Below are 72,089 nucleotides of genomic sequence, written 5' to 3'. Positions count from 1 at the left end.
CAGGGTAGTAATGAGCTTTGTGGGCACTACGCTGAGCTGTAGTCAATGAACAGCATTCTCACATAGGTGTTCCTTTTGTCCAGGTGGGAAAGGGCAGTGTAGAGTGTGATTGAGATTGCATCATCTTTGGATCTGTTGTGGCGGTATGCGAATTGGAGTGGGTCTAGGGTTTCTGGCATGATGGTGTTGATGTGAGCCATGACCAGCCTTTTAAAGCACTTCATGGCTACCGACGTGAGTACTACAGGGCGGTAATCATTTAGGCAGGTTACCTTCGCTTTCTTGGGCACAGGGACTATGATGGTCTGTTTGAAACATGTAGGTATTACAGACTCGGGCAGGAAGAGGTTGAAAATGTCAGTGAAGACACTTGCCAGTTGGTCTGCGCATGCTTTGAGTACACGTCTTGGTAATCTGTCTGGCACCGCAGTTTTGTGAATGTTGACCTGTTTAAAGGTCTTGCTCACATCGGCTACGGAGAGCGTTATCACACAGTCATCCGGATTAGCTGGTGTTAGCTGATTATGCATGCTTCAGTGTTGCTTGCCTCGAAACGAGCATAAAAGGCATTTAGCCCGTCTGGTAGGCTCGCGTCACTGGGCAGCTGTAGTTCGTAATAGTTTTCAAGCCCTGACACATCCGACGAGCGTCAGAGCCGGTGAAGTAGGATTCAATCTTAGTCCTGTATTGACACTTGCCTGTTTGAAGGTTTGTCTGAGGGCATAGCGGGATTTCTTATAAGCGTCCGGATTAGTGTCCCGTTCCATGAAAGTGGCAGCTCTAGACTTTAGCTCGGTGCGGATGTTGCCTGTAATCCATGGCTTCTCGTTGGGAATTGTACGTACGGTCATTGTGGGGAATGACGTCGTCGCTGTACTTATTGATTAAGTCGGTGACTGAGCTGGTATACTCCTCAATTCCATTGGATGAATCCCGGAACATATTCCAGTCTGTGCTAGCAAAACAGTCCTTATTACGGAAGTGGTAGCGTAGCATCTGCATCAGCTGACCACTTCCGTAATAAGCGAGTCACTGGTACTTCCTGCTTTAGTTTTTGTTTGTAAGCAGGAATCAGGAGAATTATGGTCAGATTTGCAAAATGGAGGGCAAGGGAGAGCTTTGTATGAGTCTCGGTGTGTGGAGTAAAGGTGGTCTAGAGGTTTTTTGTTCTCTGGTTGCACATGTGACATGCAAGTAGAAATGAGTTAAAACAGATTTAAGTTCTGCATTAAAGTCTCCGGCCACTAGGAGCACTGCTTCTGGATGAGCATTTGCTTGTTTGCTTATGGCATTATACAGTTCGTTGAGTGCGGTCTTAGTGCCGACATAAGTTTGTGGTGGTAAATAGACGGCTACGAATAATATTAACGAGAACACACTTGGTAGATAGTGTGGTCAATAGCTTATCATGAGGTATTCTACCTAAGGTGAGCAATACCTTAAGACTTCTTATTAATATTAGACATCGCGCACCAGCAGTTATTGGCAAATAGACACACCCCTGTCCCTTGTCTTGCCAGACGTAGCTGCTCTGTCCTGCCGAAACACGGAGAAGCCAGCCAGCTCTATATTATCCATGTCGTCGTTCAGCCAAGTCTCTGTGAAACATAAGATATTACAGTATTTTCAGGTCTCTTCAGAGATGTTCGATTGGATTCAAGTCCGGGCTCAGGCTAGGCCACTCAAGGACATTCAGAGACTTGTCCAGAAGCCACGCCTGCGTTTGTCGTGGCTGTGTGCTTAAGGACATTGTTCTGTTGGAAGGTGAACCTTCGCCACAGTCCTAGGTCCTGAGCAGGTTTTCATCAAGGATCTCTCTGTACTTTGCTCCATTCATCTTTGCCTCCATCCTGAGTAGTCTCCCAGTCCCTGCCGCTGAGAAACATTCCCACAGCATGATGCTGCCACCACCATGCTGGGATGGAGCCAAGTTTTCTCTGACATGACCCTTGGCATTCAGGCCAAAGAGTTTAATCTTGGTTTATCATGGTCTGAGAGTCTTTAGGTGCCTTTTGGCAAACTCCAAGCAGGCTGTTATGTGCCTTTTACTGAGGAGTGGCTTCCGTCTGGACACTCTACACTACTGCTGGAGTGCTGCAGAGATGGCTGTCTTTCTGGAAGGTTCTCCCATCTCCCCAGAGGAACTTTAGAGCTCTGTCAGTGTGACCATCGGGTTCTTGGTCAACCATCGGGTTCAAGGCGCTTCTCCTCCGATACCTCAGTTTGGCTGGGTGGCCAGCTCTAAGAAGAGTCTTGGTGGTTCCAAACTTCTTCCATTTAAGAATGATGGAGGCCACTCTGTTCTTGGGGACCTTCAATCCTGTCTCGGAGCTCTACGGACACATCCTTATGGCTTGATTTTTGCTCTGACATGCACTGTCAACTGTGGGACCTTATATAAACAGGTGTGTGCATTTCAAAATCATGTCAGATCAATTGAATTTACCACAGGTGGACTCCAATCAAGTTGTAGCAACATATCAAGGACGGTCAACGGAAACAGAATGCACCTGAGCTCAATTTCGAGTCTCATAGTAAAGAGTCTGAATACTCATGTAAATAAGGATTATCTGTAATTATGGTAGCATTCACATGAATGTGGAAGTGTTTAGAAACATATTATATTCTTATTTACAATAAAGGTGACTCCAAAATGACACAATACCCTCACATTAAAGCTGACAAGTCTACACTTCAATCTCATAGTCACTGTATTATTTTCAATCCAAAATGCTGGGAGTACAGAGACAAAACAACAAAACATGTGTAACAACTTCGTTTAAGAACAGAATGGAACTAAACGGGTTCTGTTGCAAAACGTTTTGCAATAGAACTGGCCTAATGAATACACCCATGGCCTTGACAAAACAACAACACGGCTGGGCAATAGACCCACCGATAAAACAGTGGTTTAGTAATACAAATATTTGATAGACCGGCTAACTAGCTAGCTAGTAACATTATTCTAGACAGAGCATGCAACTGTCTGTGTGGCTGTTAGTTGATTTCAAAGCTAAATTATGCTAGCAAGATAGCTAAGTTATGCTAGCAAGATAATTTGAGGGTATTTTGGTGAAAAACTCACGTTTTCACGCAACTCTGTTGTCGTTTAAGATGGATACCAAGTTGGCATTTCGCTCCATATAATTCTTATCGTTTGACTATCCGGGTCCTTTGACAATAACATGTGCAAACGTTAGTTGATCATTGACACCATACACACACGGAGGTCGCCATTTTTTCCTGTAGTGCGTTTATTATTTCGACCACATGGGGGAGCAAGAGATACGCACCTAAATCTCACAGCTCGTGCCAGTGTCCCTGGACCACTGAGGTAGGCTGTGTCCCTCACAGGTAGCTGGACTCACAGACATACCACACCACAGTCTGTCCACAGTTTAGACGTGATGATCAAACCTAGTCTAGGTTAAGGGTTAGAGTTACAAGTTAGGTTTGAACCGGGAAAAATAAGATAATTAGGTGGGTGCTTACATTTGTCATATTTCACACGTACAAGTGTATGTATGTATGTTTTTTGCAAATCTCACTCCCTCTGAGACAACCCCGGAGAGTGGGGTCAGAGCCAGGGATCAGCCATTATTGACAGCGACCCTGGAGCAATGGTTGTAGTTGAGGTTAGGGTTAGGGTTGTGGTTGTGGTTGAGGTTAGGTTTGGAACTGGGATATGGACGTTCAGATTCAGATTCAGAAAACTTTAATGTCCTCAGAGAGGCAAATCGTTTTGCAGCAGCCATAAAACATATCACATAAAAAAATAGCAAAGGATATTTACGAGCAAATAGGCTGGGTAATTGCAGTTTCATAGTGCAAGTGCTAAGTGCAATTAGTCCAGCGTTAGGTGCAAAAACTCGACGTACCAGTTGCGGCCCACTTTTTGGAAGCGAACCACGCTATTTCGTCCCTACGTCATATCGGCATCGAACGCGTCACCCTCCCTAGGAGAGGGGGTGACCTCGACAATTTATTGTTAAAATGAGAGGCTGCCTGGATCTTTAATTTAAAGACCCTTGCTCCCTTTGATCTCGCCATTCTTGTGATTATTGTTCTTTTGCTATTTGTTGTATATGTTTGTAGCCCTAGGTAGCCAAATTGAATCGATGATCGTATGCTATCCATTCATGTTTTTATACAGTACCAGTCTAAAGTTTTAGAACACCTACTCATTGAAGGGTTTTCATTATTTGTACTATTTTCTACATTATAGAATAATAGTGAAGACGTCAAAGCTATGAAATAACACATATGGAATCATGAAGTAAATGAAGACACCTTAATGCATATTTTTATTAAAAACTAAATCCATAAAGTATAATTTTTAGGAAGTTGTAATGTTATTGTTCACACTACAACAACAAAAATACTTAAATACATATAATTTTGTCCTTGAAACCTTTAATTCAAGTACTGTAGAATTCCATTCATTCCTACGGAGGACTGCTTCTTCTGGGAAGTGCCAATATGGCCGACCGGTGTCTTCAAAGCCTCTCTCAAAGCCTGGCCAAAACATAGCATCAATAATCCAGGGTTTACATACATTATTGAACCATATCCCCAACTTCAACCCTAACTTTGGTTTATCATGCTTTTATCCTACTTTTCGTTTTGGACCCGTAAGATACTGGATGTTGGCTCCGCCTGCCTTGCCCTTTGACCCAAGGTCCAGGAGCCCAGCTCAATGTAACTACTGGTCACCAGTGGAAAAACAATGGTCAAACACAGCTGGAGGGTTTTAATCATTTGGAAGTTCTTCAGGATTGATTTGCTGTCCTCAGTGACCTGGTTCCAGGAGAGAAGTGGGTAAATCACAAGCTGACATTTGACCCCTGTCTTATGAGTTATGCCCTCAGATGGAAAAACACAGAAGATGTTGTAAGAAAATACAAAGCACATCTCCCCACTCACAAGAAAAACTGTTGAGCAACATTTGGTGTCGACTGAAATGTATTATGATTTATATGGAAGGAGACAGTTTTTGTGTGTGTGTGTGTGTGTGTGTATGTGTGTGTGTGTGTGTGTGTGTGTGTGTGTGTCACAGGGCTTAATTTGTATTCAGATCATCATCCTGAACATCAGGACCTCATTTTCCTCCTTCACACTCCTGTGGTCTAATGACGCCTGCCAACATAGACACACGTTCTGCTCTCTTCCTCACAACACACACACACACACACACACACACACACTTTCTATTCAACCAACTCAAATAAATGTACTCTATTTCTTGCTTGCATACACTCGCATGAATATTGTTCACCTAATACCTATTTTTTACTTAAAAATGTCACTGTTGGTATTTGGCTCACATGACAGATCTCAGACTCTGGATTATGCTCCAGAGTCTGAGACCAATCCATAAACACTTTATCAATCTTGGTCACATCTTACACATATTTACACTTCCTCCCTCACACATGAATATATAGTGTATCTGACACACTGACGCGCCCTCCACCTCCTCATCAACATGTACACAAAACACAAAATTCACACTATTTGTAGTAGGGATAATGATTTCCTCCCTCCTTCTCCAGTAGGAAGGCCCTGCCATGCCAGAGCAAGGCTTATTGATTAAGCAGACACCTCTTTAATCTGTTACAGTACCCGATACCATTAGGGACAGTTCACAATGTAATGGGGGAGGGCTGGTCCAACATCAAGGTATCCTAAAAAAAAATGCACCCCCTCCAATTCTGTAACGTTGGTTTCGCCTGCAAACTATTATGACCCCTCTATGGAAAACGGAGACAATCACAAACACTGTGGTGTCTCCGTTTTGCTCTACGACCCCCACAAGCATCTTGGGATTTGACTGAAGTCTCTCACGAACACGTACATGTCAGTTGTTTTGTTATAGGATTCACACAGGCCTCACAAGACTCAGTTGTACCAGTTGAAAACATAATTGGAAGTACACAGTGGGGAGAACAAGTATTTGATACACTGCCGATTTTGCAGGTCTTCCTATTTATAATGCACGTAGAGGTCTGTAATTTGTATCATAGGTACACTTCAACTGTGAGAGACGGAATCTAAAACAAAAATCCAGAAAATCACATTGTATGATTTTTAAGTAATTCATTTGCATTTTATTGCATGACATAAGTATTTGATCACCTACCAACCAGTAAGAATTCCGGCTCTCACAGACTTGTTAGTTTTTATTTAAGAATCCCTCCTGTTCTCCACTCATTACCTGTATTAACTGCACCTGTTTGAACTCATTACCTGTATAAAAGACACCTGTCCACACACTCAATCAAACAGACTCCAACCTCTCCACAATGGCCAAGACCAAGGAGCTGTGTAAGGGCATCAGGGATAAAATTGTAGACCTGCACAAGGCTGGGATGGGCTACATGACAATAGGCGAGCAGCTTGGTGAGAAGGCAACAACTGTTGGCGCTATTATTAGAAAATGGAAGAAGTTCAAGATGACGGTCAATCACCCTCGGTCTGGGGCTCCATGCAAGATCTCACCTCATGGGGCATCAATGATCATGAGGAAGGTGAGGGATCAACTCAGAACTACACAGCAGGACGTGTCAATGACCTGAAGAGTGCTGGGACCACAGTATCAAGGTAAACCATTAGTAACACACTACGCCGTCACGGATTAAAATCCTGCAGCGCACACAAGGTCCCCCTGCTCAAGCCAGCACATGTCCAGGCCCGTCTGAGGTTTGCCAATGACCAGAATAACCAGAATAATAACAAAATGATCCTTGGTATGGCTTTCTTAAAATGATTCCATATAGCTCTATTTCCATTTATTAAATGGTTGCGGCACAGTTTGAATTGATTGATTAATTTAATTTGTCAATACATTTTTAAAATATATATATACACAGTACAAACATTATTTTAAATGACCGGGATTGCACAAAGTCGGACTTATTTCCATTTTTTACATAAATACATAGATACAGACATATTACAGATATACAGACAAAAAAAGTTCTACTGTTCATACATTAGCTAGCTTTTGACATTATTTTTGAACTTAATCAGTCCCATCATCATGCTGGTGTGATTTAGGACTTCTAACCCTTTTTAAAATATTGTGTGTTTGAGCTACAGACTTCACTTTATTTTTTCTGCATCCAATGGTACTAACTAGTAGCGGAGTTGTGGACTCGAGTCACGACTTGGACTCGAGGTTGACTCAAATCACAAATTTGATGACTTGAGACTGGACTTGGAGCCTCAAGACTCAGGACTCAACTTTATCTTGAGACTGATGCCTTGAAATTATCTGGCCAGGTTTTGTCATGTTTTGTCACTCATTTTGTGTCACAGAGTCTACGTGCATTACTCTACATGCAGCCAGAGACAGTAGCCACAGCATCGCCCTTGCAAAAAAACCTGCAAAAGATTGGCTAGTAAAACACACACACTGATTGGACGAGCACACTGTCAATCAACACAGGTCAGGTGAGCTAGTGGACAGATTGCTGATTTGCTGTACAGCTATAGGATCGGGTGCCTTTGCTATATATAGGATCAGGTGTATGGTTTCCTTTGTTCATATTTCCCGGTTTATGTTGGAGTTCCGTGTGTCTGTGTCCTATGTCTCTGAAATGCTTGTTGTGCATAATAGGAGCGTGCGCGCCTCAGTGATGTTTGGGACTGCTGGTGGACCATGATGTGCAGGCATAATCAAAGTGATACTGGACTAGCGCAGTTGCCAGAGTCTTTAAGGTGTCTATAGCTAGGTTTCCTTCCAATTGGCCACAGATTTATGTGAATATTCAAAAATCAGCATAAAAACAATATGCAAATTTTCCCATCAGAGTTGTTTTTCCATCAAATTGATTTGTTGTGGATTAAAGTCTGTGCATAAATACCTAGTGCACATAAAAATGACTTTTGCTGTTAAATCCCCATGTACTGAATAAAAAATACAAGTTCAATGGGTTTCCATTGCATTTTCAACTCTAGATCTACTCATTGTTTTGTCACAATAAAGAAAATGGTGTTGCTGTAGCGCGTACCCTCTCTGGCAGTGTGGGTATGACCTCTAAAATGGTGTTGCTGTAGCGTGTACCCTCTCTGGCAGTGTGGGTATGACCTCTAAAATGGTGTTGCTGTAGCGTGTACCCTCTCGGGCAGTGTGGGTATGACCTCTAAAATGGTGTTGCTGTAGCGCGTACCCTCTCTGGCAGTGTGGGTATGACCTCTAAAATGGTGTTGCTGTAGCGTGTACCCTCTCTGGCAGTGTGGGTATGACCTCTAAAATGGTGTTGCTGTAGCGTGTACCCTCTCTGGCAGTGTGGGTATGACCTCTAAAATGGTGTTGCTGTAGCGTGTACCCTCTCTGGCAGTGTGGGTATGACCTCTAAAATGGTGTTGCTGTAGCGTGTACCCTCTCGGGCAGTGTGGATATGACCTCTAAAATGGTGTTGCTGTAGCGCGTACCCTCTCTGGCAGTGTGGGTATGACCTCTAAAATGGTGTTGCTGTAGCGTGTACCCTCTCTGGCAGTGTGGGTATGACCTCTAAAATGGTGTTGCTGTAGCGTGTACCCTCTCTGGCAGTGTGGGTATGACCTCTAAAATGGTGTTGCTGTAGCGTGTACCCTCTCTGGCAGTGTGGATATGACCTCTAAAATGGTGTTGCTGTAGCGTGTACCCTCTCTGGCAGTGTGGGTATGACCTCTAAAATGCAGACACTGAAATCTGCCTTTGTTTGACCATAAACAGCTTTAAGTGCAGTATCTACAATCTAATTGTATTTATAAAACTTGTTATTTTTCTGTTTGATGGAAACAGTTTGAGAGTTCTAACTACATTCCAACTGTATGATGGTTTGATGTAGCTATGTTTTCATTTTTTGAATGTTGTATTCTAGTAACGCTCAAGCATTTTTTTCACCATAAGGTAAGGCCTATTTCATCACAAAGAATGTGTATACTTGAAATATTTGACTTTGTGTAGTATCTTCAATCTAAAAGTGTTTATCAAACTTTATTTGACTTAGGGGTCAAATCAGAGGTCATGCTTGATATGCATAAGAAATTACGTCATAATGAGACAATATATCAGTGCATTATAACTGATCTACCTACAACATATTTGGCTGAACAGCAAATCAACTTTAAAGCCATTTTTCTCAGTTTTACTGTTTGCAAAGTTACTGCTCTTTGCCTCTATATGGCAGAGCAGGTAACTGCAGTCAAAACACAGTGGAACAAAGCCAAAGTGCAGTAACTTCAGTTCTTATTTTCAATGACAGCCTAGGAATACTGGCTTAACTGCCTTGCTCAGGGGCGGAACAACAGATTTTTACCTTGTCAGCTCAGGGATTCGATCTTACAACCTTTACAGTTACTAGTGCAACGCTCTAAACACTAGGCTACCGGCCTTTGCCTTTGTTAGGGCAGTATATTGACCTGTGTTATAGTAAAAGTCTAGCATGCACAAACCGTAGTACATAAGGGAGGTACCAAAACACCTTGATATAGGAGAGGCAGGAGAGAGGGAGGGAAAAGAGCAGCCAATTGAGCCAAGTCAGATTAAAAGCAAGCAATGGAAAAACACATGTTCTCTTTATCTCAATATCCAACTGTTTGTCTTTGTACCCCCCATCGAGCCACCTAACCATCTCTTTCCACCAGAGTCATGCGCACAAATTGGAATAACCCATCTCCATGGCAACCTATCATCTAGAGGAAGCGTCAGTGCGCCAGTGACCTCACAGAGCCCCTTTCAGCTCTTTTCAACATTTTCCAGCTCAGCATCATCACACACAAAAATACAGGAGCGGAGGCTACTGCATGCCTCACCTACCTCACAGAGCAGCACTGTGGAGTTTTATTTCCCTCTGGGAACAGCCCAGCCACGGCAAGGAGCTTTAAGCCATGCATTGTTATATATACTCTATATGCAGTGTTTGGCTGTTGGGGCTTTGTGTTTGACCTCAGTTAAAGTGAACACCTGGCTTTGTATTGTGACTAAGATTTCGTTTCCCAGATCCTTCATAGCGTTAAGATCATCGTTAGTAGCCAAAAGCTGTTCCAGAGCTTTCGTTAGTAACGTGGATCTTCAAAAAAAAGATCTCAGCTAAACATAGAATCAAGATGTTTATGCTGTCTGAATGTGACTGCGAATAACTTCAGAGCGAAGTTGACTAGAAATACAAAGCTGCCAAAGTATTTGCAATCGTTACAAACAAGTGATGGATGAAACGAGGCTTCAAATGAACACTGAGACGACTGCATTAAAATATACATAGGCATACATGGGCCTAGCTATGTAGGCTATTTCAAACATATTGAAAACAATTTCATGTTCAATAAATTGCGTTCTATTTTGTGACTAGACTACTATCTGTAATTTTTGACTCAACGGCGTTTCATGATGTGTGACATGTTCGCAATGATGTGCCCCAATCTTTGATTTAGTGCATTATTTTTTGGTAAGAATAGGCCAATAAGCCGCCTCAATAGCGTACTTGCAGCCATAGGTGGTACTTCCTCTAGGAGCTGATCCGTCAAAAATTGTGGAATAATTCTAATGTTAAAGTGAGATTTGAATGGAGAAAGCTGATCCGAGAGCTGCGCTGCTTTTCTTTCAACCCTATCAGAAAGTCTGAGTCCATATTCAAGTAATAAGAAATTCCCCTCGACCACACCCACAAATGTCCTTTCCCATTGGGTGGACAGTTACAGCTAGCTAGTTAGCGTCACTGCTACAGAAGAACGGGGCTGTTTGCAAGTTCAGCTGAAGGCAACATTGAAGTTTTCAGAATCACAGTACACATCCAGAGTGCTTGAGGAGAAAGGATTATCCCAGGGGAAAATTGCATCCCTTGAGAGGGCAAGAATAAGTGAAAACAGAGTAGGGTGCTGCGGAATCGGTGAAGGTAACCAGAAGTGGTCTTGTGATAATTGTTTGTATTTCTGCTGGTCAGAGGGAGCAGCCGCTCCAAGTTAAACAAATGGGGACAAGAGATATTTTGCTCTCAAGAAAAGGGCTCCATTGAAGGGAGTGATTACTGAGGTAGCAGGAAATATGAAAGTTGACCAACCGAAGGGGAAGATTCCCTGTTTGTGATGCTCGTCGTTTGGTGAGACGCAGACAAGGTGGCGTGAGTAGTGAAACAGAATAGTCATTTTCTGTTATTTTGAGTTTAATGTTGAGTCTTTGCCTGACAAAGTGATGTTAGGGTACATAGTGCAATTGGAAAGTATTCAGACCCCTTGACTTTTCCCACATTTTGTTACAGCCTTAGTCTAAAATGGATTCAATTATTTTTTCCCCGCATCTACACACAACACCCCATGACAAAGCGAAAACAGCTTTTTATAATTTTTAAACAAATATACAAGAACATTGAAACGATCTCCATGTTATGTACACAGTTAATATAGGGCTATACAGACACAGACCAATTGGCATTTTGCAAACTGCCAATTGGTCTCTCTGTGTATAGCCCTATATTAACTGTGTAGCCTGGGTTGCTGGTGTGAAAGGCAGAAGTGGGACCCTACCTATTGCTCCAATAGGGTTAACCCACTTGGTGGGAATTGAAACATGGCTCATATAGCGAGGACCGCTACACTGCCCCCTCTGAACAGGAAGGCACATCCCTATGCTTTGACTAATCTCAGCCCCCCTCACAAGTCCCGGCCTGTGCATTCCAATGGACCCACGGTCACCATCCCACTTCTGACACCAATGTAGTGAATGGAAGGAGCGGGAAACGAACCCTTGTGTAAAAGGGAAACACCCTACGCATCAATAAGGTAAACCCACTTGGTGGGGATTGTAACATGGCTCATACATAGAGAGGATTGCTTCAATGCATACGCACAATCTTAAGCAGATCTTGCAGAGGGATGAGAATAGAGACGAGAGGTGACCTTGCTGTCGTGTCTTCAGTCCCTCATGTCTGTGGTAATGCTTTCAGACACCTCTACACTGGCAGGAAGAGACCAGCTAAACGCAATGAGACACACACAAATTAAGAGGACTGACAAAAACATGGAAACCATTAGCTTTTATTGTTCTAGTTATTTTTTTACAAAATGTGCTATTCCCTCATACTTAATGTTTTGAATGGATGCCAATTTCACCATGATCAGACTAACTATATAAAACTAATTATAACAACCCCGCCAAAAAAACATCAAGCCAGTCACCTTGGCATGAGGAGAATCTGTTTAGTTGAATAAAGCAGACTTTAGTGCTACCTTGTGTTCCAACAAGGCATGAGATTACAGTGAAAACATGTTCACAGGCACACCCAACTGCTTCGGTTGTTCTCGAGTCAGAGAATGTCATTATTTGATCATTAAACTATGTGAAATCAATATGACTAAACTGACTATGGTACATATGGAAGATCTTAATTTGATCACTTTGTTGCAGGAGAACTTTGCTGCAATGCAGGAAATGTAAAACTTGCAGTGTATTTCAGGTTTGAAATGTCCAATTACAAAAAATGTATCAGCCCCTACAAAAATATCCACTAATTGTAATCCACATAATTCCTGTTGCTGTAGGACCATCCTCATGCTGTAGCAAACCGGCTCAAATTACAATCCTACATCTGTATATACTGATGGTACAGTAGTTAAATGTATGCGTGTAATGTATGAAATAAATAAAATAAAAAAAGGCTCATCAGTAACAGAAAGCACTCCAAATGCAAAACCCAGTTCAGCATTAGAGGTGAGGTGGAGATGGTGAATGCCAAGACAGCAGTGGAACATTAGGTTCATTCTACATAGGCAAATTGAGAAGCAAACAGGTCTGAACAGTGTTTCGTACCACTTTATAGAGCCTTTACTCCCAACTCAAATGTTATTTCAAAACAACATAAAACAAATCCAGCAGTCACACATAGTGGTCCCATCTACTGTATGACAAACACCCACTTAAAACATGCTTTGGAAAATATTCCCCTCAGGTCTGACATGAAATATCCAAAATGCCTTCCAACCTCCTTATGCCTGTTGATACCCAGTTGCTAGGAGCAAACCTCTTGTTGCGGTAGATTAGTGCCTACAGGTCCAACCTGTCATTTAGACACAGTGGCCTCAGCTGTTGATATTGCACCATAGCATCTGATAGAAGAGGCTGCAGCTGGAGGAAAACCAAGGACACTGTCCTCTTGGTGTCTGCCTGGTGTGCTATAGTGAAGGGAGCCCACTAACAATAGAACAGCCACTTACTGTCTATCATTGACTAATATAATCCAATTGAGACTTTTCTACACTGCCAAAAAATAGGAGATTTGGATCAAATCAATGGCTCATCGTGTGGTGCCTGGTGTTTCTTACTAGCAGTGCTGTCAATCTCATTACAATGACTGAAGACCTATGGAGGAGGATGAGGTGGAGAGTGTGTGGAGTGGGACTGGATTATTTTGAAATCAAAAGTAGCTGAGAATAAGTAGGACCCAGGGCTCTGGGGTTTCACACCCTCCAAACCCAATCAAGTCGCACCTCGCTCTCTTTTTTTTGTGCTTTGAAACAAACAGAAAACTAAAAAACGGCTACCAAAACTCAAACCAGCCACACACAAATCATATTCAAGTCAATAGAACACCTATCATCACACACATTGTATAGACGCGCTGTACAGCTAAGAATCAACGTTGTCCAAGTCATTGATCGTATTTATAAAAAATTAAAATTGAAAAAAACTACTCGCAACTTCAAGGAGAAACACACTAGATTGTATTGGGGGAGTGATATCAGTGATATGGTTACATTAGGAAAACAATCTGCTTTATAGGTAAGCAGTGTTTTGTCTTGTATTGACGACACGTTAGGAATGAATTCATCTTTGAAATGAGGGTTGAGAGCCCGTGAAGGTCATACATAGAGCAGGCCTGTCAGACATCTTGCTGCATCTCCATGCTGTAGGAGGCGCTGTCCAGAGCATCTGGCGTCGTATAGATCCAAGTGGATAGAGATCCCCATGTATTGTTAAGACGGAACTATCAGAGTCGCATGATTATGGTTCCTGTGTTGATCGCGATTGTGTCCGTCGTTCACTTGAGATGCAGTATGTCCGATGAGGTTGGTCTACTATTAGAGGAGTGGGGGGGGGGGGAACAGCTACAATGTTCATTAAGTACAAACAGAACCATATACAGTAAGTAACACTTGATTGCAACATCTATGGAGTGTGTTTAGTTAACATGTCAAAAAAGGCAAGACCAAATCAAAATCCATAATAATAATGTAAATCAACAGCAGACGCTGGCTTTCCTAACGTTATGGAAATGTTTGGAAAACCTCACCAGGCATCAGATCATCAACGGTATAATAATTCCACCAAGATGACTCTCCCGCTCTCCAATAAGGGGTCCTGGAGCCCAAGGAGAGGCCATTTGGAACACCAAAAGGTCCAAGGGATACAGGAGGAGGTTGTGCAAATTCCATTTTTGGAGAGAGGTTCTGGGCCAAATTGGATGTCAAATGAATAGATGGGTGTTTGCAATATGTCAGAAACTCCAACTACCCAACCAGAGGGTATGGAGCTAATGACATCCAGCTGATACCTTCCAGTCAATAGAAGAATATGTTCAAGGGATCAGATTGGAATTGGGCCCACCTCTACACCTTTTCTTGCTTCACTGCATGTGCTGATGATGACATCACTGATTCTCCTCCCATCTGCTGTATTCTTTACGTTTGCGCTCAAACAGCCAATCAGTGGAGACACCATGCAATATTAACATGCAGCACGGCAGCCAATGAGAGACAAGCACAAAGTGATGTAGGAAACATGTCATAAGACAGGCGCTGACTACAACCCCTAAACCACGAAAGGTCAAGCACATCTTTTACAGAACCCCCCCCCGCAAAAAAACACATTTCAACTTGTCATATTTCCATCTATTAACAGTTCATATTATTAGTTCTGACTCTCTGGTCTTTGTTTCTTTATATACACTAAAGTGAGGAACAGTACAAGGCACACATTTAACGTTTTCAATTGTTACAGATATAAATAACTGACAAAAAGGAAATCAACAGGAGTAGTGTGCTCTCCTCCAGCTCGGTCCACCGTGCTTCCAACTGACAGCTAGCTCCTCTTCCTCTTCCTCTGCAGCTCAGTTTAAATTATTTCAGCATTCTTCTCCTCTGTACTCTGGACCACTTTAAATGTTGTGTATGTATCCATCTCATCCTGTCCCTAGCAACTTCAGCTGGTTGGCTCGCAGCTTGACCCCAAAACAAGGCAACAACAAAGTCAGACTTGGTTCCATTGATGGTCAGTTCATGGTATGGTCAGGTCACGGTCGGTCTACTGTGGTCAAGTGTGAGTCAGATGCCGTCTACGAAGCTGCCAGGGAACAGTCCGGTCCTGCCGTTCCTCTGGAGTGTTCCTTTGAACCAGCCGTCCTCCCTCTTCCTGTGGACAAACACTATGTCTCCCTCTTTGAGCTCCAGCTCTGCATCACTCTGAGGGGGGTAGGACACCACCACTCTGTACCTGAGAAGGGGGGGGGGGGAGGAATCAGAGGGGATACTGTACTGACACATTGCAGAAGCACAGGAGATCAGAGACACCACACACACGCACACCACAATTCCAGCAGAATCACAACATCAGACAGACCTTTAACAATATGTCACTGTTCTACAATATAAGAAATGCTGTACCTCTCGCATAGGATTGGCCGAGCGTCGTGCTGCTGGGAGGTGAGGGAGGAGCATGCCTGGCGAGGTGGCGGGGCGATGGGGGCACATCCGTCCAGGGGGCTACTCTTCCGGTGCGTTAACTCCGGGGCTGAGGAACAGGAGGATGAAGAGGCGGCAGTAGACTCAGGCTCCACAGGGCAGGGGACAGCACGGCCATGGTTACCCACGACAACGCCAGCAGAGGAGGGAGAAGGGGTAATGTCGGGGCCCATGGCCCCCTGGAAGACATCCCCCGTAGCAGCCTGCTCTGCCTCCAGGGTGGGGGATGAGGGGGGAGAGGGGCGAGACTTCTTCTTGTTAGACGACAACAGCTTCAGAATACCTTTCTTTTCCCTCTGCAGAACAAAAGAACGAAACAGAGAGAAAAATTTCAATTCACGGTGCTACTACCATGCACTTGTCTGATAATGGTGTAAGCTGCATATAGACTGTCTTACAGGAACTCACTGTGTGGACAGTCAAATCTGCATAAACATAATCCATTGTCATGGTCATTAGGGCCAGATGAGAATTTGCTCCAGACTAAATCACTGTTGTGTAATGATGTCTTCAGGGCTACAGCCAGCAGAGTTTCTCTCACTCTCTAACTCAATTCCCAGGGCCCACCCGTGAAACAGACAAGAGCTCTGTGTGAGAATTTGTTTCTAAAGATAAACTGGAAGGACTCCTGTGTTCAACAAAAAATACTGAGCGCCTGGTATTCAAAACAAGGGCACCAGAAACTCCGGGCAAATGTGAACTATTTCACCAATCCACTGTAGCCGTGTTTCACATCAGCCAGATATGCTAGGCATGATACAAGTAGCTACAGTGGCAAGAAAAAGTATATGAACCCTTTGGAAATACCTAGATTTCTGCATAAATTGGTCATAAAATTTGATCTTCATCTAGGTCACAAAAATAGACAAACAATCTGCTTAAACTAATAACAAACATCTATATGTTTTCATGTCTTTATTGAATACATCGTATAAACATTCAGAGCAGGGTGGAAAAGTATGAACACTTGGATTTAATAACTGGTTGACCCTCTTTTGGCAGCAATAACCTCAACCAAACGTTTTCTGTAGTTGCGAATCAGACCTGCACAACAGTCAGGAGGAATTTTGGACCATTCCTCTTTACAAAACTGTTTCAGTTCAGCAATTTTCTTGGGGTGTCTGGTGTGAACTGCTCCCGAGGTCATGCCACGGCATCTCAAATCGGGTTGAGGTCAGGACTCTAAATGGGCCATTCCAGAAGGCGTATTGTCTTCTGTTGAAGTCATTCTGTTGTTGATTTACTTTGGTGTTTTGGGTTGTTGTCCTGTTGCATCACCCAACTTCTGTTGAGCTTCAAATGGCGGACAGAGACTAAACTTCTCCTGAAAAATGTCTTGATAAACTTGGGAATTCATTTTCCCGTCGATGATAGCAAGCTATCCAGGCTCCAACGCAGCCCCAAACCATGATGCTCCCTTCACCATACTTTACAGTTTGGATGAGGTTTTGATGTTGGTGTGCTGTGCCTTTTTTCTCTCCACACATAGTGTTGTGTTCCTTGAAAAACAACTCAACTGTAGTTTCATCTGTCCACAGAATATTTTGCCAGTAGCGCTGTGGAACATCCAGGTGCACTTTTGCAAACTTCAGAAGTGCAGCAATGGTTTTTTTGGACAGCAGTGGCTTCCTTCCGTGGTGTCCTCCCATGAACACCATTCTTGTTTAGTGTTTTACGTATCGTAGACTTGTCAACAGAGATGTTAGCATGTTCCAGAGATTTCTGTAAGTCTTTAGCTGATACTCTAGGATTCTTCTTAACCTCATTGAGCATTCTGCACTGTGCCCTTGCAGTCATCTTTGCAGGACGGCCACTTCTAGGGAGAGTAGCAACAGTGCTGAACTTTCTCCATTTATAGACAAGTTGTCCTACCGTGGACTGATGAACATCAAGGCTGTCAGAGATACTTTTGTAACCCTTTCCAGCTTTATGCAAGTCAACAACTCTTAATTTAGGGTTTTCTGAGATCTTTTGTTCGAGGCATGGTTCACATCAGGCAACGCTTATGGTGAGTGTTTTTTATAGGGTAAGGCAGCTCTAACCAACATCTCCAGTCTCGTCTCGTTGATTGGGCTCCAGGTTAGCTGACTCCAAAGTCATTAGCCATACTTTTTCCAACCTACACTGTGAATGGAATGTTTAAATGATGTATTCAATATAGACAAGATAAACTAACTAATAACACACAAATTATTGTAAAAACACTATGTTTGTCTGTTGTTGTGACTTAGATGACTAATTTATGCAGGGTTCACATACTTTTCTTGACACTATATACAAACGTGAGAGATATGCTACCATTGCAGATAGCAATACTGATGGCGAAGTTGTGGGGATGTAACGATTCACTGATGTGCATCGGTCCCCAGTTCAAATGTTTAAGATATGGAGTGCATTGGTCCGCGGGAGCCCAAACCGTGCGCTGCTTCGCGTGCTGACCAATAGGTAGGCCTATTCCTGATCTGGTACATCTGCACATCACCTTCAGCATTCAAATGTTTGTAAAATGGCTGGCGCAATATTATCGATCAAACAAGTCGACTAAATGGGGACAGCTGTAGTCGAAAGTGTTCTACAGGGATGCTGGCCATGTTGACTCCAATGCTTCCCACAATTGTGTTAAGTTGGCTGGTGGACCGTTCTCTTGATACACACATGAAACTGTTGTGTAAAAAAACCAGCAGCATTGCAGTTCTTGACACAAACCGGTGCTCCGGCACCTACTACTATACCCCGTTCAAAAGGCACTTAAATCTTTTGTCTTGCCCATCAATCCCTCCGAATGACACGCATACAAAAAATCCATGTCTCAAGGCTTCAAAATCCTTCTTCAATTAACTTGTCTCCTACCCTTCATCTACGTTGATTTAAGTGGATTTCACAAGTGACATCAATCAGAGATCACAGCTTTCACCTGGTCAGTCTGTCATGGAAAGAGCAGGTGTTCTTAATGTTTATTATGAGATAGGGGTGAAATCTAAAGTTGTGCTATATATGAGCTCCATCAGCAGATTTGAATTTAGAATGGAAAATAAATGTGTTCGTTCATCAACTGTTAGTGCATCAAATCGTATCGCATCAAACCGAATCGCATAGTTTCAAACTAAAACATATCGTTCCTGTATGGTATCGGACCCCAAGTATCTAGATACGTATAGAATCGTCTGGAAAGGGATCGATGCACATCCCAACTAGGGTGCTATCACGAATGCCCACCTTGCCATCCTTGTCCAGCCGACAGGCGAGGGAGGAGTTAGCTGACATGGAGTTGCCGTTGCCAGGGGCGACAGGCATGGTGAGGACTGCCACTTGTCGCAGGGCATCGCCATCCAGGGACGCGGCGCTGACGTTTGGCGGGGTGAGGGAGGCAGCAGCACATCCCAGTGCCACCCCAGCACGGACACAGCCCTGGGCAGGGTTGGAAGAGGAGGAGCAGGTCTGGGATTGGCACACTGCCAGGTAGGCTACAGATGTCTGTGACTGGATGGGCGTCACAGCAGCCGTGGGCCGGTCCTGACTGTGGCAGGCTGCTGGGGGCAGAGGAGAGGCACGTGGTTAGACCATACACACAGAACCATAGCAGAGGAGAGGCACGTGGTTAGACCATACACACAGAACCATAGCAGAGGAGAGGCACGTGGTTAGACCATACACACAGAACCATATGCCCCTTTCATCATAAATTCACAATCACATACACTATCCTACACTGGCTACATAGAATGTATGCTTGCACCCTTCCTCTTCCCCCAGGGGACCCTACCTGTCCTGACAGCATTGCGTGCCTGGTTAACAGTCATCTGGGACGTCATGTGCATGAGCACCTTGGCCTGTCCCGTTGTCACGTGAGCAGCAGTCACCATGCCCGCGGGTAAAGGGCTGGAGAGGGCTGGGCCCGGGCAGATGGGGAGGGCCTTGTTGAAGTCAGGCCCTGGAACAATGGCCCCCAGAGGAGTGGAGGAGGGGCTGACGATGGTGACCCCTCGCCCAGCCTGGGTGCACAGAGCAAGGGGCGCTTTGGGTTGGGTGCTGCCGGACACCGTCCTAACGGGACAAACAGAGGACAGGGAGGAAGTGTTAGGGCAGGGGAGCCTTAGGAACGCTGCATATACAGAGATAATCAGTGTGTACACGTGTGTGTGTGTGCGCCTATAGTATATATACACACACACACACAGGTGTGTGTGTGTGTGTAATGTCTGCGTCAGACCTGCTGACTGGGCTCATGTAATTGCCAGGAAACACTCCTATCTTGCCAGTGTGCATGGAGGTGCCTTTGAACCATCCATCTTGACAGCGCTCCAGCACCAGGAACATCTCTCCCTTCCTCAGCTCCAACTCATCCTCCTTACGGGGGGTGTAGGGAAACAGGGCCACGTAGCTGGAGAGGGAGGCGAGAGAGACGGGGAACATCAAACACATATATTGACACACACACGGGGGACTGTCCAATTACCCTCAGGAGGAAATGAGTCAATCGAAGACGTGTTGTGTGTTTCGAACATTTAGTCTGTCACATGAGCTAAATTTACCCCCCCTACCACAGTCTAAAGAATGTTCGTCAACATCTCCTCTCTCTCGCTCTGAAACCCTTACTGGAAGACAGAGGCGGACAGTCCCTTCTGGACTGGTCTTCCTACAGTACATTAAGAGAAAGCTGCACTATACTACTGTAGAGGAATGCTATGGTTACGTTCTGAATGACACAGATATGTGGGTCAGGGCACCACGGAGGAGCTGTAAAGGGAGTGGGAAAGGCATGTCTCCAGGAACCTCAGAGGCTTTAAAGAACCACTGCTAAAAGACAGCATAGACACTTTCACTGGTGTCAGGGGAGCGGAAATGAAGAAAAATGTAGACACACACACAGATACACGCTTTGGGGAGGTGGGCCGTATTTAATTCCAATCAGGTGTCTGGAGTCTCAGAGGAGTAATGATGTGAGGGGCCAGGGGTCAAAGGTGACAGACAGGGTCTCTGATAGGACCCAGGAGACTGTCCCCCACAGGTGTTGCCCTTTCATCAGTCAACGGAGCTCTGGGTCAACCTCTGGTGCTCCACACTGACAGCTTAGGGGTCATTCAGAGGCTTGGAGAACTCCCAGAACCCACCCAGAAGGACCCATGCCCTAGCCATGTGTGGAACCTGCTGTTTCACTGCATGTTCTCTCGGGATTAGCGTGCTTGTACTTTATACGTGGAAGAGTGTTACATGCATCTGTGTGTGTATACTCACACTGTGGGTCTTTGCCGCCCACTCTGTTCACTAGTGCTGGGGGAGGGTCTCTGACTGGCAGCCAACGAGGAGGCTGCTCCCACCGCTGAAGATTGTGGTGGAGGCGGCGGGGGAGGAGGGCGAGCATCCTGTCAATGAAAAACAACAAACATCAACAACGATAGTCTGAAAGAGATTAGACAGCATATTAGAACAGTTTATAGTGAGCTTGAATCAAATCTTGCATAAAAAAACATCTTTGTTTGGAGCCGAAAGAAAGACCGGCACCACAAATAAACAATTCACTGCCTTTAGCGCAACATGACAGTGTTACATTACTGTTATAGCTCTTGGGGGGGGTCTTGAGTCCTCTGAAACATGACCCGCCAAACTGCGCTTCTTAACACCCCCCGCCCCGCTTAGCCTGGAAGCCAGCCGCACCAATGTGTCAGAGGAAACACCGTTCAACTGACAACAGAGGTCAGCCTGCAGGCGCCTGGCCCGCCACAAAGAGTCGCTAGAGCGCGATGAGCCAAGTAAAGCACCCCCGGCCAAACCCTCCGCTAACCCGGATGCCGCTGGGACAATTGTGCGCTGCCCTATGGGTCTCCCGATCCCAGCCGGTTGTGACACAGCCTGGGATCGTACCCAGGTCTGTAGTGACACCTCTAGCACTGCGATGCAGTGCCTTCGATCACTGCGCCACTCGGGAGGCCCACCCCTGGCCTTATAATCAATGACTGACTAGGTGTTACATAATGAGAGAAACTGGTCAGTGAAAGAGGGATATCATTTACTCTGTTCAATGAGGGAGAGTATCGCTTGACACAGAGGTTTGGTCTTGTCCCCAACTTCCCCTGAGATCTGGGAAGGAATCTCCAGCATGCTTGTTTGCTTGTTTGTTGCTATAGAAATGACACTGGGGCCTGGTGAATCCATTGCTGTGTTTAATGAGGACCATATGAAAGTAAAAACATTTCTTGAAACATTATATAGTTCAGCCCACAGGCCCGCAGTGAGCGGATTCCACTGGGCTCTACTCCTTGTTCTGCTTCTAACGGGACAGAAACCAGACCTAAACAACTATTACACAATCATACACAGACACATTGGTGTACTGAGAAAGAGGTGGGCTTCTTCTAAACATGTGTAACTATCCATGTACAGTGACTTCAGAAAGTAGTTATACCCATTTTCTTGTTACAGCCTGAATTCCAAATGGATTTTCTCACCCATCTACACACAATATCCCATAATGACAAAAATGAAAACACGTTTAGACATTTTAGCTAATTTATTTAAAATGAAACACAGAACCATCTAATTTACATAATTATTCAGACCCCTTTGCTATGACACTCCAAATTGAGCTCAGGTGCATCCAATTTCCTTTGATCACCCTTGAGATGTCGTTACAATTTGATTGGATTCCACCTGTGGCCAATTCAGTTTGGACATGATTTAGAAAGAAACACACCGGTCTACAAGGTCCCACAGTTGACAGTGCATGTCAGAGCAGACACTACACCATGAAGTCTGTAGATCTCTGAGATAGAATTGTGATGAGGCTTACATCTGGGGAAGGGTTTAACAATTTCTAGAGTGTTGAAAGTTTCCAAGCGCACCGTGGTTTCCATCACTGGGAAATTATATATATATATATATATGTAACTACCCAGACGTCAAAACCAAACTGAGCAACCGGGCAAGAAGGACCTTGTTCAGGGAGGTGACCACCTTTATGGGAGTGGCCAGACGGAAGCCACTCCCGAGAAAAAGGCACATTACAGCACGCCTGGAGTTTGCAAAAAAGGCACGTGAAAGATTCTGTCTTCCGATGATAATTTTTTAAAGATATTTGGCCTGAATGCAAAGCGCTATGTCTGGAGAAAGCCTGGCACAGCTCATCACCCGTCTAACACCACCACTACCGTGAAGCAGGGTGGTGGCAGCATCATGCCATGGGGATTATTTTCAGCAACTGGGACTGGGAGACTGGTAAGGATAGAGGGAACAATGAATGGAGCTTATATACAGGCAAATTGTTGATGAGAACCTGCTTCACAGTGCAAACAGACTGGGGGTGAAGATTTACGTTCTGACAGGACAATGACCCTAAGCATATAGCCAAAGCAACACTGGAATGGCTTCAGAACAAGAATGTGAAAGTCCTTGAGTTGCAAAGCCAAAGCCCAGACTTGAATCGCATTGAAAATCTGTGGAAAGACTTGAAGATTGCGGTTCACAGCCACTTCCCATCTAACTTAACAAAGCTTGAGAAAATCTGCAAGGAAGAAAATCCCCAAATCCAGATGTGCAATGCTGAAACAGAAATATCCAAGATGACTCAAAGCTGCGATCGTCACCAAAGGTGATAAAGCATTGACTCGTGTGAATCCTTATGGAAATGAGATATTTCATTTTCAATCATTTCCAAAAACATGTTTTCACTGTCATTATGGGGTATTGCGTGTAGATAGGTGAAACAGAAACAAAAATGGATTTCAGGCTGAACAAAATGTGGAATAAGTCAAGGGGTATGAATACTTTGACGGCACTGTATCTGCAGAGAAATAAACAAGGAACAAGATAAATGTGTCTCAACTTGACATTAACAGGCCTGAGGAGCAGACAGACATAACTACTATGGAGCAATGGGGGGGGGGAGGGAGTGGCACAGCACTCAGAAGGGCCTACATGCTTGTGTGTGTGTGTGTGTGTGTGTGTGTGTGTTGCCGACGCTAGAGCGGAGATAATTAGATTGCCTGCAGGCCAGAGAAATCATCTGTACAGAAACATCATGTTGAGTTCTCCATTGAAGCGGAGAGCTCAACCTTTATGTATACATTCTCAGCAGTACCACATAGCAACACAGCCACACACCCTTCCCCACACTCCGCTGAACACGGCACAGCCATGGCAGCAGACGCTACTGTATGCAGGTTCTGTTTTAAGAGGAACCTGATGTAAGTGAAGTGCCATGGGCCAATTAAAAATCTTTTAAAGCCAGTATTAGAGGCCCCGTAGTGTAGTTTCAGTTGAAGAGAGAACTCCACCTACCACGGGGATGGATGTATAGCTCGTCTCCGGGGGAAACGTGAAGACAGTTGCCGTAGTAACAGGACTGCTGGGGGGAGGGGTCACTATGAGTCCAGCTGTGCAGATGTGTACCTGTTGAGGATGGACAAAGTCAGACAACTTCCTCAATACCACCACTACTCCTACAATATAATAGCATTACACACAGAGCACAGGACTGTGTGCTAGAACAACTATGGTATTTCAACGATGGTTGCAACCCTCCATTTGTGCTCGTCTGTCTCCTCGCATCCAGTCTCACATGGGCAGAAGACTTGTTATTTCATCTCTAAACAGGGTTGGGGAGTAACTGATTACATGCAATGGGATTACAAAAAAAAAAACAGTACCCAGTTACATTACCAGCACAAATATTGTAATCAGATTAGAGATACTTTTGAAAAACTAGATGATTCCTTATTGGATTACTTTTCAATTCAGAAAGGATGTTCGCGAAATAACATATCGACACATTTCTGTTTTCTCAATGACGTTCAAGTCAGCATTGAAAAAAGGCGCAGGTTCAAGTTTTTTTCCCACCTGAGCGAGTCTAACCACAATACAGAGACCACTATGATGACACAACAAATGCATTTGATGGATCCCTTTTGTCTTCTTCTAATACCTCTTATAGGGAAAATCCATTTACATGACTGAGTTTGGGTAATCCAAAAGTTACATTACTGATAACAATTTGACAGGTAACTCGTAACTAACAGGTTCCATTTAGAAAGTCACCTACCCAACCCAGTCTCTAAAACATGTCACACATAGACTTAAAATGTCACATTGAAATGTCGCCTTCACAGCAGCGGTGGAGCCAATTGGCTAAGTCAAGCTGTGCTGGTGTCCTGATGACACGCTTGGCTGGGTGAGGTCATATGACTGTCAAGAACAAGTTTCCATTGGCCGGGTGAAGACTGATAACTGCTGAGGCCCCTTGCTGAGAGAGAGTGAACCACAGTGATTCACGCATTGCGCGACACTGACTCACATGTTGCATGACACTGACTCACAGGGCAATACTGTTGGACACACAATGTCTCCTTGTACCCTTTACTCCCCGCAAGCCATGCATGACTGCCCCAGACAGAGCAGAGCAGCCGAAAGGTAAATCATTACAGAGGACCCACGTCAAACTCAAATCAACTGTGTAGCAGGGGACGGTGCAATGAGGCAAGAAGGCCACAGAAAACGTCTCATTGTGAGGGGCTACAGTACCCACACTTGCAGTACTGTACTAGGCTATATCTGTGTTGAGCATTTAGCTATATGTGTATGAGCCACATATATGTGAGTGTACGTGTACAGCACATCAGTTACAACGTAACAGAGCTTCCAATTTACAACACATTAAAAGAGTAGCAGTTCTGTTTTCATACACTACGGGCTCCTTTAGTCAACAGTCTCCTCAAGTCCATTCCCTCTGAAATAAAAGCAGTGGACGTGCTCATTCCCATACACTCCCTCCCTCTGGCCCCCCGGGCAACAACTGCTTCCCGTGGTCGTTTTTCAGTCTGCTTTGAAGGAGCGAGAGAAGAGAGGCGAGAGGCCGAGTCACAGATTCCACCTGGGGTCTCGCTCCATCTTTATGTGTTTTTATTAAGCCCATTAATCTAGAAATCAAACCATCGGGGGTCGTACAGCGCCTGTTTCAAAGAGCAGGCTCACCTCCCAGGTGGGAACGGAGGTTTTATAATAAAGAGTGTGTCTCGTTCATAATGAGGGCAGATGAAGTCTGAAGAGTTTAAAATACATCATTCTCCCCTCCCTGTGTGGCCAAGGCTTTAATGAGGAATGCCAGCAGTTGGAGAAAGGATTTGTGAGAATGCTGTTTCCCAGGAGAAGCTGTGGGTAAAGCATGTTAGTGTGTCTGAAATGTGTTGCAGCCCAATGCCCAAGGGGGTGAGACAGCGAGAAGACACTCAAATAGTACATTCTATTCTCCTACTCAAAATATAACCAAGAAGAGAATCACACCCTCCAAAATCAATGCTCAATTTCTGACTGCTGCAACAGTCAGAAAAAGCCGGGGACTACGAGGGAGACCACTGAATGCTGTCAAACAACAGACTATAAAGCCATGTTGGTTTAATAGGTAAAGAAAAGTCACATTTTTTAAGATACACTACATGACCAAAAGTATGTGGACACCTGTTCATCGAACATCTCGTAAAAAAAGAATGGAGTTGGTCCCTCCTTTGCTGCCATAACAGCCTCCACTCTACTGGGAAGGCTTTCAAGAAGCCACGAGCATTAGTGCGGTTGGGCATTGAATTTGGGCGATTAGGCCAGGCGCGCAGTCGGCATTCCAATTCATCCCAAAGATGTTCAATGGGGTTGAGGTCAGGGCTCTGTGTAGGCCAGTCAAGTTCTTCCACACCAATCTCAACCAACTATTTATGTATGGACCTCGCTTTGTGCACGGGGCTGTTGCCACAAAGTTGGAGCACAGAATAATCTAGAATGTCATTGTATGCTGTAGCGTTAAGATTTCCCTTCACTGGAACTACGAGGCCTAGCCCGGACCATGTAAAACAGCCCCAGATCATTATTCCTTCACCAAAACTTTAGTTGGCACTATACATTGGGGCAAGATGGTGAAGCGTGATTCATCACTCCAGAAAACGTATTTCATCACTCCAGAAAACATACTTCTCCAGTCCAAGCTTTACACCACTCCAGTCAACGCTTGGCATTGCGCATGTTGATCTTAGGCTTGTGTGCGGCTGCTCGGCCATGGAAACCCATTTCATGACGCTCCCGACGAACAGTTATTGCGCTGACGTTGCTTCCAGAGACAGTTTGGAACTTGGTAGTTAGTATTGCAACCGAGGACAGACAATTTTTACACACTACGCGCTTCAGCACTTGCCGTTCCGGTTCTGTGAGTTTGTGTGCCTTATCACTTCACGGCTGAGCCGTTGTTGCCTCTAGATGTTTCCACTTCCCAATAACACTTACAGTTGACCAGGGAAGATATAGCAGGGCAGACATTTGACGAACTGATTTGTTGGAAAGGCGGCATCCTTGTGCTACGTTGTCACAGCTCTTCAGTAAGGCCATTTTACTGCCAATGTGTGTCTATGGAGATTGCATGGCTGTGTGCTCAGATATATACACACCTGACAGCAACAGGTGTGGCTGAAATAGCCAAATTCACTCTTTGGAGGGATGTCCACAAACTTTTGTATATATAGTGTCATTCAAACCAAAATAATACTCATGAAATGAAGTCAACATTTAACCGTCATGTGAAGAGAGTGTATGCTCATTGGCAATGTCAGTATAGAAGTCCCTACTCTGTATACCAAGCAGGCTGGTGTGAGGCAGCTGTCGTCTCAATGCCCCTCTACGCTGTTCTCCACTGGAGAGAAAATGGAAGGAAAAAAACTAAGCAACCTACTGAAGGTTCTCACAGCCCCCCGTCAGTCACAAAACGCTTCAGCCTGCCTGACACGCTAACTAATCATCTGTCTGTCAATCTTATAGTCTGCGTGCCTGTCTGCCTGCTAAACTGTCTGCCTGCCTGCCTGTGTCTGTCAAGCCCCCAGCCACCCCACCCTCTCTCTCTCTCTCGCTCTCTCGCTACAGAGCCTGACAACCACGGAGCAGCTGTGAGTGGTTGCCATTCCGAGGTTGCTGTGGAAACCTCAGGGGCTAAGCTGGAGTCTTTTTTTGCGGGCGAGTGGAGTCACGCAGCCTTAATTTCAAACGCTTGGACGAAGCCCTGGCCTGTTCTGCATGACGTGGGGAGAGAGGGAGGGGAGTGTGGGTAATTGCTGACATAAGGAGAGTGGGAATCTTTATCGGGGAACAAAAATATCTGATGAAAACAAGAGTGTGGAATCTGCTTCTTGTTTGTTGCGTGAGCGTCTTTAGTGCACATAGTTTCCCTCGGTTCCTCACTCGTTACGCCTGATTAACAAGCCCAGATGGACAGGAAGCAGGACACACACTGAGGGTTATGACAGATCTGGTGACAGAGTGACAAGTCCATCATCATCTATCCCACGAAATCAATGGCAGTGATTATACACTAGTCCATAGTACAGACACCCACCCATAGACCAATTAGCTGTTTTGCTGGCCAACTTGACGGTTTTTACAATTCTGTTTTTTAAGGGGGTTGTTCAGAACAAAAGTCTACAGTAAATTGTGGAGGAATTCATTACTAGGTACAATAGACTTTAGGTTCTGGGTAAATTTATTCCATTCATCATATACAAGAGTGCTTCAGACATAAGGTTCTCTCGATTTAGTGGCTTCCTCGTTGAATACAAGGCCCCTAACCAAACAGTACAAAGACACTGGACAAGACGGAACGCAGTAGCTCCCTCTACCTCCTATCTCACCTGTGAGGGTGCGCTGCAGGACAGTCCTCCGCTGATCTCGCTGATGCGTGCGGCTGCCGTGGGGTTGGAGGAGCTGATGAGGACCGGCCCACTGATCTCCATGGAGTGTCTCTGGGGGGGCGGGGCCAGACAGGGCTTGTGGGACATGGTGAGGGAGGTGAACGAGTGGCGCTTCTTACTGTTCTTCTTCTCCCCGGCCCGGTGGGGGCCCCCGTTACTCTGGGGGCCCGACGAGGCCCCCTCGCCAGAGTCCCCACTGGAGTCCCCAGGCTTGTCTAACTCAATCAGCTGGCGGGCCGCAGAGTTAAACTACAGAAAGAGAGAGGGAACAGGATGATATAGGGAAGGGAAGGTGGGGAAAGGTGAAGGGAGAACATGGAGAGCAGGATGTGGAGGGGTAGATAGGAGAGAAAGGGAGTTGTTAATATGATAATGAAAGCGGTCACTCCTCATAATGAAACTAGCCGTAGTGAAAACCAGCCTTTATCTGATGGGAGAAAGCAGTGTGCTGAGAATACAGCCAGTGCCAGGGGGTTGAGAGAGGACCTTGGGCTCAGGGGGAGTGGAGGGTTTTCAGGCAGCCAGCGAGCGGAGGAGACTGCAGGCCTTCACGGCCTCTTTCGTGTGAGGCAGGAATCAAAGGAGGAACACTAAAAAGGGTTTAGCTAATCACAGGGAGGACGAGGGAGCACTCCACGACACAGATAGCCCCGAGCTGCTCTTCCTCTACTTAGAACATCAAAGCGGAGAATTTTCACACCAATCCTGAGGAGAGGCAGTGCTAAGCTGGGTTCACCAAGTGGTCCCGTGTACACACGTAGCACTAGATCAGATGTACAGCCAAGTATATACAGCCAAATATAGAACGGGTATCAGTATAGAATCACTGCACAGACAGAACTCCCCATCCATAATCAAGTGTGGTTATGCAAGACCTAGATTTGAGTTTGTCCTCTATGACAGTGCCAGAATTGTTCATATTTTCTTTTAAAAAGATATTTACTGTGTGACATATGCTGAATGTACAGTGCTCATCATTTGGATATTTGTGTAACCTGTGCGAGACACGAGTGAAAAATGTCTTCCTTGGAGGAACACATAGTATGTCTCTTGCTGTGAAAACACAGCCAATTGTATATGCACGAATGGTTTCGCATCCATTCCCTTCAAAGATGCCCCCGTCGGGATATTAGACAAACCTAAAAATCTGTCACATAAATAGGGCCTTTCTCTTCCTCTGCTTCGAAGAATGTCAATTTCGACGTCAGAGTCAAAGATTACCTTCACAAAAGCATTCACACGGAAAAAGGTCTTGCCTTCCTCAAATTGTGCTTCCTTTTATGACGTGTCTCCGCCCACTCCTGTGTTTCTCTCTACCATGCTCCTCCATTAAGAGAGAAATGATGTTCTAAAAGGTTCTCATAGTGCCACTGGTTACTTCTGCATGTTACTTCTACATTCTCCAGTTATGTTTCAGGTCTATTACACAGGTAAGGTTCATCATCCCAGCAGACAGTTCTCTACTAAAACAGCAGTGATCAGTGAGGCTTTAGTAGGACTGTGAATTACCTCAGGATGCCCAATCAGCAGTAAATCTACTGGCATGTTTAGTACTTTGGTGAAATATATTTTGACCGTTTTCAGGGGCGAAGCAACAGGGGAGAGCAGAGAGAGCACTAAATGTGCACATTTTGCAAGATGTCTAATAAAGCAAAAATGATAGCACTAACACACTCAGCATTTTCCAACCTCTTCCTGAGGTAAAATTGTCCCCTGGACATATCAGGGACACTCCGGTTAACACCTGGAGGAACATTTCGCTTACCTCGACATATGATATGGGGAAGATTCCTATTTTATCCCCCAGCATTCCCTCTGCCCAGTTTTCATCCACTCGGCGAATCACAGTCAGAATATCATCCTAGAAGAGAAAATATACAGAGTTTGTTACCGGGCAGACTGTCATTAAAGATGCTGCTAACCAGCAGAGTTTTAGATCCTTTATGAAGAGAGAGAGAGAGAGAGAGAGAGAGACCATGTTTTATTAAAAACTGAAAGGAAGTGCCCACATTAAGGCTAGACTGCATTATAAGAGCAATAAACTGGATCCTGTTTAGAAAGGAACAAGCCAAGCACTTTCCTTTGTTACAGATTTTGCTCATAAGACATAAAAAACAGCAGACAGCTTATAAAAGTCAAAGATAGAAAGTAATGACCCATTGGCTATATTTGAATAGATCCAGGAATGAAGTAATTTAGCAACAGGGGTTGAAACCGGTTCAGGGATATGTTAAAATAACAATTATTTTACATTTATACTGTTCTGAAACAGAACCGTTATTTTAAACATATGGGAACCGGTTAATGCCGTTCTTTTACGTTCTGGCCATTTTTTTTTCCCAGTCCCACAAAAATCACATCAAAGCTCTATTCATGTGACAGTTTGTAGCGTCTATGCAAAGCCCTCACTCTGTCACTCAGACACATGTTCCAGTGTCTGCCTGTCAGTGCATGTGTAGGCTACCTGCCACTGCATAGGTTACTGTAGAATGCTGACAATGTTACAACTGTGATTCAGAAATTAGGGAGAGACATTTTTAATTAGAGAAGAACTTAACTGTTTCAATGCTAGTTAAGGATACTATAATGTAATCTAATTCAGATAACACGTTGTCATAAGATGCCCAGCGCTTCAGGTCAAGACTCCAGCTCCACCCTCTCCCCACCTGAAAAATGGCGGTTGTATCTCACGCCCCATGTATTTGAGGTTTAAAAAAGGAACAATATAAACCGGTACTTTTTGGGGGGTTTTGAACCGGTTCAGAACTTTATTTTTCTGGTTAGAACAGTGGAATGAAGAAAAAAAATGGTTCTGTTCAGAACGAAACGATTGGAAAATAATTTGTTCCAACTCGCTTAGCAATGGTAGCGCAGGTGCAGTGTGAGCGTGGATAACTGGTCCTCTACACTAGGAGGGGAAATGTATTGCATAAGCTTAGCAGGACACGTCCACAAAGACCGCCACGAACGCACTCAGAGTGTGGTCAGGGTTAAGCCACAGAGCTTTTACAATCAACAGTTGCTGAGCTGTTAGATGCTCCAAAAACAGGAAAATGACAGCTTAGAAAATAAACAGTATAGGTTGTAATTAAAACTCTTGCTACTATGTCCTATGTGGTACGTCTGTAAAGTCTAGTGTCGTCACGATACCCACATTTTACAAACAATACCAGGCCAAGTATCACGATACCCACATTTTACAAACGATACCAGGCCAAGTATCACGATACCAAGTAGTAATTGGGGGGGTTATGCTCGCTCATGTGCTACACAACCAATCTGACTGATGTTCACACTTCTACCCAATACAACACATACTGAATTTAACGTCACACTGTTCAATGTATAACATAGAATGGGTAATTTCTCATATATGCAAAGGTCTACCTGTGATTCGCTGGAGGAATTGGAGGAAGGAATATACATGCATAACCTTCTGCATGTCATTGTGTCAGTAAGGAGAAAACACAGCATGAAACCTACTCTTCAGTTCACACACACACACACACCACTCATAAGCACACTGAAAAACACACACACCACTCATAAGCACACTGAAACACACACACCACTCATAAGCACACTGAAACACACACACACACACACACACACACACACACACACACACACACACACACACACACAGAACCACTCATAAGCACACTGAAACACACACACACCACTCATAAGCACACTGAAACACACACACACCACTCATAAGCACACTGAAACACACACACACCACTCATAAGCACACTGAAACACACACACACACGACTCCCAACTTTAAAAAAATGTTAGGCACCAAACAGAATGTAAGGTGCACCAGAAAAAGATAGATTTTCAGTATAGTTAGGCCTATATGAATCCTACCTTTGAATAAACATCTTGTGACTAGCAGACCCTTTTCCTTTCTTCCTTTGTCAATCAAATTAGCCTACATCTACTGTGAGGTTACCAGGTTGTTCGCTAGCTAGGTAACATGACTGAAAATTGTGTGTTATCAAACCAATAATTAGCTGTCCGGGATTGGTTTAAAAACATCTCGCGACATGGTTTGTGAAATTATATCAAATGTGAGCAGGAAGAAAATAAAACGTTAGCTCCGGTTATACGAGTCTACATTTCTTTCATACCATTTTACATTTTCTATGTCGTTAACCATGCTGTTGCAGAGCTGTTTTCTTCTCTGGCACTGCTGCATGGCAGCGAACTTGCAAAGCCTAGACTGGCCTGTGCTCTTGTTATATCAGGGATGAAATGATATACAATGTATCAACTTTGCTCGCTCTGTGCTCTGCTCCAATGTATCGAATGTAACAGAAGACTGATCAGGGTCTCCATCAAGGCTATATTATATTTACAAAACTGATGGAGGAATAGATGTGCAGGGAGGGCAGACGGAGAGAAGCAGGTGGATGAGGGCTGGTAGAGGATGCTGAGAGAAGCAGGTGGATGAGGGCTAGTAGAGGATGCTGAGAGAAGCAGGTGGATGAGGGCTGGTAGAGGATGCTGAGAGAAGCAGGTGGATGAGGGCTAGTAGAGGATGCTGAGAGAAGCAGGTGGATGAGGGCTGGTAGAGGATGCTGAGAGAAGCAGGTGGATGAGGGCTAGTAGAGGATGCTGAGAGAAGCAGGTGGATGAGGGCTGGTAGAGGATGCTGAGAGAAGCAGGTGGATGAGGGCTGGTAGGGGATGCTGAGAGAAGCAGGTGGATGAGGGCTGGTAGAGGATGCTGAGAGAAGCAGGTGGATGAGGGCTGGTAGGGGATGCTGAGAGAAGCAGGTGGGTGAGGGCTGGTAGAGGATGCTGAGAGAAGCAGGTGGATGAGGGCTAGTAGAGGATGCTGAGAGAAGCAGGTGGATGAGGGCTGGTAGAGGATGCTGAGAGAAGCAGGTGGATGAGGGCTAGTAGAGGATGCTGAGAGAAGCAGGTGGATGAGGGCTGGTAGAGGATGCTGAGAGAAGCAGGTGGATGAGGGCTAGTAGAGGATGCTGAGAGAAGCAGGTGGATGAGGGCTGGTAGGGGATGCTGAGAGAAGCAGGTGGATGAGGGCTGGTAGGGGATGCTGAGAGAAGCAGGTGGATGAGGGCTGGTAGAGGATGCTGAGAGAAGCAGGTGGATGAGGGCTGGTAGGGGATGCTGAGAGAAGCAGGTGGATGAGGGCTGGTAGGGGATGCTGAGAGAAGCAGGTGGATGAGGGCTGGTAGGGGATGCTGAGAGAAGCAGGTGGGTGAGGGCTGGTAGAGGATGCTGAGAGAAGCAGGTGGATGAGGGCTGGTAGGGGATGCTGAGAGAAGCAGGTGGATGAGGGCTGGTAGGGGATGCTGAGAGAAGCAGGTGGATGAGGGCTGGTAGGGGATGCTGAGAGAAGCAGGTGGATGAGGGCTGGTAGGGGATGTGGCAGGTGGGTGAGGGCTGGTAGAGGATGCTGAGAGAAGCAGGTGGATGAGGGCTGGTAGGGGATGCTGAGAGAAGCAGGTGGGTGAGGGCTGGTAGGGGATGCTGAGAAGCAGGTGGGTGAGGGCTGGTAGAGGATGCTGAGAGAAGCAGGTGGATGAGGGCTGGTAGGGGATGTGGCTGGCTGATCACATCTGCCACATGTGATATGCGCATGAAAGTGAACTGGACATTGGACCGGTGCATACAAGAGACTAGTTACTGAACTTAAACTGACTTTAGAAACATTTTACAACAGGCGCCAGTGGGGTTCTTTAGATTGGTAGGGCCGAAAAAGTTAATAGTATTATATGAAAACGGTACTACAGTATTCTAAAATGTTGGGATCATAAGTATTATTACGCTTTGGTACTGCGATGCAGGTATACCGTGCAACACTAGTACAGTTGTCTATAACTCACCTTAGTAAAGGGCAGGCAATCCTTGTCTGCCTCCTTGTCTTTGAGCTCAAAGTCATAGAGGGCCTTGCACTGTGGCGGGGGCTGCGGCAGTGGCTTGATGATCTGGACAAAGTTGGTGGGGAAGAAACCGTGGACTCCGCCAATCTCTCCGTGGTACCAATTCTCATCCACCTGACGTCGCAGGATGATGACATCACCCTTACTGAACTTGAGGTCCCCAGGTTCCTTGCCATCGTAGTTGTACAGGGCCTTGGCACAGGGCAGCTGGGGTACACCCTGTAGAGGGAGAGAGAGAAAGAGAGTTCAGGCTAGACCCAAAATATCAGGACTGATGGAGCACCACTCAGAAGCACATACACCTCTCTGGGTTTTGAAAAATGTAACTGAAGACCAGAGCCACTTGGGACAAGAACACAGTGAGGGGTAGTAGTGATGGGTCACACACACACACACACACACACACACACACACACACACACACACACGAGGGAATCAGGAATAAACCACCCTGACAGAGGAACACTTTCAGATAGGCTAGTGGTGAGTGAGGGTGTTGCGGTCTATCATCCCTCCCTCAGCTGAATCATTGGCTTCCTCCAAGTCAGGGAAGGCCTCAGTCACCACTCTCACCGGCATTCACCTCTCTGTTTCTCTCTAACCGAAAGAGAGACTCAAAACGATGTACCTAAAAGAAGCTCGGCCCAAAACAGACACCAGTTACTATGGAAACCAAAGGAAGGCCTACTTGCTATGGGAGCAGAAAGAAAGAAGCAATAAAAGAGACAAGAAAACTGCATTCCCAAAACCAGGAGTAAACAAAACCTGCATCTGTCGGAGTGTGTGTGTGTGTGCGCGCGACACTGAATGTGTCTTGTTAGGGCCCCTTTAAGTGAAAAAGTCGGTTGTAGTACAGGATCAGAGTGAGACTGTGATGAGCTTGGGTGTCTGTGGCTGGCCGGGGGGGTGATGCAGCAGTCTAAACGCCCTGGGCCTGGCCCAGTTCTCTTACACAGGAAGGCTTGGTGGTCTCGACCTGCTAGTCCGGAGCCCTGAAAGGACCATTCAGGGGTGAGAACACAGAGGGGGTACCAGGGGGATCAATGAGCCCCATTCAGGATGGCTGTCCAAGAGGAGGGCACCCATCCAAAAATCCTCTACCCCCTTCCTATCCCTCCCTGTACTCTGTTAGAGGCCTTTAGAAGTGCTCAGAATCACAATCACTACCAACAGTGCCTGGATCCAAACACTGACAGGAAAGAAACTAGGCATTAAAGAGAAAACGGGAGAAAGATAGTCAAAGGTAAAGAGAAATAGGGAAAGAGAAAATGGGTGATAGAAAGGGGGTCCGGGGGAGAGAGAGGGAGTGTCTGGGAGAGAGAGAGAGTGCGAGAGAGGTGAAAGTAGAGTTTGGCGCAGGCAGGCGCTGTGGTCTCGTTAAAGGCTAATGAAGTGTTTCGCGGCTGAGACGAGAACGAGAGTACAGAACACAGAGCTGTGATGCTGAGCCAGGGAGACATTAACCCACCCGCGCACAATCACACAGCCCTGCTTAGACCTGGGCTCCGTCTTGCCAGGACCTCACAGCCAATCACACGCTGCACAAGGTGGTCAGGGCTAAGGGGGGTGGGAGGGTCTGGGGGAGAGAGAAGAAGGGGCCAGGCAGCCCCCCCAGATGTAAATGCACATTAACGTTAAAAGCGCTGCTACTTGTTTAAAAATAACACGGCATGTTATGCAGAAGAGGGAGAGGAGAAAGGGACCAAAAAAAAGAAGGACAAACGGATATAAAAGTGTGTACATTCAGACTGTTGGCACATTCAGGTCGCCTCATTTTCATGACGTGGCTGTTCGTTATCCACCCGTAAGATCGCTACACACCGTACGCAAAACGCAGTGACTGAGCGGCGCTTTCTGCGTACCTTTGTGTGGCTAAAATGTTGGAACGGACCGTATACGACGCTCTGTTTGCATAGGGTGTGTAGGGCCCTTTAGACTCAACAATGGTCAGTACACAACAACTACAGTCAGTGTATGGAGTATTGACTTTACGCTCCACACAAACCCAGTGCTCTGCAGTCCAGTAGTGCTTTCCACACAGACTCTCTCTCTCCCTCAACTCGATACCCCAGCTACTTGCCTCACACAAGAGGAGCCGTCAGCAGATGTACATTTCCCTGTTCCATCCCAGTTTGAGAGATAGTGTAGAGTAGGGGTCGTGGGGTTGAAGAGAGGGAGGGGGGGCTTCTGAATGGAAGAGTTGGTCTGCATGAATGAGATGGAAAAAGGATGGTGGGGGGGTCGTTTCCGTTTTGCAACCATGGAAACTATGCGAATGTGTCTGAACTGGACCAACATGAAGGAGTCTAATCCAGGCTTCAGTCCAGTCCAAACAACTGGCCGCCAGCCCTCCCGCCATGAGTGTGTTAGTCACTGTACGACTGGGTTTCACAATGTACCAGTTGATGCCAATGACCTCTTGTTTATAAAAGAGGGAGAGCATCCCCCACACCCACACAAATGGTACAATCTCGATTGGCTTTTCACCCCCATCCGGAGAGAGGCAGACAGAACAGACTGCGTCAGGGAACATCTTCCCTGCTCCTCAGCCTCTCCGCTCCCACAGATAAAGCCTTGATACCGGTGTGTTGATGTGGCAGGGGCTCCCTTTCCAGGGAGAGCAATGAGATGGAGATCAATAGATACTAAGGCTTTAAATACAGCCAAGGGAAGAGGGTAAACTTTTGCTCTAGTCCCTTCCTTCCTTCCTCCCTCCCTCCCTCCCTCCTCGACCTCTCCCCCTCTCTTGCTCCAGCCCACATTAACAGCTGCTCCGAATGAAATGTTTAATGGAAGTCATCATTCATCAGCATAACTCTGTATCAGACAGAGCAGAGCCGAGCAGGGAGCTTTATCTCACCATTGCACCTCTAATGAGAATCTGACTACAGGCCACAACTAGTCATTTCTGCCTTGGTTCTAGATTTAAGCACATGATATGACAGTACACCATCACAGGCCTACTGAGTGTGATGTGGTGTGAGGACTGCAGTTGAACAACAAGTACACATACTTCCACATCATGCATGACAGAGGCTGACTACACAAACACACTATTTCCATCCACAACTATGCACTCTCTAATTTGCAGAAAATGTGTTTGTGTAAGAACAGCAGTATCAGGCTGCGTGTGAGTGCAGGGATCATCAATAGATTCAGCCGCGGGAAGATTTTTTCTTGAGCAGATGGTCAGGGGACCGAAACATAATTACAAATAACTGCAAATTGACCACAATAAGTCCAAACAGATATCATATTTGACTAAAACAATTTCAAACCTTGCTTACATTTGTATACGATCACACATATATATATATACATATATATATACACACACACATAAAAGCATGTGAACACCTGTTCAAATTAGTGGATTTCAGCCACACCAGTTGCTGACAGGTATATAAATTCGAGCACACCGCCATGCAAACACCATAGACAAACATTGGCAGTAGAGTTACTTTTTTTTTGCTCAAAACCTGGGGGGGAGTATAGAAGTCACCCGCGAGCCGCCAGTTGGGGAACCCTGGTGTAAGGCAATATTGTCTGGCATCAGATGGTGTGTGTAATCCTACCGTCATCAGAGATAATGCAATTAGACCTGAGTGGAGTGCTACGTGGATTTGGCTGTAATACTATTCACTTCCACGGCATCGAATCATTACAACACTGTTCTGCTCCAAAGCACAGCCAGATGTCAACCACCAGCGAGCAAACAGACAACTACACAAAACACTATATGCATACAGACACACGCAGAAAGACAGACAGGGGTAAGCTTAGGTCATCGCCTGTGGACTAGACTAACCCTAGCCACCAATGACGACAGCAGCACTAGAAAAACAATCTGCCATTTTAACTGAGCAATCATAGGCTGTATACCTGCCATGATTTAGATTGACTGTAGTAGATTATGAAGAGAATGTCTGCTGCTCATCACACAGCTACTCTACCAAGTAACAGTAAGAATACTGTTTGGAACTGCCATCGATGGCCATCGGACACACAGTCCTTTGACTACAGGTGCCTTTAGGGAAGTGAGGTCTACGCTGATCATAGACAACAAAAAACCTTGGCCAAAGAAAACTCCAGTCCCCAGTTTGGGAGGATTGAGGACTGTAGAGCGGTTCTTCTTCCAGCCAAACCTCCTGTCTTTCGCCCCTGGGCTCGGTCTTTGTCAGCCCCCCCCCTCCCCCAAGCCAGAAAGATCCCAGACATTCCTGGACAAAACAGTATCTTTCTCCAACCAGCACATGGAATTCGGTCTTCATTTAACATGTCATTGTTTACTGATGAGTCTCCCCTAGAGTTGAGAAAGCACACAGGAAGGGAGTGACACAATGTGGAAGTGTGGAATTCTACGGGCAGTAGCCATCTTGTTTTCATTAATGTGCCATTACTTTAAATTGCTTCCTAATGGTCTCGTTTATGACCACTGGGAGAGCGCAGCCTTCCCTGTTCCCTGCCTTCTCTCTCTGATCCCTCTCTGTACATACAATCCAATCTTGGGGTGGGTGGGGGGGGGGCTTCTGATTGTGGATCATAAGCAGGGAAAGGACTAAGGTCGAGGAAATAATTAACAACATTGAGCAAAAATATAAACGCAACATGTAAAGTGTTGTTCCCATGTCTCATGAGCTAAAAGATCTCAGGAATTTCTCATATGCACAAAATGCTTCTCTAAAATGTTTGTTCATATCCCTGTTAGTGAGCATCTCTCCTTTGCCAAGATAATCCCCCTGACAGGTGTAGCATATGAAAAAGCTGATTAAACAGAATGATCATTACACAGGTGCACCTTGTGCTGGTGGACAATAAAAGATCACACTAAAAGATCACACAACGCCACTTCTCAAGATGAGGGAGCGTGCAATTGGCATGCTGACTGCAGCAATGTCTACCAAAGCGGTTTCCAGAGAATTTAATGTTAATTTCTCTACCATAAGCCACCTCCTACGTCGTTTTAAAGACTTTGGCAGTATATCCAACACAACTGCAGACCATGTGTAACCACACCAGCCCAGGACCTCCACATCCGGCTTCTACACCTGCGGGATTGTCTGAGACCAGCCACCAGGACAGCTGATGAAACTGAGTTTGCACAACCAAATGATTTCTGCACAGACGGTCAGAAACCATCTCAGGGAAGCTCATCTGCATGCTCATCATCTTCACCAAAGGTCTTGGCCTGACTGCAGTTCGGCGTTGTAACTGACTTCAGTGGACAAATGCTCACCTTCGACGGCCAGTGGCACGATGGAGAAGTGTCCTCTTCACAGATGAATACCGGTTCAATTGTACAGATTAGATGGCAGACATGGCTTGGTGTGGGTGAGCAGTTTGTTGATGTGAACGTTGTGAACAGAGTGCCCCATGGTGGTGGTGAGGTTGTAGTATGGGGAGGCATAATCTATGGACAACGAACACAATTGTATTTTATCAATGGCAATTTAAATGCACAGATACCGTGACGGGATCCTAAAGCTCATTGTTGTACCATTCATCCTCCTCCATCACCTCATGTTTCAAATTGATAATGCACAGCCCTATGTCGCAACGATCTATACACAATTCCTGTAAGCTCAAAATGCCCCAGTTCTTCCATGGCCTGCATGCTCAGACATTTCACCCATTAAGCATGTTTGGGATGCTCTGGATCGACATGTATGGCAATGTGTTCCAGTTTGTGCCAATATCTAGCAACTTCGCACAGCCATTGAAGAGTGGGACAACATTCCACAGGCCACAATCAACAGCCTGATCAACACTATGCGAGGGAGATGTGTCGTGCGAGGAAAATTGTGGTTACAATAGATAGACTGGTTTTCTAATCCACACTCCTACATTAAAAACAAATAATAATATTAAGTATTTGTGACCAACAGATGCATACAGTGCATTTGGGAAAGTAGTCAGACCCCTTGACTTCAAAACTTTGTTAGGTTACAGCCTTATTCTAAAATGGATTAAATAAACTCTTCTAAATCAACCTAAACACATTACCCCATAACGACAAAGCAAAAACAGGTTTGAATATTTGCAAATTTATTTAAAAAAAAAAAATATATATATATATATATATATACACACACACACACCTTTACTTAAGTATTCAGACCCTTCGCAATGCGACTTGAGCTCAGGAGCATCCTGTTTCCATTAATCATCCTTGAGAGTCCACCTGTGGTAAATTCAATTGATCGGACATGATTTGGAAAGGCAGACACCTGTCTATATAAGGTCCCACAGTTGACAGGGTCCATGCATGTCAGAGCAAAAACCAAGCCATGAGGTTGAATGAATTGTCTGTAGAGCTCTAAAACAGGATTGTGTCGACAGATCTGGGGAAGGGTACCAAATAAATGTCTGCAGCACTGAAGGTCCCCAAGAACATAGTGGCTGCCCGTACCAAAATGTCTGAAAACGTTCATAATGCACTGTATCTGTATTCACAGTCATGTGAAATCCATAGTTTAGGACCTAATGAATATTTCAATTGGGGGTTCATTTGAGCTAGTCAGAGTAGGCAGGGCAAACCAGTTGTGATGTCTGCTATTTCAATAAATGAATCACACCATGACAAAAAACGCTAACCTGCAAATATAGTACACTATATGCCAAAAATTGATTTTGATTATGGTAAAATAATGTTTGAGACAGTGCCTTTAGAAAGTATTCATACCCCTTCCCTTGTTCCACATTTTGTTGTGTCACCTTCACACACCCACAATACCCCATAATGAAATAACACTTGGTTTTAGAAATGTTTGCACATTTATTGAAAAGGAAATACAGATCTCATTTACCTAAGTATTCACACTCCTAAATCAATACTTTGTAGAAGCACCTCTAGCAACTATTACAGTGGTCTTTCTGTGTAAGTCTCTAACACCTGGACTGTATAGTATTTGCACATTATTCTTTAAAAAATTATAATCTTCAAGCTCGTTGTGGCTCATTGCTAGACAGCCATTTTCAAATCTTGCCATAGATTTTCAAGCCTATTTAAGTCAATATAGATTTTTCCTTGTGTTTGAAGTTATTGTCCTGCTGAAAAGTGAATGTCTCCCAGTGTGTCAGAAAGCAGACTGAAATCAGGTTTTCCTCTAGGACTTTGCCTGTGCTTAGCTCTATTCCGTTTCTTTTTATCCTAAAAAAAAAAACTCCCTTGTCCTTTGAAATTCACTGCTCAACTGAGGGACATTAAAGATAATTGTATGTGTGGGGTACATAGATAGTAGTCATTAAAAACATTGTTAAACACTATTATTGCAGACTGGGTCCATGCAACTTGTGACTTAAGAAATGTTTTTCTCCTGAACATATTTAGGCTTGCCATAACAAAGGGGTTGAATACTTATTGACTCAAGACATCCCCGATTTTAATTTTTAATTATAAAAATAAATAAAAAGTCTAAAAACAACAAATTCCACTTTGACATTATGGGTTATTGTTAGTAGGCCAGTGTCACCGCATCTAAATGTAATCCATTTTAAATTCAGGCTGTAACAGCAAAACGTGTAAAAAGTCAAGCGGTGTGAATACTTTCTGAAAACACTGTAAAATCGCTCAAAGATTTACGGGGGGGGGTCCTCCACGTCTCTGGTTAGAAGACAACCTGCAGAACACAGTCAGCAACATTTTGGAATATTGCATTTTGATACGTGGGTCACCAAAACAGAAAGAGAAATGCAACACGTGTCAATCACTCCTATCGATTATCACATTGAAATCAATTGCGCGAGAGGGTGACATGGAGGTTGCACGTCCTGTTAATACTAGCACAGCTCAAAAACCACACGGAATCTGGAAATAATGTGTGCATCACTGGATAGTGGACAATTTGTAGAAGACAGCCATCTGCATTTAGAAGTGTTTAATTTATATTACTTTGTCAAGTAGTATATGACATAGCCAATGAATATACACAGAGTATACCAAACATTAGGAACACCTTCCTAACATTGAGTTGCGTGCGCAAGCCCTGATCAGCATGTAGCCAGATGAGAGTTGAAAGAAGCTTAGGCTACTTTTAAACCAGTAAAACATCATTTTCAACAGCGCATTTGAAGAAAAAATTATGACCTAGCAAATTACATTGGTTATCACTCAACTAATAAAGACTAATATTGCGCAGGACACTTCAAAACATTCAAATGCTGAAGGTGACAACCAGATGTGCCCGATCAGGAATAGGCCTTCCTCTCGTTGGTTAGCGCAGTTTGACTATGTTACTGTAATGACCTGACTAGATCATAAATGAACAACAGACAGAGGCCTGAGCTTGCGAATTGACGGTTTATTGTTTGACTATGTTACTAATGAAGCCCTAAGAGAGAGAGAACAAAGGCTGGGTTCCACGCCACTCCGCCAACCACCAGGATGCCCGGCATCAGAACATTCCAAATTCCCGTGATTGGCAGACAGGTTGATTGACATGTAGACCAACTGACCATAGCCTAGCACATAACACACAGCTGTCTGTTCCACACTGCAAAATTACTTGTAGACCAATGACATGCTTAGTTCCACACTGAAGGAGAAGACACAGTGGTCACAAAATGTGATATTTTCAGAAAGTAGAAAGAAAGTAATGAGTAAGACATTTGTGAACTGGCGATTTGGGACTTTTGAATAGATTTTCTGACAGATGCATGCTACATTTGGAGTGGTTTGGGCTCCTGTGGACAGATCCCTAGTGACAACGATTGGTTGTCACTGTTATTTAAGTGGTAGTTTGACTGTCAAGTCAGCGTATTGGTGTGGCCAGCAACTTTTAGAGAGATCCCTCCCCCCTAATTATCGGTGCCATTTGAGAAAGAAAATGACAGTTGCATTCTAAGTCCTGCAACCTCCAGCGTGTATGACAAAATCAACAGTACCAAAATAAAGATATTGCTCTGTTTAAGCAAATGATCGTGTCATCTTGTTGACTAAACTTTTATACTAACATCACCCAATCGGAGGTAAAAACGATGTTTAATTCCCCCCAATTCAATGTGGTCAAAACACCAGCTTGTGTAATGTAGTAGCACATACTGTACACATCATGGAAAGCAGAGTAATATACATTAATTAGATATGGCAAAACAATTAAATACCTTAATTTAGGATAGGAAATAAAGCAAAGATTTGTTCAATAATCAGATCTCACTAGTTTAACCATTTAGGCTTTTTTTTTTTTTAATTGCTCCCAAGCACAATCTAACCAGGCACTCTAGACTGGATGCTCCATAGGGCAGGTTGAACGTTTGATGTCCCTAACCGGAGGTAAGAATGAGCAGATCAGTCCGGACACGGAGACAGCACCGATCAGGAGAAAAGAGGAGTGGGTCGACTCTGATAGAGGGATAGTAAATCTATTTAGCCATAATTTAGCCATAAATAGACTTACTAGCCCTGTCTGAGTCCTCTAAAAGGTTATCCGAGTCCTGTAAAGGTTACCTCAGGAAGCCAGACAGATCAGAGTCTACCTCCAGCGCTCTCAGATGACCTCAAACAGGTCTGTTCATTGAGCCAAAGAGCAGCTAGCTAGCGTTACTGCTCCTACTGCCCCTGCACGCACTCCTGCATGGAACCAAGACAAAGACTAACTTCCAACCACTGGTTTCTATGGCAACTCGTCTCAGCAAGTCTTTTTGAGGGCTATTTATGGGCCTCTTTACAATGTAGTGAATCTTATGAAAGAGAGTCATTCAAAGTCAGAGGGGTATGCAGTTCCTGGGGGGGCTGGTGGGGCCGGGGGAGGGGCGTAGGGCAGTGCTGAAGTTAATGGACTATCACTTTCTCTAGACGGGTAAAAGCTACAGTAACACACCATAGAGGAGTGAACAGATGGAGGTCTGGCTCACACATGAACATCTTACTAGTCCTCAACTCTACTACTGGCTCGGTGTACTACTGGCTCGGTGTACTACTGGCTCGGTGTACTACTGGCTCGGTGTACTGGCACTAACGATCTTCCGGTTCCTCCTGCTATCCCTAATAGGTTTTTCAAAAAATTGGAATATTTGTAGTACTTTTTATGTTAATATATTCAGCCAACTTGTGCAATGTTAAGATATGAAGCAGATTGCGTTCTTCACATTATGAAGCTTACCGTAGTTCCCCAGAACAGTTAAGCCAGTGTTTGTAAATAGCACAACGGGAGAAAGCGGGAGCTGGTGAGTCCACGAGTCTCTGTTGTGCACATGAGGTGATGAAGTCATACTTCTATGCCATTTACTATTAAATGTTAGCCAACAGATATCTTATACCGGCTTTCTGCCGTGTTTGAGAAGCCAAAGAGCTCTGGATTAGTTATTTTTTCCCCTGTGCTTCCCACTAGCGTTTTTTCCCCCCTCTTCTTCCTCCTCCTCCTCCTCCTCTCCCCTCAGTGTACACATGCAGCTCTTCCATCAGAAAAGCATGAATCACAACTTTGTGCAACTGAACAATTTCACACTTCCGCTTGTAAAATGTCCACACTCACTGAAAAATGACATTCTGTAGCTACTTGCTATGCCTGTATAACTCTATTAGCTGGAGTTGTTGATCTTTGCAATTAGTATATGTTCATTTTTGTTAGTTAGCATTCAGCTAACAGCATCTATGCGAGTTCACTATTACTTGCGTAATTTGGGGGTATTCTGGTAATAGAGGCCCAATGGGCTTTCCTTGCGTTTTTCCAACACCCTTGTGTGCTACACCAGTAATACCGTAAAACCCTGGAGACCGCCCAAGCCTCATTCCTAGGTCAGGTCACTAAAGGTCTTTCTCATCCAGACTAATGCACATACAAAGAGCCATTGCATCCCATCCCGAGTGTCAGTTATAACACACACACCTCAGGAGTAGCCACTCGTTGACCCAAACCAATTTTCCCTTTACGGCCTAGTCACTGGGCTGCAGTGTGGGGGCTCCTGGGAATTGCAGTCCTTGGCTTTGATCAAAAACAGCCTCTCCTGGAGTCTGGACAAAGCGAGGGCCCATGAGGCAGCCATGTGTAGGTCTAAACCAGGGACTAGGCTACATTCAGAATTCACTTTAAGAGAGGGGGATTAAAAAAATCTATTAAAAACATTCAACACAAGTACAACTAAGACGTTGCTGAGGCAGGAGCATTTAGTAGTAAGCTACAGATTAGTCATCAAAAAGAAACCCGTTTGCCAGGAAGGGGGTCTGGGTTTATGGGAGACCATACGGTTTTGATAAAGCTGTGAGCGGCTGTGTGTGTTGGTTGGTTCGATGCGTTGTAGTGAGGTTGCCATCTTACATGAGCACGCGTGTGCATGGACCGTGTGAGTGCATGTGCGTGTCTAGCCTTTACCTGGCTGGTTGGCCCCATTCCAGCAGTGGAGACTGGTTCTGGGTGGCTGGGGGAAATCACATGGTCTGTCTGGCTAAAGCAGGAGACCTGAGAACAGAACCCTCTATCTCTGTGCCAGTTCATACACTGAGTGGGCTTAAAGACTCTCTCATAGGAAAGAGCCCACTCACATTACACTGAGGGGAAAGAGGGGGAGGGAGGAAGCATGATCAAAAGACAGAAGAGCAGGAGTACAGGAAGATTTGGGGGGGGGCGAGAAGAGACACTGAGATCGGAGTGTCAGTGTGATGGTGATGCTTCTGACAGAACCTCCACTCCAACAGGAGCCAGAAACACACAGCAACACGTTGAGACGGGGCCCCAGCAGGCTTGTTGGCCAGGACTAATATAATGTAGCAGAAACAGCTGGGGGAGCCAGAAACACACAGCAACACGTTGAGACGGGGCCCCAGCAGGCTTGTTGGCCAGGACTAATACAATGTAGCAGAAACAGCTGGGGGAGCCAGAAACACACAGCAACACGTTGAGACGGGGCCCCAGCAGGCTTGTTGGCCAGGACTAATATAATGTAGCAGAAACAGCTGGGGGAGCCAGAAACACACAGCAACACGTTGAGACGGGGCCCCAGCAGGCTTGTTGGCCAGGACTAATATAATGTAGCAGAAACAGCTGGGGGAGCCAGAAGGACAAGCAAACAGAAATCTGTTCACTTTATATCCCTGCCTGCAGTGATGCGAGCAAGAGCAGTACACTTACAAGTTCTTCCAGTAATTCACCAGGGATCTTCCACTGGGCCAGTTTGGCCACACAAAGACCATGAAGTCACTAAAAGCAATGAATCAAAAAACTCCTCCACTTATCTGTCTATTTTCCTCTCCTCTTCTCCCAGTCCATCTTGCTCTGGCTGAGGCATGTTAAACGGGCTGAGTCGTGCAGCTCTAGGCTGAAGGAGAGGCTGGGATTTTATGTTTGGTGAGTAGAGGAGCAGGCTTTAAGAGTGGCCCCGAGAGGCTCAACATCCGCACATTAACTCCTCTCTCAAGTTCACATCTCCCCTCTCTGAAGGGCTTGTTTTCTGCTCAGCCTCCCTCTCTTTCACCATTTCTCCCACAGATGTCAGCCTTTGGGCCACTCTGGAACCACAGAGTTCAGAGGGAAGTCAGCGTTAAAATCTCATGTTTCTATCCATGACTTTTCTGCCTATTCAGGGGAAAATGCAAGAGAGAACATAGGAATCTTCAATCTCCTAATCGAGAAGGAGCTCTGACAGAGGCTTTAGAATAAATAAAGTGGGATTGGGACTAAATTCAAAGAGATTACTTTACGAAATGTCATAGTTACCGGTGTATCTAGTGCCGCTCGGTGTGAGCTGAATACTAAGAGCCTCTTCAGAACTCTCCACTACCGCTCAGCTCCTAGAAGGAAGCGGGTGCAGCGTGGTTGTCGGTAGGCTTTTGTTCCAGTCAAGTCAATCAGTTAGACTGAGGCAGAGCCAGCTGTTCCTGTCCTGCTGAGTCAGTCTGGACTGATTTGGCCTTGGCAGAGGTAGTGGCACTGGGAGGATTAATTGTTTAAAAAAAGAGGACTGGATCATCTGCTAAGCAGACAGCAGCACCGCAGGACCTGAATTAGCAGCGTTTAGACAAGAGGAACACACGAACAGAGTTGAAAGTACACAGTCAATTTACTGATTACATGGGCTGTGATTGGGCCCTGATGGGCCTTGACCAATGGCCAGTGTTAAGACTTTAGGTTGTGGGTTGGTCCTGCCAGTTTCAGACCACTGGCCTTTAGGCCCGAGCTTGGCCTTTCGGGCCTCAGACCTGTGTGCATCAGCCTTTGGGGACAGAAAGGAAACAGCGGACAGCTAAACGGTTGTTTGCATTGGCTGGTATTTGGACACCTCTACAGTGGACAAACAAAGCAGTTGCGGCAAAGGACCAGTATACAAATGCTGCATCCGTTCCCCCTTTCAAAGACCATCACAGCTATGTCCATCATTTACCATTCTGTTAGAAAGCGCACGTTTGTGTGTGTAATCCAGTATGGGAGTGTGTTGTGTGCAGTGTTCTCCCAAAACACCCACAGCTTAGATCGAACGGCTAGCATTTCATTCTCCTCAGATGAATGCTGGCGGAGCTCTCGAGCCACGAAGCTAGAGAGCCAGGGACAACAGACTGGCTGCTCTACGCTCGTTCCCCCCCCCCCCCCATATTTTGGCAGACCTGAGCGAGCCCATTAGAGTCAGACCGTTGTGAACTCCACCAGCATATGCAACCCCCTTACTAGACCTGACCCCTGTCCTGTCTACCAAGACCTTGACTGGGTCTCTGCACCTGAAGCAACACATCCAATCACAGCTACGTAAGCAAAACAAAATGGTTTTGTTTGTTCACAGAGCCCATACAAACAGAACTCAGAGGCCAGAGCGTCTGCATAGCAGCTGGACTTCATCAGCTTATCAGACTGAGGGTGTCAGGGCAGGCTAATAACAGGCAGGCAGGGGCTTATGTTCTGGTCTGCCCTGGTGGTGAGAAGGGAAGGGACTGGGAGAGAGGAAAGAGCTTATGGGAGGGAGGCGCTGTGTGTTTCTGGCTCCAGAGGACAGGCTGTGAGACACAGTAGGAGCTAACGAGGGACTGCTATTATCAGCAGCTCAGAGCCCAGCTCACACAATATCAATACACCTGGAATGTGACATCAGACTTCAACACTGTTCGCCACTGTGCACTGACCGCATCGGCATGGTTACAGAGCAGAGAGACGTGTGTGATTTTATACCAGCCATGAGCGCACCACAATGACGACATTCAAATCCACTGGATCAGTTTGGGAGTCACCCAAATAAACAAACAGCACTAAAAAAAAAATGGACATCCTTGTCTCCGGGGCTCCCAAAGTAGGTCGGTCAGCCCGCCACGGAGGAAGATGTGTGACATCACTTAGGTGTGCCCAGGTAGATTGTTTCTAGTCCGGGTAGCGGGAGAGAGCATGCGTGTGTGAAACAGAATAACCAACAAGTAGAGCCTTCCCTCAGTCCTCAACAGCGCTCCTGTTTTCTATTCAAACTAACTTCAATCATTTTTAAAAATCACACTGTCAGCAGGAGAGGCCCCACACATGAGTGAGAACACTTGATATCTCCTTCACTGTCGCCCTCATACAGGATGTCCACACACACACACACACACACACACACGTTTCATCTCCGTGGCTCTGTGGGAAACAGATTCAGTATCGAAGAATCATACGACTGTAGTGGTATGCGCTGAGAAAACTGGTGGGAGGTGATCAAATGATGCAACAATTGGCTGATGAAGAGCAGCTGAGATCCACTGGTTTCCATTCACAGCGGTATCCAATGGTATCCCCTCTCTCCATACTCAGAGCACTGGATGTGAATAAATACGATCTATTCTAGGAGACACAAGGCATCAGTAACAAGTATCAGACAGGCCAAGGGTCAGTTCTCCAGTGGGACCAGCAGAGGAACGGTCTGGTAAAGTTAAAACATACTGCAGTGGGTGTGTGTGTGACAAGGCGCCGAAAGGAGACAGGTCAGAGGTTAAGAGAGTAGCCTTCTAAATTACACATCCCCCTTCGCCAACATCAACCTGAAACCCAGAGCTCCCACCAGCAGCAGCTTCATAGGGCCCTCTCTATCACTCAATCACCGCTTCAGTAACAGACAATATACACTGACCATTATACCCACTTCTAACAATCTCCCATACCCACACAGTTCCCCAGGCTCTTAAGCTCTGTGCTTCTCACCAAGGGCTTTGATTCCTGACCCTCAGAAGAGAAGTGTTTCTATGGCCACCCACCCACTGACAGACAGAGAGAGAGAGAAAGGGGAGAGAGGTGGCTGTACTGTAATCCCATTCCTATAGTCCTTGTTATAGCCCATATACATAATCATCCATAAGTACATCAAGCCCTACCACATCCCCTGGTCTCAGTGCCTGGCTGGCTCCCCCGTGCCCCTCTGATGGGGAGAGGGATGTCACTCAGGAGACAAATGCAGATTAACTGTGCCCCTGGGCCCCATAGCACAAACTGGAAACTTTATCAGCACACTGCAGATAAACAAACACAGGGCTCTGATTTCCCTTGCAAGGAAAGGGATCTGAAAGGAGAGGGGTAGAGGAAGCCTGCATGTGTGGCTGCCTTCCTTCTAGGGCTGAGCGATATAATCCAATTCATTTGAATGCATGTTTATGCTCGATATTCCAAATGCCTGTATCGCAAGAATCCTTTATTTTATTTTATTTTACACGAGCGGGTGTCTTTTTGGTCTCGTCTCTTTCACTCTTCTGTGCAGTGCGCACCTTCCCATCTACACCAGAGATGTGCATCTTGTCATTACACATCTCCACCCTAACAATGGGAGTCGTTGTCCCAAAGGCGGGCGACAAGTTTAGGTCCAAAATAAGCCCATAGAAACACATCAGGGTTATTTTGGACTGTTTTTAGCGTAATTGAAACCTCTCGCGTCGCCTCTTCCTCTATGGTTTACACACACACACCAAGCCCCTCCCTCTGCCACTCACGTCAACAAAGGTGAGAGATCACATATGAATCTGACAAGCGGTTTCAACACGCTACTTGCATTTGAGGTTTGGTCCAACAGAAAGGGACACATGGAGAGATTATTTTACGGTAATAGAGGACAACATAACCTTTCTAACGATACCCTTTTCATGTCTCAACTATTCAAAATTGCGAGCAGAGCGATACTAAAACGTGTGTATCAATTAACATAGATTCTGGGAAATGAATGCTCAGTTCGACCGGCGCGGCATTGCGAGTAGCATTTTAACCAAAGACTGTTATACTAGCTGTCTAGTCTGTTTTATAAAATGTGCAGTAAGCATAAAACAATTACATAAGGAATAGGAAACTCGTTCCCATTCTGAGAAATAAGGCAGGCCACTTGATTTCATCATCTGAACAAAGTGGACAGGCTAGCACGCTGTTCAAACAGCTGGAGACAGACAGAAGGGTGTGTTCATAACAATTAAACTGTTCTACCTTGTTAGCTAGCAAGTAGATCCAAGTTGGCTAAACTTGAAAAATAAAGATTACCTGCCTACTTCCTCACTAGCTCGTGGGCTTGTGCTTAAGAGATTGTTAATGAGACCGGTGTTACGTTTCTACAATACTTGCTACAAGAAGTTCGTCATTATTAGTGAATGTGCATTACGCATGGTTCTGGTAAAAAAAATTAATAGACAGACTTGAGAGATCAGTGATTGCAAAAGAAAAGCAGGTTGGACTATTTTGATTAAAAACATCATTATTGGGTGTTATGGTTGTGGAAGGATTCTATTTAGCCTAGGTATGTCTTCACAAGCCTTGAATTCATCTGACTACTGCTGACTGGTCTAGATATCGTGACTCGCCCATAGGTTTGAAAGAAAATTAGTTATGATTTGTAGGCCATATCACCCAGCTCTACCTCCTTCCTATCTCTCTTTTCAGAAGATGGACCACACATCTGTATGCAAAACCTCAGAGGTGAGGCACACACACCATCCACAGTGGGAGTAATGGGTCAGAGGTCAATCAAATGAAAAAGAAACTCCCACCAAATCATGACTCAGCCCTGGGGATGGGAACTGGACACTTAACATGACGGCCAGCCAATCACAGACCAATAACACCACAAGGTCAGAGGTCAAGCTGCTCTGCTAAAGCTGTGGAGTTACAGGGCCAGAGGGACTAGAGGAATTGAGATTGAAATCAATCACATAGTGGTGCTCCAACATCTGACACACAGTCAAACATTAATTTAACTGACAAACAACCAAAGTTCAGGGTGAATATGGGGTTATGATCCACTAGTGTTGCAAAATCCCAGGAACTTCCAATAACGTCCATGGTTTTCCCAAATCCCGGTTTAAGATTTCACAGTAGGCTTGGACGATTTATACCATATACCGTTTATAACGTATACTCGGAGAAGGGGTGTGTTGGGGACAGCTATGCCACTGCTTTTAACTATAAGAAATCTAAGATGTGCCAAATAAATGATATCCAGCTCAGGACTCCAGCTTTGCATTTGGTTTGCTAACTTGCTAATTAAGTGGCTAGATGTCAATATCAAGCTTCTTGGTTACAGCAGAGACATTCTAGTTGGAGTACAAGTCTCATTAGCTAACATTCCACTCCTTGTATCCTGACCAGTTGCATCACTGCCTGGTACGGCAATTGCTCGGCCTCCGACTGCAAGGCACTTCAGAGGGTAGTGCATACGGCCCAGTACAACACTGAGGCAAAGCTGCCTGCCATCCAGGACCTCTACACCAGGCGGTGTTAGAGGAAGGCCCTAAAAATTGTCAAAGACCCCAGCCACAGACTGTTCTCTCTACTACCACATGGCAAGCAGTACCGGAGTGCCAAGTCTAGGACATAAGACTCCTGAACAGGTAACCAAATGGTTACCTGGACTATTTGCATTGTGTGCCTCCCCCCCAACCTCTATTTTATACTGCTGCTACTCTCTGTGAATCTTATATACATAGTCACTTTAACTATACATTCATGTACATACTAGAGGTCAAGCGATTATGATTTTTCAACGCCGATACCGATACCAATTATTGGAGGACCAAAAAAGACGATACCGATTAAAAATGGGTCAATTTTTATTTATTTGTAATAATGACAATTACAACAATACTGAATTAACACTTATTTTAACTTAATATAATACATCAATTAAATCATTTTAGCCTCAAGTAAATAATGAAACATGTTCAATTTGGTTTATATAATGCAAAAACAAAGTGTTGGAGAAGAAAGTAAAAGTGCAGTATGTGTCTTGTAAGAAAGCTAACGTTTCAGTTCCTTGCTCAGAACATGAGAACATATGAAAGCTGGTGGTTCCTTTTAACATGAGTCTTCTATATTCCCAGGTAAGAAGTTTTAGGTTGTAGTTATTATAGAACTATTTTCCTCTATACCATTTGTATTTCATTAACCTTTGCCTATTGGATGTTCTTATAGGCACTATAGTATTGCCAGTGTAACAGTATAGCTTCCGTCCCTCTCCTCGCTCCTCCCTGGGCTTGAACCAGCAACACAACGACAACAGCCACCATCGAAGCAGTGTTACCCATGCAGAGCAAGGGGAACAACTACTAGAAGGCTCAGAGCGAGTGACGTTTGAAACGCTATTAGCGCGCGCTAACTAGCCAGCCATTTCACTTCGGTTACACCAGCCTCATCTCGGGAGTTGATAGGCTTGAAGTCATAAACAGCGCAATACTTGACGCACAACAAAGAGCTGCTGGAAAAACGCACAAAAGTGCTGTTTGAATGAATGTTTACGTGCCTGCTTCTGCCTACCACAGCTCAGTCAGATACTTGTATGCTCAGTCAGATTATATGCAACGCAGGACACGCTAGATAATATCTAGTAATATCATCAACCATGTGTAGTTAACTAGTGATTATGATTGATTGTTTTTTATAAGATAAGTTTAATGCTAGCTAGCAACTTACCTTGGCTTACTGCATTCGCATAACAGGCAGTCTCCTTGTGGAGTGCAACGGAGAGAGAGGCAGGTCATTATTGCGTTGGACTAGTTAACTGTAAGGATTCCCCGAGCTGACACGGTGAAAATCTGTCGTTCTGCCCCTGAACGAGGCAGTTAGCCTAGGAACGGTGGGTTGTCATTGAAATTAAAAATGTGTTCTTAAATGACTTGCCTAGTTAAATAAAAAAGGTATAAAAAATTATATATTTAAAAATAAATTACATTAAAAAAAAAATTGGCAAATCAAGCACCCAAAAATACAGATTTCCAATTGTTATGAAAACTTGAAATCGGTCCTAAAGAATCGGCCGATCCGCTTAATCAGTCGACCTCTAGTACATACCCTACCTACCCTACTACCTAAATTGGCCCGACCAACAAGTGCTCCCGCACATTGGCTTACCGGGCTGTCTGCATTGTGTCCCTCCACCCCCTCTTTTTACGCTTCTGCTACTCTCTGTTCATCATATATGCATAGTCACTTTAACGATACCTACATGTACATACTACCGCAATAAGCCTGACTAACAGATATATATATTGCCTTGCTACTGTTATTTTCAAATGTCTTTTTACTGTCGTTTTATTTCTTTACTTACCTACACACTTTTTTTCCCGCACCATTGGTTAGAGCCTGTAAGTAAGCATTTCACTGTAAGTATTTGGCGCACGTGACAAACTTTGATTTGATATTGCCAAAGACAGGCCTTTCTGCCATCTTCAAAAATGTATTATATCATTAATGAGAGAGGAGAACCGAGGAGTTGATCCTGATTCGATTTAACCCTCACAGCCATCCTCCAATCACAGCAGAACACGTTGGTATCCCGTTGCTCAGCAACCGGTTTTTTGTCTAGACGAAACCAGTCTGCCCAAAGCTGCTAGCTCACATGCTGCAAATCCCAATCACAAAACCTCTGCTTTGATTTTAAGCCTCACAATAGAGCATCGTGCCTAGTTAGCTGCACGTTGAGACTGCCGAAAGGCCAGACTCTTTGGCAATGAGATTGGGTGGCAAGGAGCGGAATGTTAGCGAAGACTGGTACCCAGACAGAGAGAGATATATATATATATAGCGCCCCTCGTGGGCACTTCCGGTAATACCGTATACCCTGGTATGGTACAGAAATGGTATGAAAATCTGGATACCGCCCAACTCCAATTCCCAGAATCAAGAGGGAATAAACCAGGAAGACGGGAATCCTCCAACCAGGATTTCTGGACAACCAGGGAATTTCTTGAAAGTTCCCGGAACTTTGCAACCCTATGATCAACCAAAGGCGGCATAGCCAGGTGCCTGCTGTTGTGTGTTTGAGACACTTGTGCCATGAGTTTGTTAGTATATAAAAATCAGGAAGTCTCTGTGGCTGGACCACACACAGTCACTCTGGAGACCCAGTAGATGGACAAGAGAGTTTGGTTGGTCATCACAGGTGTGTGTCAGCACTGCATTAAAATAGAGGTCAGACAAACCCCCCCCCCAACCTCATGCTGACAGAGCTGTTGGGGGTATGGGGTGCATGTGGATGGGGGCATGTGGGGGGGTGGGCCTGGGGTTGGCGAATGCTGAGTTTAGGCCACCCAGAGTCTAGTGCTTACACAGAGACCAACATTCCTACCACACCTTCACAGACAACAGAACAAACACATACACACTGAATTGGAACTGATTACAGTCTAAAATTACACAGTTGTTTTAGTAACACCAATGATTAGAAGAAAAATGTCCCTTTAAGCCTTACATTACATTGGAATACGTGATGAAAGTAAAGATGGTCGACTCATCCCCCCCATAAATATGAGAGTGTCAGTCTGTCAGGACAGGAGGCAGACGCTGCTGCAGATGACTCTGCCCTGGGGGCAACAGCTACTGCAGGTGACTCTGCCCTGGGGGCAACAGCTGCTGCAGGTGACTCTGCCCTGGGGGCAACAGCTGCTGCAGGTGACTCTGCCCTGGGGGCAACAGCTGCTGCAGGTGACTCTGCCCTGGGGGCCTCCATCTGCTTGTCTGCCTCCCCCTCCAGCCTCCCATTCTGCCCATCTGCCTCCCCCTCCCGCCTCCCATTCTGCCCGTCTGCCTCCCCCTCCCGCCTCCCATTCTGCCCGTCTGCCCCCCCCACCCCCTCCCGCCTGCCTCCCTTACCCCTCCCCGCCCGCCTGCCTGATTCTCAACACACACTGCTAAAGCCTAATTAATGAACAGCCACCGTATATCATACCAGAGCATAACCTAAAGATCAAACAGCTACCAAACTTCACTAGACAGACACAGAAAACCACACACACGAACAACAAGAAGCTGTGTGTGTGAGCTTGCCGTTTGGACGAGACCAGACAGGCCCAGTGTTTAAGAAAACAGAGATGTTGACCACCTGTGGCATTCCATACACACACACTAAGCTCTGTCTGAACACACGCACAGCTTCTCAGGTCTGTCTGGGGAGGCAGATAAACAGATCAGACATACATTAACACAGACACACCGTTCTGTCTGGGGAGACAGATAAACAGATCAGACATACATTAACACAGACACACCGTTCTGTCTGGGGAGACCGATAAACAGATCAGACATACATTAACACAGACACACCGTTCTGTCTGGGGAGACCGATAAACAGATCAGACATACATTAACACAGAAACACCGTTCTGTCTGGGGAGGCAGATAAACAGATCAGACATACATTAACACAGACACACCGTTCTGTCTGGGGAGACAGATAAACAGATCAGACATACATTAACACAGACACACCGTTCTGTCTGGGGAGACCGATAAACAGATCAGACATACATTAACACACCGTTCTGTCTGGGGAGGCAGATAAACAGATCAGACATACATTAACACAGACACAATGTTCTGTCTGGGGAGACAGACCTACATACACCTTACATTTCTGAGCTGAAAACATTCTTTGAATGATGCAAACCCCTGAGAGGGACAGTCATTCCCATAGCATAGCCAGCATGGGAAACATGTATACCCAGACATAATGCCCTGATTCCGAGCATACATATACAGTGAATTGTTTGCTAGTTCCAGAATGTGAGCAGTGCTGTCTCACTGGCCAATCAATCCCAGTCTAATCCCATGAACCCTTTAACATGGAGAGAGACAGGCTACAGCCACGAGGAGAGGGAGAAGGGGGGGCAGAAGACGCCACTTAGCAGAAAGGATGGGCACCCCAGAGACGTGAAAGAAGAGGTGATGGTTTCACAAAGGACATTAGGTGGATAATCAAAACCTCAGACAATAATACTACCTGCTCCCTCTGGACTGCCATGGGAAATACAGAGAAGAAGAGAGATAGGCAATGTGAGAGAAGTGAGAAGGAAGGAGAGAGAAAGACAGAGAAGAAGAGAGATAGGCAATGTGAGAGAAGTGAGAAGGAAGGAGAGAGAAAGACAGAGGAGAAGAGAGATAGGCAATGTGAGAGAAGTGAGAAGGAAGGGAGAGAGAAAGACAGAGGAGAAGAGAGATAGGCAATGTGAGAGAAGTGAGAAGGAAGGAGAGAAAGACAGAGGAGAAGAGATAGGCAATGTGAGAGAAGTGAGAAGGAAGGAGAGAGAAAGACAGAGGAGAAGAGAGATAGGCAATGTGAGAGAAGTGAGAAGGAAGGAGAGAGAAAGACAGAGGAGAAGAGAGATAGGCAATGTGAGAGAAGTGAGAAGGAAGGAGAGAGAAAGACAGAGGAGAAGAGAGATAGGCAATGTGAGAGAAGATGAGAAGGAAGGAGAGGAGAAAGACAGAGGAGAAGAGAGATAGGCAATGTGAGAGAAGTGAGAAGGAAGGAGAGAGAAAGACAGAGGAGAAGAGAGATAGGCAATGTGAGAGAAGTGAGAAGGAAGGAGAGAGAAAGACAGAGGAGAAGAGAGATAGGCAATGTGAGAGAAGTGAGAAGGAGAGAGAAAGACAGAGGAAATGTGAGAGAAGTGAGAAGGAAGGAGAGAGAAAGACAGAGGAGAAGAGATAGGCAATGTGAGAGAAGTGAGAAGGAAGGAGAGAGAAAGACAGAGGAGAAGAGAGATAGGCAATGTGAGAGAAGTGAGAAGGAAGGAGAGAGAAAGACAGAGGAGAAGAGAGATAGGCAATGTGAGAGAAGTGAGAAGGAAGGAGAGAGAAAGAGAGGGAAAAGTATAGGGCATGTTCATCTGTTCCCAGAGGAGGTGTAAGTATGTGTTTGCCAGTGTGTGGGCAGAGTGAGGGTGTAATGAGGTGGTTCCATCACACAGGCCGAAGTGAGCCAGACAGCCAGCAGAGAACACCGCCAACAACAATATGACGTCATCAAAGAGGGCCAACAGCAGCGGGACTCAGATGCAAGGAGGAGCACTGGAATTGAATGAGATACTTAATACCAGGACAAAGCGGTAAACAACATTGTTCCGCACTAATTTAAAAAAATCAAAAACAGGTACAAACAAACAGAATAAAAGCACTTATTTCCCTGACTGATAAAATCTCGTTCACTCATGGCTCCCTCGTCTCTCTGCAGCAGACATATGGTGAGCAATATGTTTGGAACATCAAATCGCAATAAAGAATGGCAATACAGTAGAATTGTGAGAATCGTAATACATATCGTATCGGCACCTAACTATCGTGATAATAGGTCTCCGGCAATTAACCGCCCTGGAAAGAGAGGGAAGCAGCCACGAGTTCTACTAACGCATCATTACTACAGAGGAAACACTGGCCTAATTCTAGCCCCGAGCTTCAGCTAGACAGGATACTGCTGCATCTCTCCCCTCAACGCACACACGCTGGCGTTCCCACACGACAGGAGGTCGTCCTCCGGCGTCGTTAAATCAACATTTGCCGTCGAGCAGGATGTCAGATAACCCAGCGCGTACATTTTGGAGAGGTTTCACACAAAGCTAACGTCCCATCAAAAGTGGCAATGTGATAATGACACCAGCTGTGGAACAATTTCAGATCCAGGTACACTGATTCATTCTACTAAATCAGTTCAGTTTGAAGACACTTGGTCAATCGTCCACACATCTATAGCAATCCATTGCTGACAAAATATTCTGTTTTAAAACAAGCCTGAGCTTTCAGTAGATTAACAATTTCTCTAAGACTAAAATGCAAATGAAAGACATCCAGGGGGAGGGACCTCTCCCCGTGTTAATGAGCAGGTTATTTTCATCAGTCTCTGCTGGCTCCGACCCCACACAGCCATGACCCCTGAGCCTGACCTGACTTCCACTTACAACGGCTTTTACCCACATCACATGATAATGATCATCTCATCCAAACCTGTGGGAGGATGGAAAACTACTGTGTTGTTCTAGTATGACTCAACAACAAAGCAAGGAGGACAAAACATCCCAGTAATCGGAGAGCCATAGAGCTAACCTGACTCATCAGTGATGAGGTCCCCTCCACAGTCACACAGCCTTTCCCTGAGGCTGCCTGCTCCGCTCCTTTATTCCCCATTATTCAGAGACATGCCAGGGCAACGGTGTCACACCACTGGTGACTTCTGTTACATTGTGACAGGCCAGGGTCAAGGAAGGGGAGGGACCATTGACCCTTTTACAATTAACACCTTTCCCATAGCATTCCTTCCTCACCCTTTGTCTGCCACTGGCAGCACCAACCCCCCCCCCCCCCCCCCCAAAAAAAACACAGCCCCCTCTCCCCAAGTCCCTCCTGACACCCATGTCAGTCAGTCAGATCAGAGGAGAGCAGAAACAAAGCCCTGTTATGCATCTGTCGGTCAGGCTCCGCCCCCTCTCCCCTCAGGTCCATTCTCTGGGCCAGATAAGAATTAGAGGGGCAGGCAGGGCTGTACAGGAGAGCCAAGCTGAAGGGGCCAGTTCAAAGAATGAGAAACTCACAACAACAACTGAAGGAGCGACCGAGTCCAATGGGAGAGAGGGAGTCAGTGTGGTGTGGTGGAGGACCGAGTCCAATGGGAGAGAGGGAGTCAGTGTGGTGTGGTGGAGGACCGAGTCCAATGGGAGAGAGGGAGTCAGTGTGGTGTGGTGGAGGATCGAGTCCAATGGGAGAGAGGGAGTCAGTGTGGTGTGGTGGAGGATCGAGTCCAATGGGAGAGAGGGAGTCAGTGTGGTGTGGTGGAGGATCGAGTCCAATGGGAGAGAGGGAGTCAGTGTGGTGTGGTGGAGGACCGAGTCCAATGGGAGAGAGGGAGTCGGTGTGGTGGAGGACCGAGTCCAATGGGAGAGAGGGAGTCAGTGTGGTGTGGTGGAGGACCGAGTCCAATGGGAGAGAGGGAGTCAGTGTGGTGTGGTGGAGGACCGAGTCCAATGGGAGAGAGGGAGTCAGTGTGGTGTGGTGGAGGACCGAGTCCAATGGGAGAGAGGGAGTCAGTGTGGTGTGGTGGAGGACCGAGTCCAATGGGAGAGAGGGAGTCAGTGTGGTGTGGTGGAGGACCGAGTCCAATAGGAGAGAGGGAGCCACTGTGGTGTCGTGGAGGACCGAGTCCAATAGGAGGGAGACCGTGTGGTATGGTGGAGGACCGAGTCCAATAGGAGAGAGGGAGCGAGGGAGTCACTGTGGTGTCGTGGAGGACTGAGTCCAATAGGAGAGAGGGAGCCCGTGTGGTGTGGTGGAGGACTGAGTCCAATAGGAGAGAGGGAATCAGTGTGGTGTCGTGGAGGACCGAGTCCAATAGGAGAGAGGGAACGAGGGAGTCACTGTGGTGTCGTGGAGGACCGAGTCCAATAGGAGAGAGGGAGCAAGGGAGTCACTGTGGTGTCGTGGAGGACTGAGTCCAATAGGAGAGAGGGAGCCCGTGTGGTGTGGTGGAGGACTGAGTCCAATAGGAGAGAGGGAACGAGGGAGTCACTGTGGTGTTGTGGAGGACTGAGTCCAATAGGAGAGAGGGAGCCCGTGTGGTGTGGTGGAGGACTCAGTCCAATAGGAGAGAGGGAGTCAGTGTGGTGTCGTGGAGGACTGAGTCCAATAGGAGAGAGGGAACGAGGGAGTCACTGTGGTGTTGTGGAGGACTGAGTCCAATAGGAGAGAGGGAGTCAGTGTGGTGTCGTGGAGGACTGAGTCCAATAGGAGAGAGGGAGCCCGTGTGGTGTGGTGGAGGACGGAGTTCAATATGAGAGAGGGAGTCAGTGTGGTGTCGTGGAGGACTGAGTCCAATAGGAGAGAGGGAGTCAGTGTGGTGTCGTGGAGGACTGAGTCCAATAGGAGAGAGGGAGCGAGGGAGTCACTGTGGTGTTGTGGAGGACTGAGTCCAATAGGAGAGAGGGAGCCCGTGTGGTGTGGTGGAGGACTGAGTCCAATAGGAGAGAGGGAGCGAGGGAGTCACTGTGGTGTTGTGGAGGACTGAGTCCAATAGGAGAGAGGGAGCCCGTGTGGTGGAGGACTGAGTCCAATAGGAGAGAGGGAGCGAGGGAGTCACTGTGGTGTTGTGGAGGACTGAGTCCAATAGGAGAGAGGGAGCCCGTGTGGTGTGGTGGAGGACGGAGTTCAATATGAGGAGAACCAAGTGGGGGCAGCGAGGCGAAGGGTCCCTGAGGAGTCGACCAGCACTCCTTGACTCACTGGGCAGGGAGGGAGGGATAAAACCGTTCTAGCACCCAGCCAGGCTTTGATCTCTGCCTTTCATGTTTTGACATATTCCACCTGCATTACCCTCCCCTCTCCCATTCAGCTCTCCCTCGCTCTACAGTAAGATGCCTTGGGAGGGAGCAGAACAGACTTCACAAAGACAACATGCTACAGCAGAGAAATGCAGGGAAATTATGCTTGAAAGTGCTTTGAAGACACTTGGTAATGCGCACATTGCCTTCGGGAAAGTATTCAGACCTAGACTTTTCACACTTTTTTTCATTACAGCCTTATTCTAAAATTGATTAAATAAAACATCCTCAGCAATCTACACACAACACCCCATAATGACAAAGCAAAACAGAAATACCTTATTTACATAAATATTCAGACAATTTGCTATTAGACTTGAAATTGAGCTCAGGTGCATCCTGTTTCCATTGATCATCCTTGAGATGTTTCTACAACTTCATACAAATTCAACTGATTGGACATGATTTGGAAAAGGCACACACCTGTCTATATAAAAGGTCCCACAGTTGACAGTGCATTTCAGAGCAAAAACCAAGCCATGAGGTCAAAGGAATTGTCCGTAGAACTCCGAGACAGGAATGTGTCGAGGCACAGATCTGGGGAAGGGTACAAACAAATGTCTGCAGCATTGAAGGTCCAAGAACACAGTGGCCTCCATCATTCTTCAAATGTAGGAAGATCGGAACCACCAAGACTCTTCATAGAGCTGGCCGCCCAGCCAAAGAAAGCAGTAGGGGGAGAAGGGCCTTGGTCAGGGAGGTGACCAAGAAGCCAATGGTCACGTTGACAGAGCTCCAGAGTTCCTCTGTGGAGATGGGAGAACCTTCCAGAAGGACAACCATCTCTACAGCACTCCACCAAATCAGGCCTTTATGGTAGAGGGGCCAGACGGAAGCCACTCAGAAAAAGGTACATGACAGCCCAATTGGAGATTGCCAAAAGGCACCTAAAGACTCTCAGACCATGAGAAACAAGATTATCTGGTCTGATGAAACCAAGATTGAACTCTTTGGCCTGAATGCCAAGGGTCATGTCTGGAGGAAGCCCGGCACCATCCCTATTGTGAAGCATGGTGGTGGCAGAATTATGCTGTGGGGATGTCTTGCAGCGGTAGGGACTGGGAGACTAGTCAGTATTGAGGCAAAGATGAACAGAGAAAAGTACAGAGAGATCCTTGATGAGAACCTGCTCCAGAGCTCTCAGGACCTCAGACTGGGGCGAACGTTCACCTTCCAACAGGACAACAACCCTAAGCACAAAGCCAAGACAATGCAGGTGTGGCTTCAGGACAAGTCTCAATGTCCTTAAGTGGTCCAACCAAAGCCCCAACTCAAACAGCCCTGGAGAGACCTGAAAATAGCTGTGCAGCAACACTCCCCATCCAACCTGACAGAGCTTGAGAGGATCTGCAGAGAAGAATGGGAGAAACTCCCCAAATACAGGTTTGTCAAGCTTGTAGCGTCATACCCAAGAAGACTTGAGGCTGTAATCGCTTCAACAAAATACTGAGTAAAGGGTATTAATACTTATGTAATAAATTATTAGCAAACATTTGAAAGAACCTGTTTTTACTTTGCTATTACAAATTGAAATCCATTCTAGAATAAGGCTATAACCTTACAAAATGTGGAAAAGGCGAAGGAGTCTGGATAATTTCCCAGTATTGTGTAATGTGTGGGTGTGCGTGCGTGCGTTCATGTGTCACGCGGTTGTTTAGGCTAAACATGATAGCTCGGGGCATTGAGAGTTCCATCCCCTTACTGAGGGGGATCATATAAACCTGAAAAGGACCATATAATGGAGCAGTCACAAGTATGACTAGCTCTTATCTCCAATAAACAGGCTTTTCAGAATAGAGGGAAGTTCCAACAGGCCCAGCTTGAAATGGGCTGACTTTTGAAGTGATACTACAGTAAATGAGGCAGCTCAACCAGCATTAGGTAGTTTCACCCAGAGGAGAATGGATCTCTATACCTGAACGGTTAAAACAGACACAGTAACACAACATTCCACTGACCACATACAACCTGTCCATTAACCCAGCTTCTTCCTGGAGTATTATTGAATGAGGTACAATAGACCAAACACAACTTGTCAATACCTGAATACTGAGTGAAGCCAGCTCATACAATACCTAGGCTAAACATGACAGATTGTCTGTTACAGTACATGCAGTAATCTTATGTTGCGTCACTGGTAGGCCATTTCGTATAACATGAGTGACAGAATGACATGCCAGTAACATGGTCCTTAACATTTTACCAGATTATTCCATTTAAAAAGAATCCTAGTTTTTGTTGGTGGGGGAGAAAGAGCAGATGACATGCCATGACAACTACAGTGCCTTCAGAAAGTATTCATACCCCTTGACTTATTCCACATTTTGTTGTGTTACAGCCTGAATTCAAGATTAAAATAGATTTATTTCTCACCCATCTACACACAACACCCCATAATGACAAAGTGAAAACTTTTGCAAATGTATCTCATTTATATTTGTATTCACACCAGAGTCAATACTTTGTAGAAGCACCTTCGGCGGCGATTACAGCTGTGAGTTTCTGGGTCCCTAAGAGCTTTCCACACCTGTGTCATGATGCTGGCCTCTTTGGGTATAGCAAACCATCCCCCTCTCCTCCTTCAACTAGGTTGCTGTGGTCAGAGAGACGTCGTAAATTCCTGAGAATCTCCTCATGGACACATAGTAGAGAGAGTAAACTTTCATAGAGGACAAAGGAAATCCTTCCACCTCACAGAACTTGAGGTACGAACAAATGTCATGTTCCGGAGAAAGTGTAAAAGATGGGTGAAGAATCCAGCTACGAACTGGTCCGTTTGTCACAAGTTGGGGAAGCTCATGGGAGACGGTGTGGCCACATTAGCATAACACTTTATATAATAGCCTCAGATATGAGGTTTACATCTAATTGTTGTATAAGATGAATGATTGAGTATGATACTGTTTGTATAATGGTGTAATGATTGTGGACTGTTTAATGAAGAAAAATACAATTCCCTTTTGATTTGAACTAAATCAGAGGACCGCCCCTGAGCCCAGTTAGGGTCAGACATCCTGGGACAGCCCTCTTCGGCCCTTCCAAATAAAACCCCACTCGGGTTTTCGATCAGCAGACCGAGCTTACCTCAATTACGAGATGGCTAAAGGTTGCAGATCATGCTGCATGAGGCAAATGGTGGTCACACCAGAGACTGACTGGTTTTCTGACCCATGCCCCTACTTCATATTTTATTTTTAAAAGGTATCTGTGACCAATAATCTATAGATTAGGGCCTAATTAAATGCATTTCAATTGACCAATTTCCTTATATGAACTGTAACTAAGTAAAAAATCTTTGAAATTGTTGCATGTTGCGTTTATATTTTGGGTCAGTATAGTTTTAAGTCAAAACAATAACTCGGCCAGTCATGAACATTCACTGTCTTCTTGGTAAGCAACTCCAGTGTAGATTTGGCCTTGTTTTTTAGGTTATTTTTATGCTGAAATGTGAATTCTTCTCCCAGTGTCTGGGGGAATGCAGACTGAACCAGGTTTTCCTCTAGGATTTTGCTTGCGTTCAGCTCCATTATGGTTATTTTGTATCCTGAAAATACATTCCCCCAGTCCTTAATGATTAAAAGCATACCCATAACATGATGCAGCCACCACTATGCTTGAAAATATGAGGAGTGGTACTCAGTAATGTAGTGTGTTGGAATTACCCCAAACATAACACTGTAATCAGAACAAAAAGTAACTGTAGAGGCTTCTTATTCCTTTGTCAATTAGGTCAGTATTCTAGAGTAACTATAATGGTGTTGACCCATCCTCAGTTCTCCTATCACAGCCATTAAACTATGTGACTGTTTTAAAAAGACACCTTTGGCCTCGAGGGGAAATCCCTGGGCAGTTTCCTTCCTCTCTGGCAACTGAGATAGGAAGGATGCCTGCATCTTTGTAGTGACTGGGTTTGATACACCATCCAAAGTGTAATTAAAGGGATATTCTCAAAGGGATATTCAATGTTTGCCTTTTTCTTTACCCATCTACCAATAGGTGCCCTTCTATGCAAGGCATTGGAAAAGCTACCTGGTCTATGTGGTTGAATCGGTGTTTGAAATGCACTGCTCGACTGAAGGACCTTACAGAGAATTGTATGTGTGGGGTACAGAGATGAGGTAGTCATAAAATATATAAAACATTCACACATAGTGAGTCCATGCAACTTATGTGACTTGTTAAGCAAATGTTAATTCCTGAAATTATTTATGCTTGCCATAACAAAAAGGGGTTGAATACTTGACTCAAGACATCTCAGATTTTCATTTGTAAAAATTGTTTAAAAAAAACACAATTCCACTTTGACATTATGGGGTAGTGTGTAGGCAAGTGACAATCTAAATGTATCCATTTCAAATTCAGGCTGTAAGACAACAAAATGTGGAAAAGGTCAAGGGGTGTGAATACCTTCTGAAGGCACCATCTGAAAAGAACATCCTGGACTGGTTTCATGTTACATATGATCCCAAATATCCACCTAACATAACCAAACACGTCAACCAGTTTTCTCCCTGTGGCCCCTAAGGAGAAGAGGCAAGAACATAATTCTGCTTACTCTCGAGTCAGTGGAGACGGTTTCTCTCAGCTGCATAACTTGGCCTTCAGAGCACCAAGCTGGTTGTCGGAGACCTAATAGGATTCTAGCACTTACCTCTGGCTCTGCATCATCCTTGATGACTATCTCTCTGTGCTGCACAGTAACTGTCAGTCCTAACAAACACCTGCATCCTGCCTCACCTTCATTCCAAAACCCTCACTACAACATGGACCTGACACACATATGTTCCAATCAAACAAATGGTTCAACAACAGTTCAATATGAACCTCATGACACCATTGTACTTAGCAGCCAGGAGAACGGAAACATTTGTTGGCTCAACTGTCATCTGCTCAGTAGTCCCTGTTGTATTCAGCACTGGGCTGTTAGTCAGCTGGCCAGCTGTAGGATCACTATGATAACTGTTCATCTGGGCCAAAGATTAGAGCCAACATGCTGCTATTTAATCCCTGCAGATTTGCTCTGATTTGTTTCAGCCCTGGCTCAAACTATGAGAAACCACATACATGCTCACTCATCCATATTTAACAGCCCCCTGAAAGTGGACTACTTACCCTCACTGGGGTGCTCTTTGCCTGGCCTCTCTGGGGCTGTGCTCCCGGAGTGCCTGAGTCTCTGGGTCCGTTGCCCTGCATCCTGACTCCAGCTGTGCCGTTGGTGCAGACTCCAGCTACAGGGCCCGCCCTGCGGGGTCTCTGTTTGATGCCGTCCAACAGCCGAACCAGGAGGATATTACTGGGCAGCTCGTCCACAGCACACTCCACCAGCGTACGGCACTCTGGGCATCGCAGCTCTGCCCGGGAGCTCAGGATGCCCTGAAGGCAGCGCCTGCAGAAGGTGTGCTGGCAAGGGAGGACCTTGGCTGTGGCATCCAGCCGCTCCAAACACACTGGGCATTCCAGCAAGTCCAACAGCACTGATTCATCCATGCTTTCTGCCTCCACCTCTGAGCTTTGTTTCTACTTCAGTGGGAAAAGCATGATGGTAGTGTTGGTTGGGGGTTGTGTTTAGGAAGCCATTTCCATCCTGAATGTCACGTCACTCCCATGCCGCAGCTATGGCCATAGCGCCTGCAGCAGCTGTAGTATGGGGGTAAATCCTTTGTTATTCCACATATAAAAAGATTACATGGCAACAGTCTGATTCCTGCATATAACGGGATGCTATTATGCTAGGTATTGCTACTATAATGTACGGAATGTAGCAAAGGTCAAGACTGTTATATTCCGTAGTTCTCTGTCATCATGCCATTCACATTCAAAGGTAAAAGGAACAGAGAATGCCTTCACCTCGTCTTCTAAAGTGGCACAGATACGTTCGATCGCATTGTCCCCATTTATACCAGTCGATCCTACCTGAAAATATTTCTCCCAACAGAACATTTACCGTTTGTTGACTGGAGAATGCAACATAAAATATTAATTTGGGATTATGTAATTTAATTCACAGACGTGCATTATTTGATTAAATACCATTTGAAACCCTGGTGAGAGATGTTGACACGTTCTAGCGGTGCGATTACATACAATACAACCGCGCAAAACTCAAAACTTGTGTGCATTTCTGTGTCCAGAACTAACCGGGAGGAAAGCGTATCTGTGCCAATGAAGAATGTTATAAGAAAGTGCTTGATGACCATAATCCCTGACTGTAACAAACTACATAGGTACATTTGGAAGAAATATAACGACCTTGTGCGACACAATACGACCACTTCGTAGAACGCAAGATTTGGGAGCAGAATGGTTACGTTATGAAAAGCACGTCCACAACAAATTACTTTTAGAAAATCATCAATTTATTGCGTAACTTTGCTACAATGTCACACAGTACGAAAGAGACACATTAGTTAAAGGCAAAACTAGCTAAGTGTCGGTCATAAGAAAAAAGTTAAGTGCGTCCCATAGGATTATGTATGATATCCGAGGTTAGCTTGTTGGCTACTTGTCTGGCTAACTAGGTTAGTTTGTTGAGAAACAACAGTGTCAAAACGAGGGAGGGATTTTAAAGTTAGCTGTAGCTGTGTGAGTCCTAGCTATTAGTGTGTAAACCAATACAAATGATTCAATAATGCCATTGAATCACCTACCATTTTGTGTATTATATGTTTGAAGTTAGAAAAACAATCGCCCTTGAAAACATAAATCTTACCTCAAAGTCGGGCCTCTTCCACCTCTCCTCTCCAAACAATTTCTCTCTCCGACTTGGATAGCGAATTAGCGATTTGGGAAATAGCCTATTTGGCGGGTAATATAGTTTTCACCCTCTATTCTGCTCCACGGAGAGAAAACCTTTACACGACATTTTATTCTGCACTGTCCTAGTCCAAGAGAGCATGTATCTAAACCGGGAAATTCACGGTTTGGGAAAGACCGACGGGAGGAACAAACTCCAGCTGCCGTATCCGATTCCGAACCCCATGATGAATTAGATTGATTCTATGGAAGACGCCGAAGCTACTTCACCGAGGCGGGAGGGCGTGATGGGATGTCAGTCAATATGTAACAGATAGTCTATTTCACACATACTCTAAATATGTTTAACAATACTGCCTGTGATATTGTTTATTCAATTCATGAAACAATTTACATTTAGTCGATAATTCATCCTGATTTGGCTACTGTATTTGAAACCCCTAGCGGACAACCCTTCTTTGTAATACTGTTAGATTGTTATGGACGCCCGCAACAATAATCATCCCTATGGTAGACGGAGGTAGTAGTGAAACCTTCCCATGGAAGAGAATCATGTATTTGAGGAGATCAAAAAATAACCAACATTTCACAAAAACAGTCAATTTTTTGCTTCCCTCTCAGAACAACCACTATAACATCTGAATTATCCACATGACTGCTCAAAGGTTAGATTTGTGTCCGCTTGCAGAAAGTAAGTGCAAGTATGGTGAAAAAAATATATCATGGCATTGTGGTTCTTTATCTCAGTACCATTACTCACCCCCTTATCTTCCTCCATTCCGACACCACGGCATTGCCCTGCATTCCAAGTTCAGCCCTAAACTTCCCTACAATATTGATCAAAGTAGCCTATTTCATGTCATAAAGGGATCAATGATTGGTGTATGCCATTCTTCACTGGAATGTTAATATAAATGTATCATATGTGAATATTGTTAAGATGTGTAACAGGCTGATATAGAGAGGATATGCCAGACACTGAGATAGACCTCTTTCCCATCCCTGACTCCATTCCTCTTCCACTGAGAATCAGAGCAACCCTTCATTTACACCTCCATTTGTCTGCAGTAGACAACATCTTTCCACGTGTGTTTGTCTCTAGTAAACACTGTGTTTATGTGTGAGAGAGAAAGAGAGTGAGATGAAACCCTTTCAGAGAGTGCTGATCTTGTTAATAGAATCCATCAGGGACTGCCATTTCCCTGACAAGTCCCATAACCTGAGGGTCTTATGGGTCTTCCTATAAATTAAGGGGCCAATGTCTGACATCAGGGTCAACATTTAAAAATGGTTTGAGATACATTTAAATATTATTTTCTTCCAACTTCACATGCGTAGTTACAGGAATAAAAGTATAGGTAACTCAACCTAGCAACAACAAAACATTTACATGTCATTCAAAATGTCATAAGAAACATGAAAACTGCATGTTTCTTTGTCATGCCTAGTTGCCAGGTCTTTTTATGTTTTAGTAAACTTCTCTATCATTTATAGCCATGCTAAACATTCCTGAAGAATAAAAAAGACAAACAACAGCATTTCTATATGTTTTAATAGTTTATAAGAATATAATATAATACAATGGGTTAAGTAAACAAAATCATAGACAATAATAATATTAATAATGGAAAGTTTTAAATTCCTCTGTGTACATATCACCGACAAACTGAAATGGTCCACGCACACAGACCGTATGGTGAAGAAGGCGCAACAGCGCCTCTTCAACCTCAGGAGGCTGAACAAATGTGGCATGTCACCAAAAACCCTCACTAACTTTAACAGGTGCACAATTGAGAGAATCCCGTCGGCTGTATCACCGCCTGATACGGTAACTGCACCGCCCACAACCGCAGGGCTCTCCAGATGGTGATTCGGTCTGCACAACGCATCACAGGGGGGCAAACTACCTGCCCCCCAGGACATCTACAACACCCGATGTCACAGGAAGGAAAAAGAGATAATCAAGGACAATAACCACCTGAGCCACTACCTGTTCACCCTGCTTCCATCCAGAAGGCGAGGTCAGTACAGGTGCATCAAAGCTGGGACAGATAGACTGAAAAACAGCTTCTATCTCAAGGCCATCAGATTGTTAAACAGCCACCACGAGCACAGAGAGGCGGCTGCCTACCTACAGACTTGATATCATTGGCCACTTTAATAAATGGAACACTGGTCACTTTAATAATACCACTTTAATAATATTTACATATCTCCCATTACTCATCTTATATGTATATACTGTATCCTTCACTATCTATTATTTACTTTCTATTGCATCTTAGCAGCTCTGTCACTGCTCATCCATATATTTTATTCTTATATATTCTCATCCCATTCCTTTACTAGATTGGGTGTATTAGGTTAAGTTGTGGAATTGTTAGATATTTTGTTAGATAATACAGCTCCACTGTCGGATCTAGAAGTATAAGCAATTCGCTACACTCACAATAACATCTGCTAACCATGTATATGTGACCAATAAAATTTGATTTGATTTGATCTGATTAATAACCAATAATGAAATCAGTCAAATCTTCAAGCATTGTGTGTGTGAGTGTATCTGAAAACTAGACGTAAAATGATTGCTTCCTCTGTCCTTGTTTCCTCCACTTCTTGCCTCTAATTGAAAGTGCATTGTTGCTTGAGGGGAGGAACCTTCACTCCTTTCCCCAAGTGTGCTTTGAGAGGGAGGGGAGGAATGGGGGGAAACAAGGGGAGACTCTCAATTGCATTTAATTGATTCCTCATGTCCTCTCCTCGCTTCCTTCTCATAACCTATTGGATAAGAAGTTGAGAGGGGAAGAATCTCTGACCTTCTCATTCAATGGGTTTTGAGAAGGAGACGAAGAGAGAGTGTCACGACTCCTACCGAAGGTGGCTCCCCTTCCTGTTCGGGTGGCGCTCGGCGCTCGTCGTCACCGGCCTACTAGCTGCCACTGAAGGTTGCTCCCCTTCCTGTTCGGGTGGCGCTCGGCGGTCGTCGTCACCGGCCTACTAGCTGCCACTGAAGGTGGCTCCCCTTCCTGTTCGGGTGGCGCTCGGCGGTCGTCGTCACCGGCCTACTAGTTGCCACTGAAGGTGGCTCCCCTTCCTGTTCGGGTGGCGCTCGGCGGTCGTCGTCACCGGCCTACTAGCTGCCACTGATTTTTTCCTCCCCCTCCTTGTCTGTTTATTGGTTACGCCTGTTGTTAATTTGGTCATTAGTTGGGCTTTATTAGCCAGCCGGCCGGCCCGCCTGCTCTTTGTGCGGGATTGTTCTATGTGTACTTGTCGTGCACGCATGTATGGCACGCTGTGTCGTATACGGGAGCTGTATTTCGGATACAGTTTAGTTCCCCTGTGGTTTGGGGTATTTGTGTTGAGTGGCGTCAGCTTTTTCACCTGGTCGGTGTATTAAAGACGAGCCTACTCTGAACTCTCCTGCGTCTGACTCCTTCCTCCACGACACCCCGGACATTACAGAGAGGATTGAGATTCTCCCAAGGACAGAGGAAGCAAGTATTTGACAGCTATTAAAGCCCCCATGCAGTCTATGTAACGGCAATTTTAATCATCACTGTATGTCTAAAATCACTGTGTTTATTTAATGAAAATAACACCAAAATATTTATTTATTTATTTATTTCCCGGAGCCTCCTTTGGCCCTTGCAATGCTCAATCTCTTGGCATTCTCTCAACCAGCTTCACGAGGTAGTCACCTGGAATGCATTTCAATTAACAGGTGTGCCTTGTTAAGTTCATTTGTGGAATTTCTTTACTTCTTAATGCGTTTGAGCCAATCAGTTGTGTTGTGAGAAGGTAGGGGGGCGTATACAGAATACACTGTAGCTCTATTTGATAAAAGACCAAGTCCATAATATGGAAAGAACAGCTCAAATAAAAGACAAACTAAGAGTCTATCATTACTTGAAGACATGAAGGTCAGTCAATGCGAAAAATTTCAAGAACTTTGAAAGTTTTTTCAAGTGCAGTTGCAAAAACCAAGTGCTATGATGAAACTGGCTCTAATGAGGACCGCCACAGGAAAGGAAGGCCCAGAGTTACCTCTGCTGCAGAGGATAAATTCATTACAGTTACCAGCCTCAGAAATTGTAGCCGAAAGAAACGCTTCACAGTGTTCAAGTAACACACACACATCTCAACATCAACTGTTCAACGGAGACTGTGTGAATCAGGCCTTCATTGTCGAATTGCTGCACTGAATCCACTACTAAAGGACACCAATAAGAAGAAGAAACTTGTTTGGGCCAAGAAACATGAGCAATGGACATTAGACTGGTGGAAATTTGTCCTTTGGTCTGATGAGCCCAAATGTGAGATTTTTGGTTCCAACCGCAGTGTCTTTGTGAGATGCAGAGTAGGTGAACAGATGATCTCTGCATGTGTGGTTCCTCCCGTGAAGCATGGAGGAGGAGGTGTGATGGTGTGGAGGTGCTCTGCTGGTGACACTGTCTGTTATTTATTTAGAATTCAATGCACACTTAACCAGCATGGCTACCACAGCATT

At 45.2% G+C, this 72,089-nt stretch overlaps 2 protein-coding genes across 4 annotated transcripts in view; both read right to left on the bottom strand.

Annotated features, from left to right (window-relative positions):
* Positions 1 to 3,253, bottom strand: part of LOC115145106 (carbonyl reductase family member 4) — a 12,197-nt gene extending 8,944 nt beyond the window's left edge. For both annotated transcript variants that reach the window (XM_029686371.2, XM_029686372.2), the window contains exon 1: positions 3,086 to 3,253. The gene's annotated coding sequence lies outside the window, so the exon portion shown is untranslated. The remainder of the gene's footprint in view (positions 1 to 3,085) is intronic.
* Positions 3,254 to 12,002: 8,749 nt separating this feature from the next.
* LOC115145105 (E3 ubiquitin-protein ligase SH3RF1-like) lies at positions 12,003 to 67,852 on the bottom strand. Of its 2 annotated transcripts, none has more exons than XM_029686369.2 (12): positions 67,536 to 67,852; positions 65,939 to 66,463; positions 34,285 to 34,560; positions 30,190 to 30,285; positions 28,365 to 28,673; positions 23,992 to 24,102; positions 20,953 to 21,080; positions 19,928 to 20,098; positions 19,481 to 19,761; positions 18,934 to 19,247; positions 15,640 to 16,013; positions 12,003 to 15,469 (listed from the first exon to the last, which is right to left on the bottom strand). In XM_029686369.2, exons 2-12 carry the CDS (start codon positions 66,311 to 66,313, stop codon positions 15,301 to 15,303), a joined length of 2,604 nt encoding a protein of 867 aa, XP_029542229.1. In that variant the 5' UTR covers positions 66,314 to 66,463; positions 67,536 to 67,852; the 3' UTR covers positions 12,003 to 15,300. The 2 variants fall into 2 exon arrangements, with proteins under 2 accessions (XP_029542229.1, XP_029542230.1); XM_029686370.2 differs by having other exon boundaries at positions 18,934 to 19,244.
* Positions 67,853 to 72,089: the final 4,237 nt, after the last annotated feature.

This window comes from Oncorhynchus nerka, linkage group LG17, assembly GCF_034236695.1.
Source record: "Oncorhynchus nerka isolate Pitt River linkage group LG17, Oner_Uvic_2.0, whole genome shotgun sequence".
Taxonomy (NCBI): domain Eukaryota; kingdom Metazoa; phylum Chordata; class Actinopteri; order Salmoniformes; family Salmonidae; genus Oncorhynchus; species Oncorhynchus nerka.
This window is presented reverse-complemented; position numbering and strand designations above follow the sequence as displayed.

What these genes read in the sequence shown, in the direction of transcription:
- LOC115145105 (XM_029686369.2), bottom strand. Translation starts at nt 66,313, where the DNA reads ATGGATGAATCAGTGCTGTTGGACTTGCTGGAATGCCCAGTGTGTTTG. An exon ending in CCTGCAGCGCACCCTCACAG is followed by an intron (nt 24,103 to 28,364) that starts GTGAGATAGGAG and finishes CATCCTCAACAG; the next exon opens with GTACACATCTGCACAGCTGG. An exon ending in GGGCGGCAAAGACCCACAGT is followed by an intron (nt 20,099 to 20,952) that starts GTGAGTATACAC and finishes CTCCCTCTCCAG; the next exon opens with CTACGTGGCCCTGTTTCCCT.